Source organism: Hydra viridissima, unplaced genomic scaffold (genome assembly GCF_058129835.1).
Source record: "Hydra viridissima isolate aposymbiotic clone 2 unplaced genomic scaffold, HvirCarnegie_v1 scaffold_9, whole genome shotgun sequence".
Classification (NCBI taxonomy): domain Eukaryota; kingdom Metazoa; phylum Cnidaria; class Hydrozoa; order Anthoathecata; family Hydridae; genus Hydra; species Hydra viridissima.
This window is the reverse complement of record NW_028324308.1, coordinates 6,453,658-6,517,500: the sequence shown is the minus strand read 5'-3', so window position 1 is coordinate 6,517,500 and position 63,843 is coordinate 6,453,658. Positions and strand designations below refer to the sequence as shown.

At 29.3% G+C, this 63,843-nt stretch overlaps 6 protein-coding genes and 1 long non-coding RNA gene across 12 annotated transcripts in view; 5 read left to right on the top strand and 2 right to left on the bottom strand.

Annotated features, from left to right (window-relative positions):
• Nucleotides 1–1,119, bottom strand: part of LOC149883770 (uncharacterized) — a 2,439-nt gene extending 1,320 nt beyond the window's left edge. The window contains exon 1 of the mRNA XM_090098636.1: nt 1–1,119. This exon is cut by the window's left edge and continues 1,320 nt beyond it. Within this exon, the coding sequence (XP_089954762.1) occupies nt 1–1,119 (1,119 nt within the window).
• Nucleotides 1,120–6,407: 5,288 nt separating this feature from the next.
• LOC145185428 (MMS19 nucleotide excision repair protein homolog) lies at nt 6,408–18,421 on the top strand. Of its 6 annotated transcripts, none has more exons than XM_090098023.1 (7): nt 6,408–6,519; nt 6,958–7,024; nt 11,975–12,108; nt 12,306–12,486; nt 12,629–14,387; nt 17,160–17,572; nt 17,937–18,421. In XM_090098023.1, exons 2-7 carry the CDS (start codon nt 6,968–6,970, stop codon nt 18,282–18,284), a joined length of 2,892 nt encoding a protein of 963 aa, XP_089954149.1. In that variant the 5' UTR covers nt 6,408–6,519; nt 6,958–6,967; the 3' UTR covers nt 18,285–18,421. The 6 variants fall into 6 exon arrangements, with proteins under 6 accessions (XP_089954149.1, XP_089954148.1, XP_089954146.1 ...); XM_090098022.1 differs by having other exon boundaries at nt 6,434–6,764; XM_090098020.1 differs by having other exon boundaries at nt 6,451–6,496.
• A 6,696-nt stretch (nt 18,422–25,117) lies between these two features.
• Nucleotides 25,118–28,449, bottom strand: LOC149883769 (uncharacterized). The gene is made up of 3 exons (XR_016455900.1): nt 28,360–28,449; nt 27,628–27,827; nt 25,118–25,705 (listed from the first exon to the last, which is right to left on the bottom strand). It is a non-coding gene; the product is annotated as an uncharacterized LOC149883769 (long non-coding RNA).
• Nucleotides 28,450–29,117: 668 nt separating this feature from the next.
• LOC149883768 (modulator of macroautophagy TMEM150B-B-like) lies at nt 29,118–30,144 on the top strand. Its single transcript, XM_090098099.1, has one exon. The coding sequence runs from the start codon at nt 29,204–29,206 to the stop codon at nt 30,002–30,004; it is 801 nt and encodes a 266-aa protein (XP_089954225.1). The 5' UTR covers nt 29,118–29,203; the 3' UTR covers nt 30,005–30,144.
• Nucleotides 30,145–39,463: 9,319 nt separating this feature from the next.
• LOC145185350 (ras-related protein Rab-5C-like) lies at nt 39,464–44,483 on the top strand. Its single transcript, XM_090097936.1, has 7 exons — nt 39,464–39,649; nt 40,045–40,128; nt 40,301–40,378; nt 40,662–40,735; nt 42,868–42,990; nt 43,363–43,456; nt 43,551–44,483. Exons 1-7 carry the CDS (start codon nt 39,571–39,573, stop codon nt 43,658–43,660), a joined length of 642 nt encoding a protein of 213 aa, XP_089954062.1. The 5' UTR covers nt 39,464–39,570; the 3' UTR covers nt 43,661–44,483.
• Nucleotides 44,484–49,539: 5,056 nt separating this feature from the next.
• LOC145185555 (uncharacterized) lies at nt 49,540–52,536 on the top strand. Its single transcript, XM_080061497.2, has 5 exons — nt 49,540–49,696; nt 50,285–50,506; nt 50,674–50,841; nt 51,043–51,152; nt 51,719–52,536. The coding sequence occupies exons 2-5, from the start codon at nt 50,293–50,295 to the stop codon at nt 51,863–51,865; spliced, it is 639 nt and encodes a 212-aa protein (XP_079917623.2). The 5' UTR covers nt 49,540–49,696; nt 50,285–50,292; the 3' UTR covers nt 51,866–52,536.
• An 11,201-nt stretch (nt 52,537–63,737) lies between these two features.
• The window catches only part of LOC145186017 (uncharacterized), a 2,115-nt gene continuing 2,009 nt past the window's right edge, over nt 63,738–63,843 (top strand). The window contains exon 1 of the mRNA XM_080062062.2: nt 63,738–63,843. This exon is cut by the window's right edge and continues 124 nt beyond it. Within this exon, the coding sequence (XP_079918188.2) occupies nt 63,835–63,843 (9 nt within the window). The 5' untranslated portion in view covers nt 63,738–63,834.

Below are 63,843 nucleotides of genomic sequence, written 5' to 3'. Positions count from 1 at the left end.
CTCGACGCTAACATCGTATTCTTCAATTAGTTGTTGCAACACGCTCAGTCTTCTTCGAATCAGCATTTCCCCCGTCGCTTTTGATCTCAACCTTGATTTTCCCGTAAGGGCGTCAGAAACCCAGTGGTACACAGTCACGGAATCGGTAAAAACAGTCACTTTCTTCAGCTTCCACATCAGAGCCATATTCATTCCCCGTATCACAGCGTCTAGTTCTGCCATGTTTATATGAACATCAGACGTTTCTTTTCGCAGCCATGTTGCATCCTCCACAGTAGTCTCCCCAACTTGAATAAGAGCACCAATCGCTAAAGAACTGGCATCAACCCACACTTTTCCCTCATCACCACGCACAGCCCAATTACCACAAGCAGGCTCGCAGCGTTCCACCTCAGCAAATACTTCCTGAAGCACCCACTTAACGTTCTCATCACAAACATCATCGTCCCAACCCGTCGTCAGACTGACAGCTTTCCTCTTCAAGAGACTACAAATCACTCGCAACCAACCACACACGGGTAAATGTCCTACCAACTGTCCACAGATTGAAAACACAACTCTCCTGGTTAACTTTTGCGAGATAGCATCAACTCGATTCCCTCTGGACCACATCAGTTTGTTACCAACCTTGCGCACACACAATCCTAACACACGAACTCCATTATCATCAATCTGCTCACCATCTTTACTCTCTAAACCATATTTCAAAAAATGCCTCTTGACATAATCAAGACTCACCACACTTTCGTCTACGAAAATGTCGTCTACATAAGCGGACGTTCCCCTCTTCACTAATTCGTCTTGATTAATGACGGCACTCACAACGGATTTCATGATCATTGGCGCAACATTCAATCCGAAACCAAGTCGTGTCAAGCAATACCTTTTATTTCGAAACACCACTGTTTGGAACGGCCAAAGAGATTTATCAGTTTTTAGTTGAAGATAAGCCTTGCGTAAATCGATGATTGCTGGTTTGTTACCCATCCTTCTCCATTCTCTAAGCTTTTCGACACACACATCTGCATCTCTCGTGTATGCCTCAATTAAATCGTTAGCTTCTCTCCAGTCTAGAACAGGTCGGATTTTGTTGTCTTTGTTTCTCTGAATGACAGCCATTAACGGAATCTGCCCTTTGGGCGGCCCCAATTCATTTTCGTTGTACTCTAACAGCCATTTCCGATCAATCCATTCCTGTAGTTCGTTTTCATAGTCTGCTCTAGCGTATTGTGGAATTCCGTACTGTGCCACTTTATTTTACAATCGGTTGGGGCCTTCTCCATCTCTCCATTTCCATTTGACTCTCCATTCAGCACCATTAAAAACTGCTTCATGATCTTTTTTTTTTATTTCGATTTTCTTGACTTTGTTCTTGTTCAAAGCCGTTGCTCCACAGTAACTTAATCCGAACTTCGCTTTTCCCAAAGGAGAGATGGATACTCCTCCTAGTAACTTAATGGAACTCATTCCAAGCATCATATCGACTCCAAACGGTTGGAAATCCACTAAAATAAACTGATCACGTGCTTTAATGCCATCAACCTCAAGAATCACGACCGCTGACCCAGTGCACTGATGAACCTTTCCTTCAAACGTTACTACCTTTTGAGAGTTTGAGTACCTACATTGACTTCTGGGCAGGAATTTTTTATTCAAAATTGTCTTCGAACACCCTGTGTCTACTAACGCTGTCGCAACCATACCGTTAACTTTCAAACGAATAACAGATAATGCGCTCATTCCACCGATGTTCAGGAGAGAGGTAGCGCAGATACCTCGCTCCTGCAATCGTTTCCCTGCAGCTTCCAGCATTTCGATGCAATGTGTCCTTCCTCACCACATTTAAAACATCTAACAGTCTTCGGAGACAAGCTCTTCGCAAGCGAACAGTTCTTTGCAATGTGATTCAAACCTTTACAGTTGTAACACACTAACGCAGTTTTTGTAGCATGGCGTCTAGACACAGCGCCAACAGCATCACTGTCAATCACATTTGCACAGTTCATAGCAGCTCTCACTCTGGGTAACATTTTATCAATCGGGTCCATTACGGCTCGAAATCTTGATGATAAGACTTCTGGCAAACCCACAACAAACGCCAAACGCACAGACTCCTCTGGTAATTTAGCTAGATAGGCTAATCGTCTTAAATCAGCTAAAAACACGTCAACTTTTTCTACATCACATAATTTTCGTTTTGTGAATAGTTCATATGCAGTGTAGGCATCTATAGAAAACGCCGCTAATAACACACGCTCGACTTCCACTACATCTTTTTTGACTTCCGCGGTTAAAGCATCGTACACTGCATAAGCAGCTTCTCTGAGAAGAATCGGAAAAAGTAGTTCAAGCTTTAAGTTCTGAATTTCAGCAATCACTTTTGTTCGTTGAATCCAAACAGCAGCATCCGAAGTGCCATCATACGTTTCAAACATATCAAACAATCTCATACTTGGTTCCATGGCCCGGTTAGCTTGTAGTTTTTTTTCTCGCAATCAACAAGTCACTAAATAGCAATAATTTTCTCTTCTAACTAACTCTCCCCTTTTTACAAATTTTCTCCTTTATATATACCCCATGCTTTTCCCAAAATATCCTTCCACAAACCGTCATAAATCACCACAAACACATATTTACAATTCTTATTGGTAAATCTATTAAAGCTATTAAATCCCTAACGTCATCAAATGTTCTAGAACTTTCCGAAATTACAAGTTATGACGATTGTATAACCTTGGTATTAAGGTAAGAAGATTGTAATGAAACTTGAACGAATTTTTTTAAAATAGTTTTATTGGTTCATGCATAATTTTTTTACCCTATAAAGTTGATTGAAATCTGAACACAATAATTTGCTGCTGTGTCATTTCAGATTCAAAAGTTTTAAAAAGCGTAGGATTTCTTGTATATATTTTGCCTATTACCTGATTTGGCTTTGTAATTAGTTATAAGAATATATAATTATTATGAAAGGCTTTTTTTTTGAAAATATAAAATAAAACTATCTTAGAAGCACTTTCTTTTCTGGCGTTAGAAGTGTGGAACTAGATACTTCAACAATAGAAAATTTTTAAAAAGATTTCAGTTGCTTTAAAACACTTCTGCTACTCTTAAACTGAATTGTTTATCCATATTTTCGTGCAATTTTGTGAGCTATGCAATAATTTGGTATTCAGTTGTATTTTGAATTCTTTCTCACAAGGAACAAGCTAATTGCTTTTCTTTTTAAAAAAGATATTGTTGGTTTTGAAATCTATTTAGTAAGTAGAAAAAGTTGAATCAAACTATGATCGCAAATTTAACGTATGCTGTATTTCCTCACATATAGGCTTGTCAGAGCTTTAACTATTTTTTTGTGACAAACTGTCTGTATATAAACTCTGGGTTTAACTTACTCTCAAATATTGGATGCATAGGAGTATTTTGGTTTCATTTATTACGTTATCTTTATGAAAGGCATACATAAGATAGTAGTTTTATGAATTAACAACTAAAATATACATTTTCTTAAAGCTAATATCCCATATTCTCCTACACTTGATGCCCGTGGACTTAAAATGAAACAAAGGAACAACGAAGACCTTTAGAAGATATTTTCCAAGGAATAAACATTCTTGTGTTGGATTGATCAGCACGTTCACCCATTTGAGCCTATTGCAAATTTACAGGAGATATTGGTACGAGTTGTACAAGGAACTTCCAGAAAATATATTACGATAGAAGAAAATCTTAAACTGCAACAAGTATAAAGTGACATGTTAAAGGTTTTTTAGAAAATTTTACGAAAAGTATGAAAAACTGAATCTTCGATTTAATTTGAGTATAGGTTGGTTGTACACATGAAAAATCATAGTGATTAAGAGCTTATTTAAAACAAAAATTACTAAGATTGACTTTTTGATGGAACTATAGAAACTTGATTTTTTACGACAGATTTGTAACTTTTATGTTATACAAAATAAATTAACAATTTTTTTCAAATAAAATATCGGGAGTTTACTTTCTTATTCGTAAATAATACGTGCAATACTCAAATAATTCATGCAATATTTTTGGTGTACAAACTTACGTGAGTCTCGCAAACTTTGGTCTCATTCACGAAAGTTTATTTTCGTTAAACTTGTTCAAGGTTTTAAAATAGACAAATATAATGGCGGAATTTTTTTTTTTTCTCAATTGACAAGTGAAGTGGGGTAAAACTAAAGTATAATCAACTGACGTTTTGATATTTTCTATCTTTTTCTAAAAAACTTTTAAAATCAATTTCAATACACTTAACTGCTTATGTTTCCTAATCGATGCCCCTTTGTTTAGAAACATCGTTCGAATATCGAGTTGAGTAGGTTTTTTACAGTTGGGCACCATTTTTAGATATTTCTAAGCAAGCTTTATGTTTTTCAAGGTAGCAGCCATTTTAAACAAAATAAGACTAAGTATTTCCATCTCACCTTGGACCAGAGGTGAGCAACGATAGTCTTGATGTCAATTCAGATTACATAGAATGTGCATTTTCCTTTTTCTCTGAAATGTCATCAGAGGCCATCGTTGAACCTGTCAAGCTATTCATACTGAAGAGAAAAAATTAACAAAAGGAGACTTCGTAATCAAAAATGTGCACTGACACTTGTAATACTTGTCAAATTGCATTTTCTTAGAAAGTAGTTCAAAGACAAAAACAGAAATAATCGTACGAAATGATGAAAAGAATCTTAAAATGGAAGATTCGAAACAGGATTTAACGTTTTACTATTCAATTAACGCGAGCTCACAAGTTTTTGTTTACATGGTGTAGAAGTGTTCATTTTACAAGAACTACAGTTAGACAGTCAGGCCAAGTGTTACCTGTTTTTCAAAAAATGTTTTTTTTTCAGGATAGAAATTATCTCATATAGTATTGAATTTCCACTCCGAAAAAGTTGTCTACTTTGATAATTGAGATTACTATTGACATTACTGTTGAGGTAAAACTGGCCTGAGTAGTTTAAAATGGAGTTGTTTATTAAAAAAAACTGTAATGTAAAATTTTAAATTCATTATAAAATGTGATTAGACATGTGACGGTAATTTATAAAAACTTTACGTCACATGTGGACCTAATCAGAGCAAGATCCTCTGCGCATTTTTTGCGTAAAAACTTGTTTATGTTAATAACTTGTTTACTATTTAGGTCCATCAACTTACTCTGAAAGAAAGGTGACAGGGGGATTTGGTTTAGTCAATATTGCAGCTATTTTACAAGAAACAGACTTGTGTAGCTTTTACGTTACTTTTATGAAACTTAAAAAAGAAAAACAGGAACTCATCGTACATTAAGTAAAGCGAAAAAGAAAGATATTCGATTGGAAAATGTGCCTCTGAAATTGGGATCGTAGCTGTTCAAGAGACAACTTCCAAAACCTGACGAAAGTACATTTGGAAAAAGGACCGTGGAAGAGATTAAACAAGCTTCAAAGAAACAGAGAGAACCAAATAAGGCTCAAGCAAGATATTTTCTACGTACTAGACGCTCCTTTGCTGCTCGCAGAATTTGATTCGATTAGCTATTTGATTGCTCAAAATAAGCGGGGAATTAATTCAAGTATCGCAACTGCCGCTGCATTAATGAAAAAAACAATGGAGTAATCGGAAATATTGATTATTCTAATTGGAGTCAAAGCATTTTCTATCGTATGTTCTTCGTAAAGTGTTGCAAAACCTTAGTAAGGGTGGAAATTCCTGATGGGCCTAGGAAAGAAATCAAGTTTCTTTTCTATGATGTAATTTTTAGTTGTATAGAAGAATATTAGATTTTATGATATAAAAGTCAAACTCTGATTAGCGATTTTAAAGCCTCTTCACAGTATGTTAGATCATTGAATTTTACAAGCAAATGACCTCAAAGACGTTACCATAATCAAAAGTGGTTTGAGAGCTTTCGGGAATACAAAAACTGTATACCTTGGTATACAGAAGTAACCTTTAATTGATCTGTTTGAACAAATTGAGCCAATGATAGATGACAGCAGAGATATTAGTGGAACAAAAATCTTACGTCTGACTGCCGCAGCTGGTTTGAAAATAGAGGAGTTTAACTTTCTAGAATTGAGAAACTTTATCAGTTGTGAAGAGAGTAACAAACAAGAAAATTATGATTGGTTCAATGCAAATAATAATGAGAATGAAGACGAAAGAAATATATGATATTACAGACGATGAACTAAAGATGTAAACTAAAATCTAAATATGTTGTAAAGTGATTGTTACAATGTTTCAAATTGTAAAAAGTTAATTTACCATTCGCTTTAAATTCTTTTTCGCGAAATTTTATCGTGGCGAAATGTAAAATTTTATAAGTTTTCATATTCACGAAAGTTTGTACCCCTGTTGTAAACAAAAAAAAAAATGCAGTTTTTCAACAAAAAACTTTCTAAAAAATTTTACGTGCAAAGTTGTAATGCTATGGAAAATTCACTCAGCGCACGTGTAATTTGAACAATGCTTTAATGCTCCGAAACTGGTATCTGATTTTCAAAGCCTTAAGTCAGTGATGATTTCTTAAAAAATTACTTTTTTGTGTGCGTAATAGATTAGCCTACAATAAGGGCTTCAGTAAAACCCAATGATATATACTAACAATGATATATATCATTGGTAAAACCTTACACCCTAATGCATACCCTAATGTAAGGCGAGAATATTTTTTCCGGGAACGAAATAGATCTCGTGATGAAACGCGTGGATCTTCAAAAATTTTGTTTTCCATCAATTGTCCCTTAATAAATAAAGTATATAAACAATTTAAAATAGGGTTTGTGTATATAGATATGTGAAGTATATTATACATATGTAAGAATATATATATATATATATATATATATATATATATATATATATATATATATATATATATATATATATATATATATATATATATATATATATATATATATATATATATATATATATATATATATATAGGTATCACAAAATGGAACAGCTTACTCAGCTAGTTCAACAGCAGATTTCTACGGGTAGTTCAGATATTGAGTAGGTACAAACGGCGGGGCGGGGCGGATCAGCGGAGCGGATCATTCAAGTGACACGGCACTTTTAATAGTTAAATTTCTGCAAACGAATTCAACCTGAACAAACATATTGCTAAATATTTTTAAGATGACTTTTTAGTAAATGGCTGTGCCTGTTTTGATAGGTTGCATAAAGCACCTTAAAATAGAGGTTTTTGCAAATCTTATCGCCAAGAGCAATAATGAAGATAGAACAACTACACTCAACAATCCTAAGGCAGGCGAAGTTTATGTCATACAAGTGAATCATGGAAAAGGTTAGGCAGCAATATTTCAGTGCACTTGTATAGTATTTGTATTTTTTAAATATATTTGTATACTAAAATAGTATAATGTAGTAAATAGCATAGTTTTTGGATTATACTAGTAAAAATCAATTACGATGCCTAAAGTAAAGTTAGACTTTAAACACATTTAAAGAAGTTATACCTGTAATCTACAATGTAGACTGTAGCCTACATGTAGTCTACAAGACTGTATATAGCTTTGTTTCTTTTAATATGTTTAAAGTAAAATCTAACATTACTTAGGCATAGTTTATCCTTTACTTAAGGCTATGCTATAGTAAAGCAAGATATCTTATTAATAAGTATGAAAGGACTTCTAAATGTCATTTAATATTATATTGAATATTTTCAAGATGTCATTTAATATGCAATATTTTTTTGAAGCTAAAAATTGTCTTTCCTATTATAATTTATTTGAAGATTTATTTATTATTGTAAAATGGCTCCATAACAAACTTACATGCTTGTGTCTATTTTATATTGTGTCAGTGTAAGACATGCTATAGAAAATAATCTGCAGGTTTTTAAATGACCTTTTTTATACATGCTGTTTAAAAGTATCTGTGTTATGATTTTAAAATGTGAGCACCAATGTGCTTTCATTGTACTTGCCTAAAAACAATCATAAATTATAACAATATAGTAACTGCTATATTATTAAAAGTATTATTATAATTTAGTAGTAGTATATAAAATGTTTATTATAATTATAATTATAATTTATTAGTAGTATATATAATTTAGTAGTAGTATATAAAATATAATTTAGTAGTAGTATATAAAGTGAGTTTCTAATTCACTCGCTGTTAACACATAGCTATGTGTTAACAGCGAGTGAATTAGAAACTCACTTTGACAACTCACTTTTGATAATATAGGTATATATTAATAAAAAGAATAAAAAATTTAAACAAAAACTACTTAGAAGACTTAAGACCAAAAGTAATTTTTTTTTAAATTTTTTATACTTTTTATTAGTATTAAAAATTTTTGTTACTATTAAAACTCATTAAGTTAATTTTTTTAATGCTAAATATTTGTCTAATTTGTTCTTGAAACTGTTTACATTTGTTGACTTGTGGCAATGTTGGGGTGTTAGCCAGGAATATATTTTATGATAAACAGGAATATATCTATAATCCCGGTTCGAAGCCCTCATGTAATCCAAACTTCTAGCCCTAAAATGGGTGAGACATATTTTCAAAGTTATAACTTTTCAAAACTTTTTTATAAAATTAACCTTATAATTTTGCAATGAAAATAAAATTATAATATTTTTTCTTTTTTTGATAGAGAATTATCTCTAACTCAGATAAGACTAAATTTTTTTCGGGGAATCCTTATTGCAAAAATCTAGACCTTCCTATATTTATGAACAGTAATGTACTGAATGAGTCATCTACCCTTTGACTTCTAGGATCAAATCTTATTTCTGATCTTAACCATCTGCTAAGGTTGTATCTCTTTACCATGCTTGCTACTTTGTTACTCCTGATTCTATTCTTTATCTCTGTAAATCTCTATTAGTTATAGTACCAAAAAAACATAGAACTTACATCAATGAGGACCTCAAAGGTATTATTAATTAGTATGATTAGTCAACAAAAAGTTCAATAATATTGTTGGTTTAACAATAAACACAGATTAATTACTACCTAGGTAGCAATAAATTTGTGTTTATTGCTGATAATAAAGTTAGATTAAGGTATTAGTTAACTTTATTATCAATCTTAATTAATTAATATATTGTCAATATCATTATTCAATTTATTTTAGATATTATTACATATATGTTCAACATAAATATTATTTATTAATATGTTATCGTTCTAACTATATTATCAATCTAAATTTATTACTATATCAATCTTAATCGCTCCACTAATACATCAAACTTTGCCATGTTTAAATTGACTATTTGCTTGCTTAATCGTTTATCTTAAAATAAATAAGTTTTATGACAAATGCCCTGATGTTACTATGTAGCTTAACATGAGTGCAGTTTTTGCCCTCATGCTATGCACATTTTGTGACATAAGGGCAGATTCATAAGATGAGAACATTCTGTGTAACTTAATATTGTTATGCAGGCAAAATATTGTAACATGAGGGCAAAATTTGTAGCGCCAGAGCTAGGCAAATCATAAAATGAGGCCAACTAAGATTACTACTACTACTACTATACTACTACTACTACTACCATACTACTACTACTACTACCACTACTACTACCACTACCACTACCACTACCACTACTACTACTACTAAAAAAAAAAAAAGAGGCATTGAATTTTGGAAACTTTAAACCCATTGGGAATTCTACAGTATACTCGGTGCCATTTGGCTAATGATTAGGCTAGCTAACACCCTGAATATGTTCCATAAATTTTCTGTTTTGTTTATAAGGAATTTGTAGCTTGGTATAAACTTGGTTTGTTCTCACCTGTATTTTTTATTATTACCTCTGCATGTTTTGAACTTTGTTTGTTTGCTTATATTTTTGCTCTTTTTACTCAACAATTTTGCTTGTCCTTATTACTGTCACTTAATTTATATGATGTGAAGTTGTTCTCCATGTATAAAGCAATTCCAATAATTCCAGCAAATTCCACCTTTTTGCCTGCCATATCTATTTTTATTTTATACTGTGGAACCTACTAACTATACAATTGATGAGTTGTTAAATCATGTTCTTTTTAGTTCACACAAAAATTTAAATTCTCCTTATTTGTTACCAAGTAATGTTGCATGTAAATATTGTGGTTGTTTATTGTATATGCAATGTATATGTGTGTGTATATATAAATATATATTATTATTATTATTATTATTTTTTTTTAGATGATTGACGGGCAGATGGGTATAGGTGGAAGCAAAATGGGTCCAGTAAAATTCCTCGGGCTTTGCCACTTTACACAAAGATCCATTTTGCCACAGTTACACCAACAGGAATTTCAAATGATTTCCAGAAGTTTGTGTACTGTGATCTGAGTCGGACAGATCTTGTTGTTATCCATTACATCGGTAACCACAACCTTGCAGTTTTAGTTCCTCATGGTAAATATATCTTGCATTTTGATAATGGTTTTTTTTTTCTTTTAAAAGTTTTACGTAAGTTTACTACTAAATAAAACCTACTTTAAATAAAATCTTTTAATAATATATTTAATTAAAATTCATGTTGTGTAGCCCCCTCTCTTTTTCATTCCAAACTTTGCTTTGAGTTTTTTTTACACTGTCAAGTAACATTTTGTCTTTAAGCAATAAACATTCACTCTTGCCGATGACAACAGTAGGCGGATTACCTGATATAAATCGGCGGATCACGTTTTTTTTTGTAGAACAATCATTAAACTTTACAGAGTTTCACCAACTCTTCACATAAATAAGTGATAAAGCGTTAGAAGAAAAGTTAAATACAACTGAGAAAAGATGTAAATGCGAAGACTCGTAAATGATAAAGCGATAATAAGAAAAGTTAAAAACAACGATCAGAAAAGACACATACAAGATGACTCGTCCACTCTTCACATCAATAAATGATAAACCAAAAAGAATTAAGTTAAAAACAACAACTGAGAAAAGACGTAAACATGAAGACTCATCAACCTGCCATATAAATAAATGAAAAGATAACGCAACTGGAAAACAAGCAAAAACTATAAAAGCTCAAAAAAAAGTAAGAATCTAGGAAGTTGGAGTTTTTGTGAGAAGAAGAGATTTAAAGAGGATTTTAAGAGAAAAGAATTTTTAAGAGATTTAAAGAGGATTTTTTAGAAGAGAAAGAATTTTGTGATAAGAAGGGTATTTTGATGAATAAGCAGTTTAATAAGCAGTTGAATAAAAGAATTTCAAGTAAGATTTTGTTTTTAAGCAATAAACATTCACTCTGGCCGATGACAACAGTAGGCGGATCACCTGATATAAATCGGCGAATCACGTTTTTTTTTTGTAGAACAATCATTAAACTTTACAGAGTTTCATTTAAACAATCAAAATATTAGGCGAATCACTTAATATAAATTGGCGGATCACTTTGTTTTTTGGTAGAACTATCATTAAAACTTATAGAGTTAGACTTAAGCAATCAAAATATTAGGCGTATCACTTCATAAAGTTTGGCGGATCTCTTGATATAATTTGGCGGATCACCTTGTTTTTTTGTAAAACAATCGTTAAAATTGAAAGAGTTCGATTCAAATAATCAAAATATTAGGCGGATCTCTTGATATAAATTGGCGGATCACCTTGTTTTTTTGTGAAACAATCGTTAAAATTGAAGGAGTTCGATTCAAACAATAAAAATATTAGGCGGATCACTTGATATAAATTGGCGGATCACTTGATACAAATTGGCGGATCACGTTGTTTTTTGAGTTCATAAAATTTATAAAATATTATAAACTTATATACTTTTTTTTGTCGTTTAATAAAATTGTAATATGCAAATTCCTTCTAAATATTATATCGTTAGTGAATTTAAACTATATCTGAATCGTTTTTTTTAATGAAATATAACTCGCTTTAGTACCGTTTAAATGATCCGCCCCGCCGTTTGTACCGTTTAAATGATCCGCCCCGCTGATCCGCTCCGCCCCGCCGTTTGTACCTACTCCAGATATTTCTGCTATTATTGAATTAATTACTGAGAAAGGTAAGATTTTGGATCTTGTGGAATGTATGGCTTCAGCACTTACAGATACAAACCTGGAAGTCAGAACTAAAGGAACTGCTCTACTTTCTAATGTAATGCACAAGTATGGCTTTATAAATAAATACAATGTATGATAAAAATTATTTTTGTTTGAGTTCAAAATATTTTAGTAAAAAAAACATACTTTTATGGTTTTACAGGTTATACCAGAGTTAAATGTGGTCTGATTGATACTCATATTCCAGTTTTGAAATAAATGTAATAACTTGGTTGTATTTTTAAGGTTCTTGTTACTAATAGATATCCTGCAAAAAAAATGACTAGCAGTGAAGTTGAACACTTAGTTTTATTTTACTGTGATCGTCTGCATGACCACCATTCAGTTCAACCAGTAGTTATTTATGGGCTTTTAGGACTAATTTCATTTCAAGCTGTTGCTGATTCTATGGTGGTTAAATTGTTGCAATCAATTTTTGCTGAGGTCTGTTGGTTTATCATTATTATCATTTTTAAATTACAAGAAAAGAATCCATTATTTCAACACAATATATTATAAGGATTCAGCTGAGAGTATTTGTTTTAATACTAAAATTAACTCTTAATCACTTTTTTTGATTTTACAGGTACATGTTCAGTCTCTAGTTCAGGCAGACAGGAAAAATATTTACAACATATTCTCAAATCTGTTGATCACAAAATGTAGTGTACTACAATCTAGCACTCCTGACTTTTTATTAGGTTTTATACAGGCTATGGATGGTGAGAGTGACCCAAGAAACCTGTTAATATGTTTTGCTAATTCCAAGATCATTCTTGAAAATTTTGATTTTCATTTGTTTACAGAAGAATTTTTTGAGGTTTTGTCCTGTTACTTTCCAGTAGATTTCACTCCCCCTGAGGGTGAAAATTTTTTTGTTAAGAAAGATGATTTAGTATTAGGATTGCGATCGTGCTTTGTATCTACAAAGGAGTTTGCACCCTATGCTGTCCCACTTTTTTTGGAGAAACTTTCTTCAAGTTTATTAGATGCTAAAAAAGATGTGCTTATAACTTTCACAGAATGCTTAAAATTATATGAGCATGTGTTTATAGAGCCTTTTTTAACTGAAATTTGGTTGTGTTTAAGAAAGGATTATCTATTTTCAGATGATAAAGAACTCTCATCTCTGTATTTAAATTTTATTCATCAATTTGTTTGTTGTCTTTCAAACTCACCAACTTTAGAGTATTTGCTGCAGTTGGTTGAGCTTTTGATAAAAGATTGCTTGTTAACTCTTAAAGATCCAGAGATGTCTATTGCAGAGCAATGTGGAAATTTGATTCTCTGTACATGCAATGCATCTCCAGCAACATTTTATCAAGTTATTAGTGGTTTAATACCACCAATTCAGTCATCTTTGGAAAAGTATTCCTCATCAAAACAAAGATGCAACTTGCTTGAATTGATTACTAAAATTTACAGTATAGAAATACCTGACCAAAATGTACCAAAATGTCTAGTGGAATTTACTGACCAGCTTACACCCTTACTGTACAGTTTATTAGAATCAGAAAGTAAAGCTCTCTCAATAATTAGTTTGAAATGTCTTACCAAAATATTAAATCACCTAAATTGGTTCAAGTGCATAGATAACACTGTGTTCATGCTTCACATCATGAAGTTACCCTTGTCCAAATTACTGGACTCAGAAATGGTATCATGTTTCGAATCAGTGATTGCTTTACTTTCTGTAAAGTGTTCAGAACTTTTTAATTCGTTGTGCATTGAAAAATTAAAATGTAGCATTTCTAAAAACGACGACCCTTTAATCACTAACCAATCTATAAATTTGTTGCAACATTGTGCTTTAGATCAGAGCTATACAGAGTCAATTGTTACTTTTCTGGTTAATATATTGTCAGATTTTACTCATGGTGAGACAGTTCTACTTGTGGTTCTAGATTCTTTAACTGAAATTCTAGACTGTTGTACAAATAAAGTTAGTAAAAACCTTGTTTTGTTACCATTAGTTGGAGTTCTTTTAACTGTTAAATACTCAGACCTCATAACAAGTAAAATGGCACTATGTTTATCAAGCTGTTACCAAAAACTAAGTACAAAAGAAGCAGAAGAGGTTGTTTTTTCTTCATGTCAATTAGTGGTCAGTTATGAAAGTAATAAGTTCTTTGACCTTTCAGTAAATAGATTGGAAAAGCTTAGAGAAATTATTGTTTTAAATAGAGCTGTATTAAGTCAAGTATCATTGTTGTTGTTGAAGAATGCCAACCATATTTCTGTGCTATTAGATGAGCTGTGTGTATTTATTACAAATTTCATTGATGACCATTTTGCATCCGAATGTGCTGGAATTTGCTTGGCTTCCATCCTTAATAAAATTCCAGGTAAAACCTTTTATTTCTATGATGTTTTACAAACTATTGCTAGATATAGAACAGGAATGGCCATATTGATTTAGCTCAAGAGCTGAATTTAAATATTATGCAAGGCATAGAGTCGAATAAAAAATATAAGAGATTTTTATTAAATTGCAAAATCAATTTTTTTTAAGTTCAAAAATGTAATCCATTTAACTCAGATTAATTCATATTACTGTGATATAAAAACTTATAAATATCCTTTGTAAGATTTTAATAGCAGGTTCCCAGGATTAGGTAGTTCAACATCATAGTTGATTGCAATCTCACCTGGAGCAAAGTAAGCTTATGGAATTCCTCATTAAATACAATTTTATTTCTGTCTGTTTTCAAATCTGTAAAGCATAATTTCTAGTAAGAAATCTTTGTAATTAAAAAATGGAAACACTTTTTTATTGCTCATCAAAAAATATATATGTTAATTAGTTCTGAATAGTTAACCTCTTATAGCCCCGAGTTGCCTGTAGTCAACATACCAAAAAATGGTTTAAAAGTTTAATTAAAATGATATTTTATAATAAAAAGAATGCTGAAAACTTTAGTTCAATATTTAACCAATCAAAATAAACAGACATTAAAGGGTTATACATTGAATTCTCAGGTTTTTTCGATTTTAAAAGATTCAATTTTTGCATGTTTGTAAATAAGGTCAGTTTTTAATCTTTGTTTTTCAAAAATATGTTGTCTTTTTGCAGTTTAAAAAATGACTTTGTTTAATAACATATTTAATGTGGCTTTATATATCTTTTACATTAATTTTTCATCAAACGAGTTTTTAAATATAATTTAAACCTTCATTGCTTTAAAGCAACATTGCGCATATCCGCTTAAAAAGTCAAACCGCAAAGTTTTGTTTATAAACGCGTTTTGTTAACTTCAAGTAAAAAGCTAGGATAAAAAAGAAAAAAAAAGAGATTTTGATTGATTGTCCCTCTGCTATCGTCACCTATAACAAATGCATGGGAGACGTCGATCTTTTAGATGGACTATTGAGCTACTATCGTATTCCTGTTCGTTCAAAAAAGTGGTATCGTCGGCTAATCTGGCATTTTCTTGATGTTTCAGTAGTCCAAGCTTGGATTTTGTATAGAAAAGATTCAGAAAATGAAAAAAAAACTAATGTCATTAAAATCTTTTAAAATGTCAATTGCTGAATCATTGATTATGCTAGGGAAAAAGTCAATCAGAAAAGGACGACCTTCAAAATCAGTTGATCTGAATTATAATGCAAGGAAAAAAAGAGGTCCTGCAGCGCCAATTCTGAACAAACTCATTCAAAATGATGGGTACAAACATTGGCCAGAGTTTACAGATAAGAAAGGAAGATGAAGATATCCTGGTTGTAATGGTTTCCCTAAGGTAAAGTGCTCCAAGTGCGATGTCCATCTCTGTTTTACGCCAACATCCAACTGTTTTAAGACTTTTCAAGAATCCTAAATATTTAATGCATTTCTCTAAATAAAATGTAAAATCAGAGAGATGTAAAAGAGAAAAATCAGGATTTTTCGTGTAAAGCACTATAATATCAGATTAAAAGAAAATTATTTTAGTACTTTATGCATCCGTTGTTGCCTGTAAGCAACAAACTCTAAATTGACCAAAAAAAATAAAACAAGTGTTTTTTTTAGTTTCATTATTATACTAGGATCATATGTGACTAAAATTCAAAAAAGTATATTTTTTACACAACAAGAAATTAAAGTGGGCTATAAGAAGTTAAACAAATTTTTAAGGACATCACTGCCTGTAAGTTACCTTACATTTCCGTAGAACATCAGGTCATTTTGTTTATCATCAAGATGAAATTCATTGATGAGATTTTTAAACTGTAAGTTTTTGCATGTGTTTCAGCATATTGAGACAGTTTTAACAATTGTTTTTTTTTTTGTTTTAGAACAACAGCGAAGTTAAATGTTTAGCTTTTAAATGTTTTCAATTTTTTTCTTTCAAAGTTATGAAGCAAACTGTCTTTTTCAAATTTTGTATTACAAAAGATAAGGTTCTCAATTTGAGATGCACCTAATATTATAAGTTTTTGATGCTATGAAATATAGTAGCTGTTATTTACTAGATAGATGACTACTTTGACTCTGTGTGTTAATCATCAACAATACCCACAAGCAATTTAATGGTGTACTGTCTTTAAGCAGAATTTTGTCAAGAGCCTCTGTAATATCAACAATACAAATTGACTCATTTGGCTCAACCAAATTTAGTATTTCTTTCATGATTGTGAAATGTAAAACAAATTCATTTAATTTATATTTCACACATCTCTATTAGTTTCATATATATATATATATATATATATATATATATATATATATATATATATATATATATATATATATATATATATATATATATATTAGTTCATCTAGAATAAGCTTCACAACTTTTTTAAGTCATTTAGTAGTTAGCCTTCAACTTCAGTGGTAATTTTTTTTCTTTGTTCAACTGCACGGTGAGGAATGGTGAAACAAATCTTTTAAGGTTTAGAATTCTTTGGCTTTAAAATGGTGGGAATACTCTGCTCAACAATTTCTAAGAATATCTATAACTTAACTTTATTGCAGTCTTTTTCAGGCTTCTTTTTTTTCTACAATATTTTGATATTACTTGACAACTTTAAATAACTTTGTAAAAAAAAAAAAAACTTGTAAAATAGTTTAAAATGAAAACTTACTATGGTGAAAAATGATGCCAATTTTTACAGTGATGAATTACTTTTAATTTTAGATGAGACGCTGATAGGAAATCAAATTGGTTTCATCAATAGAAGTTTGCTTACCAATCCAAAAGCTAGCATCATAGTTTTACTATGGCTTTGTAAAGCTGTTGTACTGAATTGGCAGTATTACACTTCTGGTTGCATCGAGCTTCTTCTAAAGTTTCTTCAGGATGAATCGGCTGCCTTTTTGTTGTCAGAAAACTTTCAAATCATTTTTAATCCTTACCCAAAGGCTTTCGATAAGACATCCAATTCAAATATTAAAATAATGTACAAGCAGCATTTTTCTCAAACGGTATTGCCACCGCTAATAACTTATTACAACGATGGTAGTGATGCTATAAAGCCTTATTTAATGACAGTGATTTCTATTACATTACAAATCTCTCCAGCCCAGATGTATCAAAAACATCTTGAATCGGTAAGGAAATTTACACATTGTTAAACAATTTCGTGTAAATAATTGATCTACTTGTTACCAGAGGCTAGAATCTCACCACAAGCCTAAACAAGCTGAGTCAAAAACAAGAGCAGCACAACACAGGAAGGTGGTCCAATGTTGAACAGTGTTTAATAATAGGGATTACGATGAGATCAGCATGACTTGCCTTTGGATGCGATCTTTTTGTGTTTAGGCACGTGGTTTAATCCTGGTCTCTACTAATTATAGTTCTTTTTTGAAATATCGTGACTGTTTTTTATTCGAGTAAGGGTAAACAATCTTTCCTTTTTTTTTTTTTTTTTTTTTTTTTTACGTATTTTTTAACGAATTGTTTATGTTTTAGTTAACGCCTTTGCTTCTCCACTCTCTGACTACCAGCGCTTCTGATCCAAACATCACTTCTACACTTTCTATTATCGACACGGTATTGGATCAAAATAAAACTCTGATAGCCGACTACATTATGTCACTGATACCCCGTCTGTTATTACTTTCCAACCATAGTTGTATGGAAATTCGTATTTTAAGCATTAAATGCCTCGGAAAGATTTCTAAGTATCCAACTCATCTCGTTTACTCTATGAAAGACGAAGTTATTAAGGGACTAAAACCCAGGCGTGATGATAAAAAACGACTGGTTAGAAAAGAGGCTGTGCGTTGTACAAATCTATGGTTTTTAATGTCTAACTGAATCTTCAAATTTTAGTAGTTGCTTAAATTCCCTTGTTTATGATTCACAAAGATTTAAAAGTTTATACTTTGGCTTTTGAGTTTCATGAAAGGCATTTTAAAAAAGCGCTCAATAGATTAACATTAAAACTATTGATACACGTTTTTTTGTTTTTTTGTTTAATTGATATGGTTTTAAATTTAAAGAAACATTGTAGTACCCCAATTAGCAACGTATACATGGCCCGATAACGGTCCGGTTCTGGCTGCGGAACAGGGCCGGGCCTGGCTTGCCAGACCTGGCGTAGTGCCGCCATGCACATTGGCTTAATTATGGCCCAGGGCTGGCTAGCCATTGCAGGCTCTGGCGTTTCAACGGGCCGCCACTGGCAAATGCTAAAAGGTTCTATGTAAGCCCATAGATTCACCAGAGCCGAATCGGTGACGGGCCAAAAACAGTAAATCGCAATTATTATAACGTTCCTCTTCATCAGTTTTATATATTGCATGTACATATCACTCAAATGTGAAAGCAAAGTTTTATATTATTAATTTATTTTAATTAAATTATTAAATCCTGCCATTTAAATGTTCCTTATTAATGGAATAGAGAAAACACCATTAAGTTAAATCACTCTTTTCGATTTGTAAATTTAAAACAAAATGAATATAAATTGCTTCATCAAAATAAAACCAAATTCAACAAACAAATTCTATTTATAAATCTTATAAAGAAGAATTCGTTAACAAAAACAAACTATTTTTGACTTAATTATAATATCATATATAAAGTAAATTATTAATAATATATATATAAAATATGACATTATTATAATATATAATATAAATTATTATATAAAAATATCAAACAGATGTGATTTATATACATTTAAATTTCTTCACAAATGTTTTATAAGGGGTTACCTATTTTACAATTTTTTAAATTATCATTGATAAATTATTTGTGTCATCATCAAAATCCCTTTAAGAAACAGAACTAAAATGTAGAATAAATCCGTGTACATAATTTATGCCAGGTTGCAATTATAGCAACCACGGCTTTTTGGATGTCACTTTAGGATGTATCTTTGGTTTGACCATTTTTTCTTAATGCTCCTGTGAATATACATCATCCATTGTAGTTGAATACAACAAATTGCTTAATACTAAACATAATATTAAGAATAAAATATACATTATGTATGTTATCAAAAAATGTATGATTCATATAAGTTTATATCTTTAAATGTTAATAATTATCCCTTAAAGTTTAACAATAATCCCTTCTAGCTTAAGATATAAATGCATGTAAGAAGACCTTAACTTTTTTCATAAGGTATTATATAATAAACATCTAAATAAAGAAATCTTTAAATCATCTACTACACTTTTTTATTAATATTATATACTGTTATACTTGCTATTATTTGAAAATTAAGATTTCTGCACAAGCATATAATAAATTACTATGTTGGCAGCTTCCAACAGTTGTAAGTTGGTTAGCAATTATCATTTTAAACTTATATAATAACTAGGTTTCTTTGGTCTAAATTTAAAACTTTGACTTTTTCTTCCCTGCTATTTAACAAAATAAATCTAAACAAACTAAAAATAAAAATTATACTTAGTCTTACTGAGAACTTGTCCCTTATTTTATCATATTTATTATAAAAAACGAAAAAAAGAAAAGGTAACATGCAACAAATTATATTATATTTTGTTAATCAAAAAATATATATTTATATTTGAAATTTATGTAAATACTTTGCAAAAAAAATGCTTTGATAAACAAAAAAAAAACTGTTTCTTTATTTGAAACTTATATATTTATCAATATTTGAACTCAAGATGTAAAACTTCATTATAATCAGTTTTATAATTTTCACATAAGCGTTCGTTGATTCCGTAGCCATCTTGAGAGTCCAAAACTTGCTTCAAAAAAATTACCGTAAACGCAATTCAGTTATGTTTTCAAGCAGGGGTCCAGTTGTGTCTAGCCAGCTCTGGCGTGCCATCTGCGTAAATATATTAGACCTTTATTGGCTAACCAGGACTGGCATGCCACGAACGGACCACATGGCAGTTGCTATCTGGCAAACCAGCTCTGGTGAATCTTTCACGGTACAACAATGGCTTATATCGGCTCCAGCATGCCATTCATAGAACTTTAATGGCCCATAAATGGATCGCCAGAACTGGCGTAGCCGGCACTGGCCTATACGAGCGCTGCTACTTGGGACTCGCGTACTTCGGGGTGAAAATTAGAAGAATAAAGTTACTTAAACTCATTTTTTTAAGATAAGTTATGGTAAATTTTATCTAGTGTGTGAGCACTGTTCACGTGTTCTAGTTTTATCAAATGATATATTTTATTTGACAATATTACTTAAGTAATAATTACACAGTTACTAGTAATAATGATGAATCGTTTCTAGGGAAATATAACACGAATAATTTTTTTCTCCAACCCTTTTAGCTTTGTAAAATCTTGCAAGCTGAATAATTTTGTCAGTTGAAAATGACGCATTCTGATCAACCAATGAAAGAACTCACTATGTTCACCCTTATAATATAAATATTTAAGAGCTCGTGTTGCTTTTATTCATCTTTTAAGGTTTTTATCAATCGATGAGAAAAGTGCAGACTTAATGGTTCACGGTGCATAGGTTCATGCTCTAAGACCTTGCAACACATCCCCAGAAAATTTTTTTTTTTGATTATTATCAGAAAACATTTCCTCATTCAAAAAGTGTAAACGACAACTTTTTTTAGTGGAGAAATCTGGGGCCTCGGGAGAAATCACATATTTTAAGGGAGTGCCCAAGAATTTTGTTGTTCAAGATAGGTAACTAAGAGGCATGGGGCATGCTCAAATTTTACCATGTTGATACTGGTGTCAAATGAGGATGACTTGCAAAAAATTAGGGTAATTGGAGCTAAATCAAACCCGCCCTGACCCCTAACTGCCCCCCTCCTAGATCTACGTCTCTTTTTATCATAAAATTTTTTTTTGTTCTATCATAAACTAGATCAAAATTCATCAACAGATTTCAAATTTTATTAAAAAATCTCTTTTCGTTTAAGATTTATAATCATGCTAAGCTTAAAATTACCTCCAATTTCCCCCGAAATAACTTTAAACGGTCTTAATTATTTATACAAAAAATTTTTTTTTTGATGTAATTTGAAATCTGTCGATGAATTTTGATCTAGTTAAACATAAACAAACAAAAAATTGAAAAGGGTCTTTAGGGACCATATCCTAGGGGGATTCGGTGGATCGTTTGGAACACCACAAAATCATGCCCAAGCCCCTGTATTTAGATTTTAAGAAATGTTTGTGATAGATTAATCAGTTTTTCTTTTAAAGTATTTAAAAGTGTTTGTTTAACATTAAAATTTACAAGTGGGTAAGTAGTTTTATTACTTTCTCTTTACATTTTTATTAAAATAAAAACAAAGCAAAGCAACCTTAAATTGTTAACAATTAGTAAAATTTAGCAGCTTCTAATTGTTAATAGTTGCATTATAACTCCTCACACACGTTGACATACGAACTGAAAGCATGTTTGTGGCCATAAAATTGATATTTGATTGATATGACCAATATATCATGCCAATATTATCAATTCGTATCAGAGGTTTTTATTTGAAGCATTCATTTAAAATGCCTAAACATGCAAAAGAGCATAGTGATTTTGTTAAATTTTGCATTTGCTGCTTCAGGAAAGGCAAGGATTTAAGACCAATAAATAATGCAGAAACAACTTATTTAAATTTAAATAAAAAGAAAAATGGCTACTCAAACCTTATCGAAACTATGTTCTGGAAAGATTATTCAGCGGATAACCCTAACCTTCCTACCATGCTTTGCTCGAAATATAGAAAAAAGCTTGCAGGGAGTAATCCTCACTTCACTATGCGGCCTTGTTACGATGGTAATTTAAACTATATTGATGTTTAATTTACTTTAGTTAAAATATAGTTACGTTATTTTGGTTTTTATAGTTGCCATACATATGCTATAAAATTTAGAGTTTTTAGAGAGAGAAAATGTGAATATTTTATTTGTGAAAATGGGCGCAAATCAAAAATCAACATCCCCAACAACGCAAGGAAAAGTTCTGTCCACTTCTATCAAAGATTTAAGCGCAAATGACTCAGGGAACACCTTAGCTTTGAAAACTTTTGGTCCAAAGCAACTCACTGTTTCTTTCGGAAAGACTGATGTTAAGAAACCTTTTTTTTCTTTAGATAAATTGAACAAACTTCAATTAAAACTAAATGCCAAGTAAAGTTTTATTGCTCAAAAATACTTTTAAAAACAATTTTGTTATGAGTTTAAAGCTAATTTTTGTAATAACGTCATTATGATTTCTAAGTAATCAAAACATGATTGAAGTTGCATAATTTCTGAGAAGTGAGGCAGGACTGAAAAGTGTAGAATCTGGTTTCAATATTAAACTGATTGAGAACAACGAAATGATTGGAAAATTATTCAATGGTGATAAACTCCCATTTCTATTAGAACTAAATGAAAGCAAAGAGGTAAGTAAACTATTACCAAAAAAATGTTTTTTGATAACTATATTGCAATCTGCATCATTCATTTTGATTTTTTATGGATGTATAGTTGGTAGAAAAAGATTATCCTATTGTGTATTGCAATGACATTGAAGAGTTTGAAGCAATGGTACTTCATCACAGAAGTCAAGGAACAAATGATGTTGATATTAAATTAGGTGTAGATGGATGGCAGGGGTTCCTCAAAGTTACTCAGAGTTAAGACCTAAAGCCAGAGTTAAAAAATAATAAAATTCCTGAGAAACTGAGCAATTGTTACTGATATGCATGCAAAGATTTTAAAGATTCAAGTGTCCACAAAACTATCATATTGGTCACTTTGCCTTCATTGAAAAAAAAATACTATAAATTGCGGTTAGATTACACAGTATCTGAAGATCTAAAGGTTTTGCTTCAAATGGTTGGAAAACAAACTGCAACATCAAAGCACCTTTGTCCGTATTGCATGACGTCATCTCATGACTTTCAAAAAGCTGATCATTATACTCTAAAATCTTTTAGATATTTGTAAATATTTAAAAACTTGTAAATATTCCTAGTCTACATATACTGCTAAGTGTTGTTGACAAAATTTTATATGGGATTGAAAAAGATTTTTTGAAAACAAGGAGTGTGGGTTCCAGTTTGTTAACCAATATCTGTCTAAAATAAACATCTGCAGAGTGTCCTACCAAGGACAGCATCGTTTGGGAAGCAATGCTTGCAATAAGCTGCTTAAAAATATAAGCAGCTTTGAACTGTTTTTTCAGGACTCTAGCTTAGAGTTTCCGCTGCCAAATACATTAAAGTACTTAGAGATTTTTAAAAAAATAGTCCATGGTTGTTTTGGAAAATTTGAGCAATATATTATCGAATTCATAGACATGAAAAAATAGACATGAAAGGTGGGTATGATAAATAACTTTTAAATTTGATAAAAAATAGTTTATATTGTTAATAATTAAATACTCTATTTCAATAATTGAATCGTAAAATTTGCATAAATTACGACGAATATTTATTAAATAAACTTGCATTTCTTTTGTACTTCTAGTATTCTATAGGCTTAGGTTACTGGATTGAACAAGCTCTCGAATCCATTCATCAAGATTATAATCAATTTTGGCGAATGAGAAAAGTTGGAGAGCACAGCCCAAACTATATAAAGGTGCTAAAAAACGTTGTTGTTGCTTACAATTACAAGCACTTTTAAAGTAGCTTTCTATTTGCAGAGATGTAGTTTGTAAAAAGTAAAATATAAAACCTCCTATGAACAAACATTTAGTATGATTTTGAAATGTAAAATATCAATCATAATCTAACCGTAAAGACCAGAAATTTTCATTTTTACGGTAATAAGTGATTATAGCAAACCCTACTCGACCCCTAAATGACTTCTAAAAAAGGTATGGTCCCTAAAGACCCTTTTCAATTTTTTGTTTGTTTATGTTTAACTAGATCAAAATTCATCGACAGATTTCAAATTACATCAAAAAAAAAATTTTTTGTATAAATAATTAAGACCGTTTAAAGTTATTTCGGGGGAAATTGGAGGTAATTTTAAGCTTAGCATGATTATAAATCTTAAACGAAAAGAGATTTTTTAATGAAAATTGAAATCTGTTGATGAATTTTGATCTAGTTTATGATAGAACAAAAAAAAATTTTATGATAAAAAGAGACGTAGATCTAGGAGGGGGGCAGTTAGGGGTCGGGGCGGGTTTGATTTAGCTCCAATTACCCTAATTTTTTGCAAGTCATCCTCATTCGACACCAGTATCAACATAGTAGAAATTTGAGTATGCCCCATGCCTCTTAGTTACCTATGGTGAAGAACAAAATTCTTGGGCACTCCCCTAAAGTATGTGATTTCTCCCCAGGCCCCACAAAAAAAAAAGTTGATGTTTACATTTTTTGAGAATGAGGATATGTTTTCTGATGATAATCCAAAAAAAATTTTCTGGGGATGTGTTGCAAGGTCTTAGAGCATGTTCCTATGCACCGTGAGTTATTGGACTTTTGTGTGGTCATTCATTGAAAGAACAACCTTTGAAGTTTAAGATCAGACTTACTCAAACTGATAAAAATGGAAATTGGATCGTTCAAAGAAAAAAATCAAAGAAATTTCAAATATTTGTACATTAGTTAAATAAGAAAATTTCTTTTAATCAGCTTGGATTGATCAAATGCTTATAGTAAGGCTTTTCATAAAACATTTTTAAAGATTCAGCATTATGAATAACTAGTTCTGTTAAATTTGTTGTTTAAATTTGTTAAGTATGTCATTTTAAAATGTTAAATTACTAACATTGTTAAAACATAACTAAAAGTTTTTAGAGGATCCAGATTGAAAAACACATTTCGAGGATGCAGTTCATAAAATCTTTCATGGATGATTTTACGGATTTTTTTTCCTTCATATTTACAATACCATTAATCAAAAATGCCAAAAGTTCGTTTTGTCTTTTACTCTCTAAGGTAGAAATTCCTTCACACCATAATCAAGCTTTTTTTCTAGAATGCCCAAATAAGCTAAATAGCTCATTTTTATATTTTAAATTGAAACCAACATAAAAACTAACATCATTCAAAGTCAACTTTTCTACTACATACCTTAGAAATATCCTTAACAAGAGCTTGAAATTGCAACCGGTGTGCACCACTGTTCAAAAATATTATTCTTGTTATCTCAATCAAAAACACTGATGAAAATTTTTAAAATGAAAAATCGACCATCTAATGAAACTCTGATAACAGAAAGTTCTCTTTAAGTTATTTTTGGTGTTCCAATGGTTACTTTGAGAGGACTTTTCCCAGTAGATAAACAAAATCAGATCAAGTTTTCTTTACTCATTTTACTTTTACGATTCTAGAAGCAACCTGTATAGAATTTGCACTTTAATATAACTTACATAAAAAATAAAGTTCTTCTTTACACAAAAAGCTAATTTGAAAATGCCAAATGCTGATAAAAAAATTTTTCATCTGTTCAGCTTAAAGAGAACCAAATGCTAATGCAATGATATTGGTCAAAGTGGTTAGGGGTGGTAAATTAATCGGTATTTTGAATTAATCGATTAACGATTAATTTTAGCTAAATTAATCGATTAATCGATTAATTTTCGATTAATTTTTAAAAATTTTTACGAGTTTCAATAAGTATATTGCTACTCATTAAGGTTTTATTTCTTTTTTTTTTTCATCAGATATGATCTTAAAAAACATAAGTTATTATTAATATTAACATTTAAACTAGCTCGTTACTTAGAAATAAACAAACAAGCAGCCCTAAAACTTCTTTCTGCTTTATAGAAGATGGGGGAAGGCTTGGCATGGCGTTGTAAATCGTTTATAAAGCGCATGGTCTTTTTCCAGTGCTTTCAAATACTGAGATTTCACGTTTAACACAAATCAAAATTTCTTGAGGGGATGAATTACAAGTCCTTTAGCTGTTCCTATTGATGAAGTTGTAGGTGATAGAATTTCTGCTTGTTCTTCAGCTTTAGTTTTTTTTCTCATTGGTTCCATATTAGAAGTGGATTTAAACTCAGATGCAACTTCTAATTCACTACTCCTTAGGTTATCATCACGTAGAAACAAGCGTACATACATTTCTCTTGCTGTTTTAACAATACCATTTTTCTTTGGGTACTTTAAAAGATTACCTGGTGAATCTGAATTTGACTTATAGTCCCCCGGATTATCTAAATGTCAAAGTAAACCAACAATATTACAATTTCTTCTTTTATTAATTCTCTCAGAAACAACAGTAAATAAAGTTTGACCTTTATTAGTATTTTGCTCTTTAAGATTAAAAACAAAAAATTTTTTTCAGATTTCATCAGATTACAGTCTTTATTTCCCGATGCTATAAAACATAGCTCTACAATATGAAGAGCCTGAACAATATCAGAGACCTGTTTTATTTCTTCTTCTTTTAAAATCAAAAATCAGTTCTGGATATATCCACAAGAGCTTTTCCAATAGCACTTTTCAATTCCAAGAATCGTTTTAACATACTGATTAGAGAATTCCATCATAATTCCATAAATCTCATGGCAATTACAAAGTTGGTGAATAACCCCCACTTCTCGTCCCATTTTCTTCATAATTGAAGTACCATCAGTGATACATCCGAAGATATCAATGGTCAGATTCAATCCAGATTCTTTCGACCAGGCTATTTGTACTACCGCACTGAAAATACTGTACAATCTCTGTAATTCGAATTTTTACGGGGAAGTTTGAATTAGAGAGATTTTCAAACTATGGAATGTTGACTCTTCTTAATCGCATTTCACGGTGACTTTACATTTAATTGAATTACGGAGGTTTTGGAATTATGGAGATTCAAATTAGATAGATTTTACTGTTTATTATTTGTTTACATTTCACAGCGGTACGAGGTAAAAGTTTATTGTCAAAAAACGCCGAATTTTTTTGATTTTTAAAGTGGCTTTAAAAATTAAACGCTTAAAACGATTTTTAAAATTATTCGATTAATCGTTTGGAAATTAATCGATTAACGATTAAGTTTTTTTAACCGATTAACCGATTAATCGTTAATCGGTTACCACCCCTAGTGGTGGTTGAATTATGAGAATGACACATGCAAGATATGTAAATCTAGAAGAACATAAGTTGGGCTCAGATTTACATACAGCTATATTATCTTGACTAGGGAGACTGGCGCTGCTGCTATTTCTCATATGAGTTTTCCACTCAAGTTTATGAAAAGTACATTTAAAAGTGAAAACAATAAAGAACAATGGAAATGGGAACGCAAAAGTCATAAAATATACCTTGGCTACTTTAAATCCCATTCATCACAAGGAGAATCTCCCTTTTTGAGTCGATAGACATTTCTTCTGCACCCAGGACAAACAGTTGATGGATAGCATTCGTCGTTCATCAAATATCCGAGAATGATAAACAGCTGAATTTGTTCTTCTAAGTTTTTGTTAATTTTTTTCAATGACTTTGATTTTTCACCTTACTTTTCCTAGAAACAACAACACATAGAATTCATAGTTAGTTAAGGAAATACTAAATACTATTAAGTTACAAAATATCTGTCTGCGGTTTGAAAATTACGGAAAGGTTAAATTTTATCTCGGAAATTACAACTTTAGAAATCATTCATATCTAAAATAAATATGATAACAACGCATTTTGATTTAAGAAATACTTTTTTCTGAAACCATATGGGTTGTATTTTAAAAAAAAAGATTTGGTTTGAATACCACGACATAAAACTTGACGGTCTCTTTAATCCACAGTTTCAAAATAATTACTCGTGGGAACCAGTCTTTTCATCTCATAATGTTTTGCTACGACCCCTATTTAAAAATAAAAGGCTGGTTTCTCATGCACTTCTCAAGGCCCAAAAGTTCGAGAACATTTTCTTCTAACCATTCGATGTGTATTTTGGAAGCATGGCTTTTTCATATAAAAAGTTTGCGTTAGTGTTAAATTTTTTAAAAAATAAACGCTCCGTTCCCTTTTCATAAAGTCAGAGCAAAGTGTAAACTAACCAAGTCGGTTTCTTTTTATTTAGAGCCTTGACTTTGAATAAAATCGTTGTTTCCTTCGAATTTTGAAAATACAAAAGTTTATCACTAAAGTTGTTTCTAGATAAAACAAAAATGTCATGAGAAAAAAGAGAAATAACTGAACCAGCAAAAACATAATAGTTGCTGATTGAACAAATAGTTGTTGGTAAATTTTGTTTTGGTCAATTAAAATTTGTTTCTTCCAAAAACAGTAAATAAATAAATCAGACTTTATATTACGCATAGTTGTACAAGTACACGTGACGTAAATGTTAAATTCTACATTAAAATTTCGCATAACTTCCGAATCGGTTGATTTCTTTCTGTTTAGTTAAGTTACAGTTGTAAAAGGTACTTTGTTTATTATCCTTTAAAAAACATTGAATTGTTTACAAAAATATGAAAACCGTCGAGTTGAATTTTAATTCATAACGTCGACTTTTTCATTGAAAATTCCAATAAAATTTGTGATCTTGGGAGAGTTAAAAAATTACCAATTTATTTAAACTAGATTCACGAATTTAACATGATATCTCTACATTATTTCGAGTTCGTATTTCACATCGATCAAAGATCTCTAAAAAACAGTTACTTTAAAAAAAAACGTCAAAATTATGCGTAAAAAACTAGAATTCCATTAAAATTGTTTATTTCCTGAGGCTTTTGGTCAATCAAAAACGCGTTCAGATTTCCGTCATAAGCTCACTAAAAAAACATTGTAATAAACGGAAACATTTGCTTTTTTTTTTTCTTAATAATCGTTTTAAAAGAAAAGCTTTTACGGTCAGAAGCAAAGTCGTTACAAGTTGTTAGCGTCTCTCGACAAATGCCTTTGAGTCCAAGCACGAGAAGAAAATGTTACCACTACAGTATTACTTGCTTGCCAATTGCGACGGTTCTGTTATCCGTTTTAACAACAATTATATCTTTCGTCATTGCTATCAAATTTGAAATAATTATTGCAGGAAGTCTTCCGTTTATCAGCGAAATTGGGAGCAATAAACCACAGAGCAGCGTATTCACTTTCGGGCTTTCTTTAAGTGCAATATTAACCTTTTTTGTTATTCTCATTCGTTTTCTCCAAGTAAAACATTTTTACCTTTCAAGGCAATTTGTAAATTTATTGTCTCTTGCTGCTGGAATAATTCTATTTTTCGGCAAGTTTTTGGTCATATCCTTCCAACTCTCGAGTCACACCTTTGTGCATTATTCTGGCGCAACAATGTATTTTGTAGGCACGTTTTTCTACTGCATTCTCCAGACGAGGATTTCGTTTCACGACACGAAGAGATATTTATTTGTTATCAGACTATGCTGTTCGATTGGCATGTTTTTAAGTGGGTTTTTCTTAGCACTCTTTTTATTACCTTCGATGAAACTTATGAACGGCAAACACCGTGTTGCAGAAGCTGCTGAGTGGAGTTTTCTGACTTTAAAAATGATCTTAATATTGACTTTTGTTGTCGACTTTTGGAATATCATTCCAATAGTAACAATTACAAAGAATAACTCGCGCAGTTACGAAGAAATAAACGAAGAAGATTACGATATTGTTCAAGAAACAAATTTAGAAGGATTTAATACAGACCTAATCAACCAAAGAAACCTGAACGGAGTAGAAGTGTGAAACTAAAATAGCAAATCTTTTATTATAAATTTTTACTATTTTTTTTACTATTATTATTAGTAGTCTTCTAAATTATTATAAAAAAAATTTTTTGTTAAAAAAAATTATTTATGGCATACTTTTTATTGAATTTGTTTGTTTTTTTTTTTGCTGTTGATTTTTAATGGATTTTCGGTTAACTTAATTTATTATTAAATCCAGTGAAATGTTCCGCCAAAATGGAATAAGAGCTGATATGAACATTCTCTAAAATGCCAGTCGCTAAACATTTTACTTTCTAAAAGTTTCGTCAGATGTTGGCAGGGCCGTACCATACCAAGATTGCGCATGGGACCAGACAATTAATCAGTGCTTTCCCCCTCTACTACTTTCTCCTATTTTTTATTAAAAAAAACCAACAACAAAACAGTAACAACAATTTTAACAGCGTGTTTCATTTGTTCAGTTATAGATTATAGAAACACACTTCAGTTTGGTTCTTCAGAAATTATTGACTATATCTTTTTTAAACTGAATATGCTTTTATAATGAATTTGGATATTTTAATTTAGAGTATCAGAAAATGCTGAGATACTTAAAATTCACAATTACTTAAACTCTTCAAATAACTATCTTACAATTACTTAAATACTATCTCTAAGAATAATAGCGCTGTAATAATTTTGTAAAACTCGCTTAATAATATGTAACTATATATTGTCTTAAGAGAAAATAGTATAAACTAAAAAGATATTAAAGAAAAGTTTTTAAAAATATGTTCATTTTTTTCTTGGTGCTTTGGCATCGCCAAATGTTTTATAGATTTGCTGAATTTTAAGATATATTAAAAAGTACATTAACAACATAAAAATATATTAATCATTTTAATAACATGTTACGTAAAAACTTATACGATGAGTTTGTTTAAATTGAGTAGCCAAATCAAGTCTAGCCAGGCCGATTAAATTTAATATGGCTAAACACATATTCCATGTACTAAAAAAGCACGAAGGTTAAAAAAGTTCAAGGTTTAAATCAAGAGTTAAATCTTTCAAATAGACAACATTTTATTGGCGAACAATAAGTTTAAAGCTGAGATAACCTGAATAATGATAACCTAGATAATGAGTTAGTAAATGCTTTCATGAATAACAATTCTATTCAAACTCAACAATATGTGTCATCTTGTTTAACCTAGTGAAAGTAAGATTTCCTGCAAAATTGAGATCTGAACTTTGTATTTGTTACTCAATACCGATTAGTTAATTGTTCAATAAAAGTTAACGTTTAAGTAATTACTTTTTTTAATTAAAAAAATTTTTAAAGTATACAAACTGATTGATAATTGGAAATCTTCTTTTATGGAGATAGAGGTAGGACGGTATCATAGCATAGAGTGTGTTAGTTTCTCTGAGTGGTAACGCTCCTTCCTAAAGTGTATCATGAAGTTTCAATAACCTTCTCCCAGCAAGCACACAACGTTGTTTCAACATTGAAATAACGTTGATCGACGTTGATCAACGTTATTTCAACGTTGTTTCAACGTTGTGTGCTTGCTGGGCTAAGGCTAACACTTTTTTCTCCTCGGAGTCTCATACGCATTTTTTTGGAAGTAATATCTTAGATCCACCCCTTATTGAAAAACACCAGAGTTGTTCATACTAATTTTTTTTTACATTTGATTGGATTCCCTTAATAAAATTATTCTATCCTAAATATTTCACTGTTCGATGATCCAAAAAAATTGAGTTATGACATTTTGGTTAAAAAAGTTTCATTTTATAATGTAGCTTGTCTTACATCAGGCCGACGTTTCCTCAGTTCCACTAAGTTCAGCCAAACAGATACTGATATTCACGTTATATTACATTGCAAACAAATATATGTCCACCTAATTGATAATTCATAAGTTTAACATTAATTACAATGATTAAAAGGCATTATGCAACGTTTTAGAAAGGACGCAAAATTGTCATAGTTTTAACGGCTCAAGCCTTTAAGATTTAGCATTTCGAATTATCGCAATATACACAGCGTTGATCATAAAAAGAGCACACCCAATAATTATATTTTCTTTTAATTGCACTTTTTGGAATGATTCTATGTGTTTAACTTTAATAAAATTTCTTATGATAACTTACAAGTTAGAACTTGAACTTTTGTTTGGACGTAAATTCGACAATAAAAACTTTTATTTTCAAGTTTCCTTGTGTCAACGGCTCAATGAAATAACACATGTCAGCGGAGAATCCCATTTATAGTTGAAAATTGGAGTTTATTCTTAAGTGAGTACTGGAATAAGGCATTGTAAATATTATTTGTAATGTACATTTGATGTACATGGGACGAAACAAAAATTGTTCTTCGAAAAAAAGAAAAATAATTTTAAATGTTATTGAATGGACTACACATTTCTCAAATTTAGTGTCAACTAGGGTGTTCTAGAGAATTTGTTCAACACTATCGTAAACATATTGAAAAATTAAAACCACTGATGATAAAATTCGAAAGACACCACCAAGAAAAACTTCAATCAAGATGGATTGCCAAATTATTAGGATGTCTAAAAAAATGACTCTTAAGTCAAAGCATTTCGCCAGTCTATATCTATCCAATTTGAATGTGCTAGAGCCCATTGAAGCCTCTTTTTCCGATTTATTGCTTTTAGAAAAGGTTTTTGAATAGCTATTCTATCATTTAAGCCAACAGTTTTCAAGCGATGTCTTACAGTTCTTTCTGAAATAGTTTTATTATGAGCAGCATTAAAGTTAGATGTTATTTCTTAGGCTGTTAATCGTCTATTTCGTTTACATGAGAGTGTAATTGACTTGCCTTCAGCCTTTGATGTTTTGTAGGGACGTCCAGTTCTTTTCCTATCTTATTTGTACCAGTACATTTAAACCGACGAATAGTATCACTCACTGTTGATTGAGGTATTTTCGACAATTTTTGAATATATCAAGTAGAACGACCATCATTTGCCAAAGCAACAATTGAAGAACGCGTTTCTAGAGATAAATTACATTTCTTTGACATTTTATATTATTTTCTAAAATTTTAGTCTAAAAATAACCAAAATGCACTTTTATAAACTGGAAATAAAAAAAAAAAGTTTATTCAGCTATATAAAATATTTACTAAATTAATTTATTAATCCAATATGTTATATTAACTTCAACGAAATTATGTTTTGATGACAAAAGAAAAGTTGAATTTTATTTACAAATTTTTTACTAAGTATGTTTGAGCATGTTTATAATTCAAAAACGAAGAAAAGCATAGATTTTGCATTTCAATATTAAAAACACATTAGCACATCTTAATTAAATTATTTTATGACTTAAAAAGAATTTTAAAATTTAATATCAATTATTATAGGTAAAAAACTTTAAGTGACCGGAAACTTTTGCCGGGCAGTGTATATTACATCATAATCATCCATATAACAAAAACGGTAAAAACACAAAAAGTTAAATTCCATTTAACGTTAATAGAGTAAATACAAAATAATGTTTATTCAAAATATTCTATACCTACAAACATTGTTTTTGTTGTAAATAGTGAATTCCCATGTACAAATTTGTATTTTAGTGACGCTACTTTTTTTACTCGGGTACAAGAAAAAAGAGTTCGAACAAAAAAACCTGATTCTAGTTTATTTTTTATATTAAAATTATCATTTTAGTTAATCGTAAAACTGTTCAGTTCCGTGTAGTTAAAATACTAGCATAACACTTATTGAATAGTTTGCCATTAAATTTAACGATTTTCTGTCCTTGGCAGTTCAAGATCAATTTTCATATGCTGGCCCTTAATCAACAAAATATTCTGAAATTATTTTAAATACATAAAAGTTATGAATTTTGATATACTTTAAAGAATTTCACAATTGGAGATTTTAGTCTACTGAAAATTAACAGGTGAGCCAAAAAAATGTTGTGAAAACATTTTCAATAAATGCAGCTGAATCCTTGTGCATTTTTAGGATGGTAAAACCTAAAAATAAACAAAGATTCAGCTGCATTTATTGAAAATATTTTATCTGGCATTAGATTTTTTTGTATCACCTACATTTCTCTCCCAAATTACTTCAACTGTATTTATAAATGGGGCAAATAGGCATAAAATAGGCAAACATAAAAACCTAAAAAAAAATGCTTAGCTAAACATGTACTTTTGTTTAATTACAGATTTTATCTAACTTTACTTTTCATTACAAAACTCATCACATTTATAGCAAAAACTGTTTGGAAAGTTTTTACAACCACAGCTAGCCATACTTAGAGTACATAGGCAAAGAGCTGAAAAAAGGCGTTATGTTGACTGAACAAAGAAGAACAAAGACCAGTACTAAATGTTCCATTAACCACCACTCTTTCAATCTAAATTCATTTAAATTTTCTGTATTTTTTTAGTATATTAAAATGTTCTTTTTTCGCATTTAATTTTTAACATAAGGCATTATTACTTTTGAACTCAGCACATACAAAATATAAAAATCATGTAAAGCTGTTGAAAACGTTTCTATTTGAAAATGTATTTTTGTATTTGTAAATAATGCATTTTTCGTTGAAGTTCAAAATATTAAAAAATGTGAAATGTTATTTTGTTTCAGTTATATTTATTTAAACACTTTCAAGTTCTTACCTTTCAAATAATTATGCATTAATAATAATTCCTAAAATTTTGGATAAATACAAATTTGTATTTTAGTTTATTTTATAAAAGTTAATACATTTTTTTGAATTCGTTTAAACTCAGATTGTTATTTTATCCGAAATAGATTATATTTTCTGTTTTTTTATTTCAACTCGTTTTTTCTCTCTTAAATTCATTTAATTTTTCATAAATTCATTTAATCTCTCATAAATTCATTTAACATGTTTAAAAATGTAATAAAAACCAATTGATAAGATTGATTGAAGTATTTAAAACTATTTTATCATCACATTTTTATACACGCTTTAGAATTTACAAAAATTGTGTAAATTATCTTGGTTTAAAGACCGAGTAATTCAGCCAAAAAAATTTTTTTTGACTGAAATATTTTTGAAACCAGATTTGTCAATAGATGAGAGCAGGCATTTTGTCCTGGACTTAATGCAGAGTGAGGTCCTCCAATATGACGTGATGGAAAAAAGTGCTATTTCAAGCTTCTTTTCAGAAAACTTTTGTTGATTATTATGTGTGTTTTTTTTTTGTAAAAAGATAAATTTAAAAAAATTTTTTTAAATAGTAAAGAAAACTTTTGCAAATTTTTTTCTTAGCTACAAAAAAATCAAAAAAATATATATAATATAAATAATCAAAAAAAAAATATTTCAAGAGGCGTAGTAACCAGAAAACTACCCTCCTCCTTAGTTTTCAGCAGTCCCTTGGGTCCAGAGACCCATCAAAATAAGTTGATCCGGGCTAAATTTATCCTCTTGATGGCCCTGCTTAAAACTTGTAAAACATCTTAAGACATTTTATCGTTATGTTGGTTTATGATTGCAATGGCAAATGCATGTTAAAAACAGATTTTATTTACGTCTGATACCATCATCTCTACTGTTTGTTTATAAATGAGTTTATCTTTTTATAAATGGAGTACCCTGTGGAGCTATCAAACCCAGTTTTATATTTTAGTGTAAAGCAACAGTACCTTAACAGTTGTTTTTCATTCTACCCCTATTTTACTTAAAAGTGTTGTGTACTAAATTAGGTTTATATTGATAATTATAGTGTTAATTTATTTATGAATGTTTGATTTCTAAATACCTCTCAAAAGCAGCCGGCAGATATATATTGCAATATATATTTTAATTCTTAACCTTAATGCAGAGCTGAGTCAATAAAAAACTTATGCAAACCAAAAAACTTTTATAAAGACGAAGATTTTAACAATAAATTTAAACGAAAGTTAATTGCGTTGTTGTTTACTATATTACTATAATAAACTTTTTGGGTTGAATAGGACCTATAATTATAATTAAAAATAAAATATAAACATAGTTATAAACTATATTGTATATATCTATAATAATTGTATATTTATAATAATGTATACATTTATATTAATTTTTGCATTTGATATTTAGAAAAAAAAATTAAAATGTAAAAAAAATTAAATGTATGTTAAGCATGTTTTTTTAAATCATAGAACAACATCGTAATTCAAGGGTCTCAGCAAATATTGAAGGAAGGTATAACTGTCTCATTCAAGTTGTCAATTCGAAAATACTGAAATTTAAACGAAGGAAGCTCCCTTTCTTTTAAAAGAAGGTTGACATATTTATAAATGCTGAGTTATCACATCTACTCTTTTCCATTCAAAAATCGTTTAAACGAATTCTGAGGGATTTATTCAAATGATCTAGTCAAATTGTTTTTAAACTCCACTGGTGCAAAATAATTATTTAGATTGTAATAAACAACAATCCCATCAACGTCGACAAGTAACGCACAAGAATAGATGTTATATTAAACTTAAAATGTATACAAGTTTAGGTATTCGATCTTCGGTATCCGCAGACTTTTAGGTGTAAGTTGCAGAAACATTATTATGCAATCTTCTAACATCTTTTAATTTAAACTTCTTACACTTTCAATCTAACAATTTAATATATTATATAATAAACCCATGCTTTAGTATTTTAATATATTATATAATAAACCCATGCTTTAGTATTTTTATATACTTTTGTGTAAAAAAATCAATATTTAATTATTTACAGGATCCAAATAAGAAGTTACCCCTTTTCAGAGTCCAGGGACTATGCAAAGGGTAACTGCTTGCTTGCCATCCTTCCCGTAGTAATTTTTATTATCAAGCTTAGTTTTTTTTCCTGTTTCACCATTTTCAAATTTATAAATTTAAAAAAAGGACAAAATAATTTACATATAACTTTTAAAAAAAACAGCTTAAAACATTTTTTTTCAATTCGACTTAAGCTATTTACAAAAGTTTCTATAGATAACTTTAGTAAACAGCTTAAACATACGAGGATTAATTAAACTTAATATTCTATGTATCCAACCGCTTTCATTTTACTCCATGTTACATGAAAGGGTATTTATGCATATTCAGCTTCTTCTTTTGAGCAATACGCATACGCCATTATTGTTTATGCATATGAGGATTAACTATTTCTACTGAAAGAATTTCAATTTAAGTTTACTGAAATCAAAATTTACAGAAATTGCTATTTCTAATTTAGAAAAACAGAATCCAAGAAGTACTAGATATATATTTTCTCTTCAGACCGCGTAAAATATGATGTAATTTGTACAAAGGTGTTTTTCTTCATGCAGATGTAAAAGCACTGCAATGTGCCTTAAACGAAAAATAATTCTTTTGAGGTTACTGCCGGTATAAAATTTTAAAAACTTTAGGAAGTCAGCTTATTTTCAAAAACTGTTATGTTACATAGGTTAATTTTTACAAAGTCAATCTTAACAGCTCATTGGAACTATGTTAACTTTAGTATATTCTTAAAAAATCACTGCCTGGGTTGCAAGTTAGTAAACATGTTTAAAAAAGTGTATACATTTTTGAGAAGTAGTAGTTCTTTAAAGGTTGTTTAGTAAATGCAATTTTTGTTTAGGTTTTAATTTGTTATTTTAACTTCTGGATTACGATTATATGAATATGAACAGCTGCTGACAGCATTTCAATAATATGTGGTTGGTATTTATTAGATATCTATAGTTTTTTTAGTATAATATGATGGTAAAAGATTTGACGAGGAAACAAATGGAGCACTTTTTTCCAATTGCTTTAAATTGCTCTTATAAACTGAGGGTAAAGATTTACAAATTTCTAAATTACCAGATATAACTTGGTAGACGAAAAGAGTGACAATCAACAGTTACAGATGAAGCTGCCAATATGTAATTGTAAAAATATTTTTGTTGTTTTTAAAATATTCTACAGAATTTATTTCGTATACTTAGTTTTAAATATAAAATGTATATAAATATATTTTAAATATAAATAAATCTTTGAAACATGCTTTCAATTTTTGCATTTAGGGTATAGTTAAATGACATTTCCCTACTCCCCAACTATTTGAGCTAAGTCAAAAGTTAGAGATAACTTCATAAAAAATTCTTCATATACTGCCATGCAAATTTTTTCTAACATTACAAGAATTATTAGAAGTTGTTAGCAGAAGCAATAGTAGTAGTAGGTAATTATGGATTTAAATTGATTTTCAAATAGCTATCAAAAGATATAAGCAGGTATCTCTTAAAATCTGCTTCCATTTTAATATAGCATTTGTTGCAAATTATTTTCATAATCTTATAAGCAAATATCCTAATATGATTCCAGAATTTTGGAAAAGTGCCTTTTACAATCATAATTGTTATCAAGTTTTGTTAATTAATCGCTCCAAAAACTAATTAATTTAGGGAATTTTTCACGATAATCATATCAAATTTACCTGAAGTTGTAATGAAAAACGTCAAATTGGGCCCAATTTTGATATACAGAAGCCTTCCTTATTTTGAGAAAGTATAAATATATATTCTCTAAATGTTCTTAATTTTTAAGCGGTAAAAGTTTTTTTTTCTTGTTAGTTTCAAAAAATTCCCAATTTTAATACAATTTCTATTTCAAAAAAATATTTGTAAGATGTTAACCAAGAGGTTGTAAAAAAACTTTTATCTACGTTGCGCTACATCCCTTTTCGGCTTCTGTAGTTGCTTGTTAAAGACCAACTTGATTTTGACTTTCGAGATTACATCATACGCATGCGCCGGTCTATCGACCCGAAACAGTCTGGAAACATTCAAGTAGCTGATGGCTAGAGAAATGAAAAGTTACATGTAGTTTACTAAGTCTTTCAAATTTAACTATATTATTACTATGAATATATATGTATTTGAAAAAAGATTTTTCTGATTTGATTTTTTCAAATTATATTTTTAAAATGCATCAGTTGCTTTTAGAAATAAAGAAAAACTCTAAGCTTTCTAAAATTTACCAGCTTATTTTTTCTTTTAACTCCCTAACATAACTTTTTGTTTTAAGTAGATATCCTTCTTTAATTTTTCACTGAGGCTCAATTTTATTAACTAAATAAATGATCATTATGTTTTTTGAAAAATAATTGTTTTTGAGATAGAAAAATCTAACATAATTTCCCACATAACTATAAGAAATCCACAAGATAACTTGGCAAATAATTATTAACATTACATGCATATTACTAATGGCAGCTGCTTTTTTGCATAAAAAATTGTTTTTTTTTGAGCTAGTAAAAATTACTTTTTTCTTTTTTTAATTATATTTATGTGTTTTTATATATTGCTAAAGCTTACTATAACTGCTATGTGTGGAAAATAACATGAAGGGTTTTTTGCATTATTTTGTGTTAATCAATGTGATTAATTGCATGCCTACTATTGTCCTGGTAATATACTCAGACTCATACTTTGATGATTTTTTGCTATTCATACAATTATACATTCATAGATTTTATAAAAACAATAAAATTACAATGTATATTTAAGTAAAATAATTCATGTTTTATTTAGACATTGCAGATTAAAGTTGTAAATAAAAATCTATATAATTATATAAATATATATAATAATTCAACATGTCAAGATCCGGAACACCACAGAGGCCAAATGGAGCTCCACAAGGAAAGATACAACCTTTCAAACTTGTGTTATTGGGTATATATATATTTGTGTTTAAAACACTTATGTATATATAAAGTTAAATCATTAACTTCAGTGTGGTTTGATGTTAAAATTATTATCTTCACTGTATAAATTACACTAAAGATACTAAATTTATCTAATACCAACTATTTGTTAAATATGCTGTTTTTTTACATCATTTTAAGCTTGACTTAATATGTGTGCTATACATAATTAGTTTTAATTTGTGTGTGTGTGTGTGTGTGTGTGTGTGTGTGTGTGTGTGTGTGTGTGTGTGTGTGTGTGTGTGTAAACCTTGTTTTAAGTTTAATTTCTTTCAATTTGTTTTAACTTTACCTAATGAACCAGTTTTAATGATAAATTTTGACTATTACTTTTTGAATTAAAGCATTAATGTTGTATTTTAGGTGAGTCTGCTGTGGGCAAATCAAGTTTAGTTTTAAGGTTTGTTAAAGGTCAGTTTCATGAATACCAAGAAAGCACTATTGGTGGTAAGTAGAATAATCTTTTTATTGTTTTTTATAATAAAAAAATTTAATTCTTTAGGATTAATTTTATTTTAATTTAATTTTATCAGCTTGTTCTCAGAAATATTATTATTACTATTTTATTGTCATTTTATTTTTAAGATTTTCTTGCACATTTTCTATTTTTATTTTTCAGCTGCATTTCTAACACAAACAGTATGTTTTGATGATACTACAGTGAAGTTTGAAATATGGGATACTGCTGGACAAGAAAATATCTTTTCATAAAAATACTTCAGTTAAAATGCATACATACTTTTTTTTATGTATTTCAGTTAAATTACTCAGCAGTAAACTTATTCTTAAAAATTGATTTCAAAGTTTCCTAAAGATAAAATGGTTAGACTTTCTAAACTTATGGAGGATCTCTTATTTTCTTCCTGTTATGCTTCCTAGCATTTCTTAACTATCTTACCAAACAGCAAACTAAATTATCTGATATTTTGATACAGAATATAAATTAAAGAATTAATATTTTTGCTTAACACTTTAATTACGGTATCACAGTTTAGCACCCATGTATTATCGAGGCTCACAAGCTGCTATAGTTGTATATGACATCACAAATACAGTATATTATCTATTTCATATTATTTGATATAAAATTATCAGGATCTAGTATTATTATTTTTACTTAATTAAGCTTTTTTTTCTTTAAACAATGCTTTGTCTACTAAAGCATAAGTTTTATTATGCTTTAAAAAAGAAATTTTCAGTTTCCTATGAAATAACCTAAATGATCCTTAAAAAAATGATCATTAAAAAGTCATTAACTTACCTTTATTATTCATAACCTTTTGCATACCACATTCCTCCTGAAAATCCGTCAAATTCAGGTACTGATTGTTCAGGACTCTTACTGCTGATTGCTAACTCCTGATATGAAAATCTGGGTAGTATATGATAATTTATCTTTATCTTCAAAAAAAGCATTTAAACATTTGAAACTAAAATGTTTAAATTTAATTTTAGTTATCTCTTCATGATGTAACACATCAAAAACAGATTTATACTTACTATATTTTTGTATTTGCTACATCAGATTTATTTTTATTTTAAAACCTATAAAATTAAATTTAAATGTATAATTAAATTTAATTCAAAGAATATTAATTATAATAACACCAACACTTATATAATATCAGAGTTTATCTTTTATTATTAGTTTCATCCTTTAATTGCCATTCTTTAGTATTCAATATTAAGTAAAAGTAACCAATAATACTTGGTACTGACTGGTAGTTGTCAGTAGTAAGCAGTTATAATCATAACTGTAACTCCTGTGAATGCTAAAAAACAGTTAACAATATAGAAAATATTGATAACTTTTTAGTGTAAACTTTAAGTCACTTTTTTGACATTTTATTTTTTTTTTGAGGTTTGTTCATAAATGTCATAATTCACCTTCAGTAAAATTTGATTTTAAGTTTCTTTAAATTTTATTGTTAAACATTTACTATTTGCTGTTAAATAGTTATACTAGATGTAAAAATAATATTTAATTAAGATATTGTTTATTATAAATTACTTTTTGCAGTTATGTCTCTGCATAATAACTACAAAATAACTAACAGTTGTAAAAAGGCAGTAAAGTTCTCATTAAGAGTGCAACCAAATGATTTTTACAATTATTTTTACATCAAAATAATTTTTTTTAGATATTGTTTTAATTGTTTAAATATTGTTGGTTTTTTTTTACAATTTTATAAAATATTGGTTGAATATGATGAAATTCAACAGCCTTTAGTAATTAATTACCCAAAAACTATATTAAAATGTTTCTAATCTTTTTTTTACAATGAAGCTAACTAAATCATATAAATTATCTCAATCATTTAATTTGAAGGTAATTTCACCTGAAGTTTCTTGCTTTTCAATAAATAATTCATTTTATAATTGACCAATAACATTCAATGACTCATCACACAGGACAGTTTGGAGGAATCGCTTCATTTGTTACAAATTCTATGCCATTTTGTTCATACCATTCTAGTTACTTCTTAAAGTAGTAGGTTGTAGTTAAGTCAAAGTATTATGAGCATATAATTCTTTTTAAAAAATGGCATTCTTTAAGCAATTTTCTTTCAAAGATCTCTCAGCAACTGATATGATTTGCTTTTATGTAGCAAATGAATTGATTTTGTTTTATATTTATCTTTAAATTCTTTCTTTTCTCTACCTGCTTTTTTTTTTGTCAATAGATTTAGTCCCTTTATATTGTTTCAAAATAAATCTGAGAATTGAGCAACACCACTCAATTTTGAAATCTGTGACAAAGAAGAATTTTAAAGAAAAATTTCCAAAAGTTTTTTACATTTTTACACATGTGTACTCATTTTAACCTGATAACAATTATAACCAACATTTAACACAAATACAATCAAACAATAACGCATTAGGTTAATTGTGTAAAATAATCAGAAAAATCTGTTAAGTAGTTCTCAAATAATTAACATCTAAAGGTTGCCTGAGTTTCATAGAATACATTGTTATACTTTACACTTAAGCTTATGATGGTGCAATAGTTGAATAATTATGACTTAAATCTGCTATCTGCTTGTTCAAAACTTTATTGAAACACAAATGTGTGTAGGCTTAAAGTCAAAATAAATCTGCAATAATGCTGAGATAACTGTTTGTTGCATAGACCTTTGTGACCTTTGTGCCTAATTTTTGAGTAACATTTTCATACTGCTTTCATAGGACACTTTTTCAAGGGCAAAGAGTTGGGTTAAAGAATTGCATCGACAAGCTAGTGCAAATATTGTGATCTCACTAGCTGGAAATAAAGCTGATCTTGGAAACAAAAGAATGGTAGAATATGAGGTATTATTTTTATCTTTAAAATCCTGTAACTGACCTTTGAAAGTTGTTGGTTTTTTTGTTGTTGTTGTTGTTTTTTTAAGGATTGCTTTAAGCAAAATTTTAGTTAGATATATTTATTTAAAATTTATGAATTTTGGAATTTGTGATATAAAATAAAGAATAATAAATAGTATTGATTTCCAACATTTATTTTATTCTGTTTTAACCTAACAAATTAAATATTTGTAACAAAGTTAAATTTTGTTTGAATTTTCTATTATTTCAATAATTATTCTAATGAAGTTCCTGAAGATGTTAATGCAAATAGTGAATGTATAAAATTATAGATTTTAGAGTATTTAGCATTTAACATAAAGATTTATTTTTCCTTAGGAAGCTCACGCATACGCTGAAGAAAACGGTCTTTTATTTATGGAGACCTCTGCTAAAACTGCCAGCAATGTCAATGAACTCTTTTTAGCTATTGGTAAGTTTAAACAAAAATATTATTTTCTTTGCGATTGATCTTTTTTTTTTTTTTAAAAAAAAAAAAAAAGAATATTTTCTACGTTGCATTTTAGCCAAAAAGTTACCGAAAAATACTGATCAAGGCGGACCTGGTGGCGCATCACGTCGCGGGATTGAACTGACTGAAAATCCAGAACCACCTAAGTCTGGTTGTTGCAAATAACTTTGTGTATTTTTTGATTTCAAATTTATAAGAACTTAAGAGCTCCTCCAATTGTTAACTCCGATCTTTTTTGCTTTGTTTAACATTAATTTAGTTTTTTAACTCAGTTTTGACCTAGTAAATGAAATGCATTAATCAAGGCGTCCCTTTATTTTACCGCGAAGGATTTTCTACAAAGTTAGGCTTTAAAAAGTATCAATTTGCACACCTTTTCACTTATATTTGTGTAGTTTCCTTGATGCGCAATGTTGAGTTTATATTAATATCGCATTAATTACAGATTCTAAGCGTTTATGTATAAGGTTAGGTGGGTAGCCGCGAAAAAATCTTTTTTTTAATTTATTGTTATGTTACTATGTTTTATTAAAGCGATATTACCGGTATTATATTTCTCGATACCAAATTGTTGATCTTCGAATGTTTTGTATGAATTATTTCTTTTTGACATCCCCCTGTACAGTTAGTCCTTTTGTTTGCTTTACTAATCATGTCTTAAATGGTATTGAATCGTTTTTCAGATGAAAAATGCTTTTTCCAATAGTTTGAATGTGTTAATTTTTTTGGTCCCGTTTTGCGTGTTTCTTAATTGTTAATAATGATGGGAATATTTTTATTTGACAACTTGCCTTCAACTACTTCTAATTTCAAATTTTCATAAATGAGCAAAGACTTCTTTTGTTTTTTTCTTTTGAGTTTCTTGTTGAAGTAATTGAAGGTATTTGACTATTCAATTATTGATTGCTGCTTGTATAATTATGTTATACTTATCTATGTAATTAAGATAACTTTCTCAAATCGAAGAATATGCACGTTTTTTTATTGTAATTCTTTTTTTATCTCTAATCAAAGAAGTATGTGCCGGGTTTTTTTCTATAGTTGAAATAAATGGATCATGCTATTAAGCCTAGTCTAAGGTGAAACACAACCTGCTATTGCACAAAGCGAAAAGTATAGTTTTGCTTGACAAAATATTGGTTCTGTAAACTAAAATACCCAAATCTACCTCCTAAAATTTTAAGGAAATTATTAAATTTATTTTTATCGTCAATCAAAAAAAAAAAATTGCTCCTCTCCGCAGCTAATATATAAAACGCGACGGTGTGAGTGTGAACGTGGTTAATATATAAAACGCGACGGTGTGAGTGTGAACGTGGTTAATGTTAAAAACGCGACCGTGTGAATATGGATATAATTAATATATAAAATGTATATAAAATATATAAAATGCGACCGTGTGAATGTGGACGCAGTTCCTCGCCAGACACTTCCTAGCAAGTAAATTGATTAGCGTAGACGACTCTGCAAAAGGTAAACATTTATACAGAGAGTTTAGAAAAGTATTGTTTACCTAGGAATATGATGAAAGGCGTCACACGTTATTTATATATCTTTTCAATTGTGTTTTTGTGCTCATTAGATAAACATTAACATACTTCGATGGAAAAATATCATTAAATTGAGTTAATAATAAGCCGATCTACGTGGAACAGAAACGAACAAGCGTTTTTAAAATATTTCAAGTATGGGGATTCTACTAACAAAGGAGGCCGAAGCATAATGAAGCGGAAGAATCCACTTTGTCAAACTAGTATTGAAGGCAAACAGAAATCAAGGGCCTAATACGGCGTTCAAGTTTTGTGTATGATGGCGATAAATATTTAACACACCATAGTGGCAATAATATATTTGAAAAAAAAATTGTTCACTAGAAAGGGTTTGTATTTTCGAAACTACCATACCATGTACTGTTATAACATAGATTTTGAAAATATTCTGTCGACATTTAAAAAATAAAATAGGTTTAAACAGGCGGGGCAAAAGTTTTGGTGTTGCAATCTTTAAATTTTTTACATTCTTACTGGTGTTACAAAACTTTACAAGGTTGCAATATTTGAACTTGGTCACGATTTTCTACTAAACAAGAATTTTAAAGATGACTTTTACAACTATAAAAAATCTCACAACAATAAAAGAGTCTAAGTCTACTTGTTTTTCAAAAAGATCGGGAAGTTAAAAAAAGAACTGTGATATTGACCAGAATATATTAGTTCTTTTTTAAATTATCTAATCTAAGCACTAAACATTTTCCTAATGCACCTAAATATATAAAAGCTTTAGAAAAACTGTAAAAAGTTAATAAAAACAGCATTCTGAGCAAACTGTGTGTCTTTTTCAAGAGTGAAAGTCATCATTCTTACTAGAAAGCAACCATTTGTATTTGTGACATCTATCAAATTACTCGAACTACAATTACTCCAGAATCGACATCTTCTCTTTATGAGAGTGCAAGGGTGAGATGAACTTCATTGGCTTCATCTACTTTGCAGGAAAACAAACACAACTCATAACAATCTTGAAAAATATTTTTAGTTCTTAAATATTATTTTTTCGGCCAGTGTAACCAAAGTTTAGGTTTTCTAAGGCCCAAGCTACATGGTGTTCAATTAAAGTTGGAAAAAAAACTGCTTAAAACCAATCATGGGTTTGAAGATTTATTAAAATCATTGAAATTGAAAAAAGATAAGTGAATCAATTCTATAGCTAAATCCCTTAAATGTTTATAATCAGCCAAAGTTGCATCTCTTGGAAATACTTTGTTACCTGAATATGAATCAATCATTAATGAGTACAAAGAGGCTTAAAAAGCATGTATATTAAGGAATACTCGTCAAACATGGTTTAAGAGTATCCCTTAATGTGCATGCTCTTGTCAAGCATACATGTGAACTTTTTTCACTTATGCAAAACTCCTAACTAAATAAAGGATAGGGTTTTTGGTTCTAAACAGGCCTCTGAATCTGTTCGTTTTAACTTTAAACATTTTTAGAAGAATAGATGCAAAGTAAGCATGGGAATTTCGGCCTTCGAAATCGACGAAATTAAACGAAATTCGTGTTTCAATTTCGGATCGAAATTGAGAACGAAATTTCGATTTTTTGGATTGTTTAATTTCGCGAAAAAATTTCGTATAATTTCGGGTCATTGAAAGTAACGAAATTGACACGAAATTAAACATAAGTTTTAATTTCGAAATTCGTGAATTTGTAATGTTTAAAAATTTCGTCTTTCGAAATTCAATATAAATTTCGATACGAAATTGAAACATGAATTTCGTTTAATTTCGTCGATTTCGAAGGCCGAAATTCCCATGCTTAATGCAAAGTTTCCAGTAGCCTTAAAGATTTTCTGCAATGCCTGCTTAAAGCCATGGTTACAACTTCCGAAAAACCTTCTTTTAAACAGTTTTACTTTAAAATTAAAAAAGTATAACATGTATATATATCTTTCGGAAATTATCATTGACTCCAAATTTAATTAAATATATGTAAACATTTATTTATGTCAATTAAATCATTCTCTAACTGAAAAACAATTGAGTACCATACAATCAATTCCTAGATTTTCTGCTATTCAAGATTTTTTATTCAAGGCAATTTCCAGAAGTGGTGCAGAATTTTAACTTTGTTCATACTGATTCAAATAAAAGTGTTTAATAAAAAATCATTACGATCAAAGTCTGAGATAATATTTTTTTATGTTGATACTTCATTTTTTCAGAAGAAATTTCGATCAAGTTTATGATAATAGAGGATATTTTTTTTTTATTCCAGCCACACTTGGGGCTGGGTGACCGAATTTTCTGATTAATATTGTTCCCAGGTTTCGATCATCGTCGTTTTTTGTAATATATTTTTATTTGACACAATTATGAATAAAAAAATTTAAAGTTTGTACCATCTCTAGAAGTTACTTATCTTAAACACCAAAAATCTTGGACCTGTCTGTTAAAATCTATTTTATTTTTTTGGACGTTGATAGAATATTTTAAAAATCAAGGTTGTAACTGTCCATAGAATGTAAGTTTCGAAAATACAAACAGCTTCTGGTAGACATTTTTTAAAAATAAATTATTTCCGCTACGGTGTGTTAGGGGCTTGAAATTATTTACAAAAATCATATAGTGTTTGCTTTTTTAAAAGGCAGAACCTATAAAGCGACACTTATTTATTACAATTTTTTTCTGATTTTTCTTCATAGAAAAAACGCTTCTTTTATATTACACCTACAATTTTATCTAAGTGTTATATATTTCTATTCTACGTATACAGAATACACATGCGTTCTAGGGTTTTAAAAGTTCACCACATACTAAGCACGCCTGTCTTACTATTAATCACCAAAAAGAAAAAAAAAAAAAAAGCTTCCTATAAGAAATCGATTGAATGACAACGAATGATTTGTTTTTTGTAGCAAGTTATTTAGCTCATTTAAGTTTATCCTGTAAGCTGTTTAGTATTTAATTATTTCGTTATTTTACATATACTCGTTTTTTTATTTGGTCTAAATAAACTGTTTCAATGTATAATTCACTTTCAGTATCCTAGGTAAAAAAAAAAAAAAAAAGGAAGGGAGGTGGGGGAAGGGGGAGGCATTATTTTATTGCAGATCAAACCTTTGAACATTAAGATACAGATTTAGTTATTTTAATATGACCGAAATTAACTATATTTATAAAGTAAATGCGCAATAAAAGTTTCAACAAGATTTTAACCTTAACTTTTTGCAGGTCATATTGCTTAAAAAACTTGAATTTTTTTTATTGAATATAAAATTCTAGTATTTAAAAAAAATTTAATATAAAACGCATTGATAAGTAAACTATTGCTTTTATAAACAATCTGTTGTGATAACCTTGAGTCTTAATTGCCTGGTTAAAGTATGTATAATAAATATGCTATTAGAAATGTAATCAAAATAAAAATTAATGGCGTTGCTATTTAAATCTGCATTTCTAGAGAACTATTAAAAACAAGAAAATGGTATAAGAAATCTTTTCTGTTCTTACGCTACTTTCTGAAAGAAAATTGAACTTTTTTAAAAGTTAATGATTACACGAGAAAATGAGAGTCTGGGTCCTAGACGGCCGTGGATTTCAAAAGGAGTAATTGTTGATGAATTATCATCATTGGAGAAACTCCTATTCAGCATAACGAAGTTGTATTTCACTTAACAATATTCAAGCATTATAGATTCTGATTTTGGAAAGTTTAACTTTGGTCTTTTTTATTTTTATGATTTTGAACTTCGGAATATATAAACTAGATTTAGTATTATTCTAATACTTATAATAAGTATGTACTCTTTATCTTCATAGTTTAAGTTAATACATAACTCTTTTCGCATTTAACCATAAATGTTTTTAAAAATTAAGTTGAATCTTAAGCTATTGTAACTTCACTTGATTGACGAGGTTTACTCAATGGAATTTATGTCTCTGTAAATTTCCAAGGAAAGACATCTAGTTACCTATAACTAGATGTGTTGTTCCTTGTAAATTTACCAAATCCACATCTTCTACCATATCTACATCTTCTACCATATACTTTAGTTTTCTTAAATGTACAAAAAATGTAATAATACATCATAATTATATACTTGTATATAATCAATTTATATATATATATATATATATATATATATATATATATATATATATATATATATATATATATATATATATATATATTATTGATAAAAAAAGTTCTAGTTGATATGTTTTAAAATCAAAGTTTGTTTCCCTAACTAAAGGAAAATGCTTTTTGTTTGCAACATGTTCAAAAATGTATTATGATAAAAAGATACTTGGCAATGGTGCTATTAAGCATTTCTAATCCAATTTTTTAAAAACAAAAATATTGATAAAATTAGATAAGCACTAATGTGCACTAGTATTAAAATTGTGCTATAAATGTATAACTTCTTTTTTTTTTATCTTTTTTTTGTTTTAACACAATACAGAATTACAGAAAATGATATTAGTTAGAAAATTCTTAACCTTCTAAATTCAATGTGCCTAAATATTTTATTGTAAAGTAATTTTTTGGTGTGTGTCGTAAGATACATTTTTGTGCCAGTTCTTTTTCTTTGTAATTGCAGTTTATTTTTATTATTGTTATTGTTTTGTTTTGTTTTTAAATTAAAACAAGTATATCAAATAAGTGGAAAAGAGAAGGTCCTACAGTTGAGAAATAAATAGTAAGTTTAAAATATTTTGTTTCTTGCTATGATAATCTTGCTCGGAAAGTTATACTTAGCAGGAAAACTTTATCGATTTCTGTTTAATTGTCTTTCATCATTCGTATTAGATTTTTGTTTTGTTTGTAAACTAAATAAAATAACCAATAAATCTTGAGATTTAATCATAGAAAACAAGAAAATAATAGCTTTAGGTTACTGTTAATAAGTTACACTTTAAGTCAAAATACAACGCAAGTGAAATTTATGTACATTTTGTATTCAACTTCATATAGTAAAAAAAAGTGTTGCAAAGTAATTTTTAATTGTTGATTTTGACCCCCTAACAGTAATAACCATTTAATTCCTTCCAAGCTTCTTTTTAAGCAATGTTTACTCATCTGCATTCATTTTTTAAATATTTTTCTTTCTAAATATCTTTCTACAAAGAAAATTTACATTCTATTATTTAGAAAAAATTTTTTTTTAGTTATTTTGAGCGCTTTTATCATAATTTCTTTAATTAATTGTCAGTGTATACAAGTGATATTCCATGTGAAATAAATGCATTAGTGTAAATAAAAGAAATTAAACTGTTTTATATTTAAGATCATATAATGGATCTCAAATTTCGAGTACTGACATTGACTTTCATGTCTTTTGCCCTCACATTCTTGTTGATTTCAACAATGAGTACTGGATGGAGAATGGATTCAGAAAGCAGAATGATGGTTAATACTACAATAGGATTGTGGAGAATTTGTAGAGATATTATATTTGGTGCAACAGTTGACCATGATTGTTTGAGTTCACTTGCAAATCAAGCACCAAGTATGTGGTATTTATTTATATATTATTTAAAACATCTGATAGTTTGCAATCAAGATGCTTTATGTTTTAAGTGTTACTAAGTTAAGATAAAGTTTTGTTAAGGGAATTTATGGCTACAAAGTTCTATAATATCATTAGAAATTGTATTTTTTGTATTCATTTGATAGGTTGGTTCCAAGTTGTCCGTGCATTTATGATTATAGCTGTTTTGTTTAATATATTTGCTTTCTTAATTGGATTTAAAACTTTGGCTACTGCTCCTCCAGTTAAGCATCTTAATGATAAACCACCATCTACACCAATGATAATACCAGCCTTATTGATGTTCTTAGCAAGTATGATTTTTTTTCCTTTTTTTATGTTCTTTGACATACAAAAGGTTTTTAAATTTTATTTGTAAACCTAATTAGTTAATTTCAGATGTATTTGTATTGTAACTTTTAAAATGTGTATTGAAAAGTTATTTCAGTGTTGTAAACATACATCAGTAATTCTTGAAATTAATCAAGGTTTAATTTGATTATAAATTTTTCCAGCATTATTCTCACTCTTGGGTTTGGCCACATTTGGTGTGGCATCAGCCATGAAAGAAGCTCTTTATTTTCCTGAAAAACTGCCTCCCACATGGGCAAACAGTTGGGCACAGGTTTGCTCTTACTATAAATTATAATGTCAAAAACACTTTAACTAAATTAGATTTTTTTTTTAATCAGTTATTTAATACTATATATTATTTTAAAATATGTGTTATTTAAAAAGAATTCTAAAATATTTAAAATACTGAAATGTTTTTAAATGTATTAAGTTTTATTTTGAGGAGACTATCCATACCTAAATAACTCTGAAAAATGATTTTTATTTTTTTCCAAGTGATAAGAAAAAGATGTTTGATTTACACTTTGAAATTCTCTTCTCTATTTTTCTTGATGTATTTACTTCTATACATATTGTTTCATAAATAGCAGTAAAAAAAGAAAATAATAATAATCTGATAAAGATTTCTAGATAAACAGATTGAACTTAAGTAACTTTATAATAATTCCCTAAAGATACTAATGTCTGTCTATGGTGTTACTGATTATTATTACTTCTAATATATTATAGTATTTTCAAAATATCTTAACTCATTTTTGGACTTTTAGAATTAGAAACAGAATTTGATTTTTGGTGTTATTTATTAACATAACCATTGAGAAGAGCTTTTATTTATAGGTATGGGCAAAGTTGAACAGTTTACCTTCAGATCGACCTGATCTCAGAGAGATCGTTTTGAATTATGGGTATTCATTTGGGCTCGGATGGCTTGGTTTTATTTTGGCATTGTTGTCTGGTATCATAAATATAATTGCTAAATCGTAAAGTCGTCATATTTAAATGGAAGTCATAAAAACTATTTATAACGAGAGTTCTGGTATTTATACTGATCGTTTTCAAGCTGTCAATTATAAAACGTTTTTTTTTTATGCGCTAACGTGCGTCGGATGTTTTATGATACAGATTTTCGTTTTTACTGCGCTTTTGTTTGGAAATCTAATGACGTCCGTTTGTTAACTATTACGCTTTTGCACTGTGGCATTTACATCCTGATTTAATGATTGAGCTACTGTAAGGTCCGTTTCTTCTTAAATATGTGAATATTTATTGAGTCACAAATGAAACGGTTGCTCTGTGAAAGGTAGTATAAATATATCTTGGTTATTTTTTATAAAGGTGTAGGTTAATTTTGTTTGATATGTTAAAATGTTTGAACTTTGATACATTGAATATAGACATTTTCTAACGTAATTTATTTACTAAATATTTTGATATACTCCTGTGAAAAAAGTGACGTATTCAATTTTAAAAAGGCATTTCCTTTTATTGTAAATTTAGGAGAAGCATGTTTTTTTTTTTGTTTTTTTTTTATGATGTGTTTTTATCTACTTAAATATTCTTTTTGTATTGATTTTTTTTTAATTAGACGCTTCTGTTTATTCCAATGTAAATGGCTTTTGTACAATAATGCTTCGGATGATGATTTTGTTCCAAAATGTTTGATTATCTTCGATGTTCTAAGTAAAAATCAATCTTTTTATTAAATTTATAGATAATTTATAAACATGGATGTCCCTTAAGAGTAGTGGTGTGCTGGCTCTTATAATTGACCACTTTAGAGCAGAGTTTGAGACCCCGAAGAAAAATGGCTTCGGTTTCCATTTTTTTTAAGATAACGAATTCTAGTCTAAAATCTAAAAATAATAAATAAGCATAAAAATTCTGGTGATCATTTAATACAATAGTTAAATTGGAATTAAAATGGAAGAAATAGAATTAAATGGCTTAGGCTCTTCGTAAAATAAATTTTTTAAACAAAAGTTTCAAATTTGATCGTATCCTTCATACTTTTCATAGTTCTTAATCTTAAGCTACATTAGAATTTAGAGTAAAAATATGAAGCTAAATCCTAGATACTATTAGTAATGACTCTTAGAAACTAACTGGATCTAATTTTGAGAATTCCATTTTTATGAAAATTAAAAACTAATATCACTTTTTAAACTCAATAGTGGACCAGGGTTCATTTAAAATCGTTTAAACTCGTTTTAAATTTTATCTTCCAAATTAAATTATATTTCTTTTTATAATGATACTTTTATCTTACCTGCATAGTAGCTACACTATAAACAAAATTAAAATTTTTAATGTGTAACTTTTATATTTAAACTTTACTTCTTAAAAATAATAAGAAAAAACTCAAAATTAACTTATTCAGCTATAAGTTACAGTGTGTCCTTAAAAACAAATTGCCTTCCAAGCAAGTTTTCTTTCAAAAATAGAAAAATAGTTACTCTACGCTAACTTAAGTTCGGGTCAATGCAACAATTATACTTGCAACAACTTTCATAATATCAGGGTACAAGTTGAGTATTTGTCAAAAAGCAGCTCATTTTTGCTGACTTTTGGATATAAAATGAAGAAATTTTTTAAAATTCGTTGTTTTACTTTTCTCTGTCTAAAACAACTTTATAATGTTAAAAATGGACAATTTTTCTAGATTTGCGAGTGTATAATTTAATATCTTCTCGTACAAGTCACCAAATGTAGTCTTCTACCATACTTTCGTTGTAAGATCCCAATATGCAATAGCTTTTAACCAAGGTCTCAACGAAGTCCTCATAATTGTCAACCTTGTTATTGCCAAGAAACCTTTGTACCACACCAATAAAACTTTCACAGGCTTTCTTCTCCTTCCTTGTAAGCTTCTCTGGAAATTCTATTAACCTCTTAACTTATGGTCCAAGGAAGACACCAGCTTTCACCTTTACCTCTGATAATTTGGGAAAGAAGTCTTGAAGATGGTTTAAGGCCGTAGAGTCTTTGTCAAGACCTGTAACAAATTGCTTCATCATCCCTAATTTGATGTCTAATAGAGAGGAAATAAAATCTCTTGAGGATTCACCAAATGGCTCATATTGGACATTGTACCTTTCCACCAAGAACTCAGTCCTTTCAGGCCAGTCTTTTTTTTTTTGTATAGTGGATAGTGAGCATTTTTGCCAGCCACCACTTCAGCAAGATCATATTCTTCTTCACTGCCTTTAGTGTCTCTTAAGCTGATGGTTTTCTATTGTTATTTTGTATTGCTTTCACATGTTTTCTTTATTTTACCAAAGACGTTTTTGAAATGAAACCTTCGCCAAGATTCTTAGCTTACTAGAAAATTAATAGTACCTTGTATTATATTATGTAAAAGCCAAACTTTGAAATTCGTCATCCTGATCACAAAAAGTGAAGTTTCAGGACCGAAATTGTTTTCATTCATGTTGCTTAGTTACAAAGAACTGAGAAATTATAGTTTTGAACCCATTAATAAGAAAAAACCAAAACACTAAGGGGAGCAGTAACACCAACTTGCTAATTGCTCGGATCCAAAATGAGGTTTCCACAGAGTTCTTCATCTATAACTTTTTCAAAGTTAAACTCGTTATCCGAAGTGTTAGTAGAAGGAGATGAAATCCTCTCGATTTCTGCTACAGCTGTAATTTGTGGTCCTGGTTTCTTTATTCTGATAGCTATACCACATCTTACATCCTTTTCCTTGATTTTTTGTTCGTCCGTTAACATTTTTTAGATTTTCCACATTTCTCCACACACATTTAATAACCTAACTTGTGAACTTGCTTTATCAATAAGAACTGGTTTTAGCTTTAAATGCGTTTAATCATCCAATATATGCAACTCTCTCTCTCTCTCTCAAATATTGAGCTAGAGGAAACTGAAGAAAATGAATTTCTAATTTACTTTCTTCAGTTTCCTCTAGCTCAATATTTAATTTCCTAAGTGTGGTTATTATATTTGAGACATTATCTGTGACAATGCACAACACATGACGTTTTTCAACTTCATACTCTTCCAGAATATCTTTAACAAATTTATGAAGGTACTCGCTATTATACGTGTACAAGGTTTATTATTGGCATCGATAAATATTACATTTCCCCCAAGCAATTCGTTCTCAAACTTGTACGTCCATTTTTAAATATACAAAAAGCCTTTTTAATCAGTTTTTAAGAGCTGATTTTTCTCCTTCAGCTTTTTGTATTACCAGACATCGAACTACAGTGAGTTGCATAAACATAGAGTTAGTTGATTTTTAATATGATTTTTTTTATGTTTTTTTTTTTTAATTTAAAGCAAACAAAGTTAATAATTTAAATTGTTTTAAATTTTATTAATAGTGGTTTTATAAACTAAATTTAGAAAAAAAATTTTTTCAAAAAAAGAATTATAATAATACTTTTTTTAACAGTTGTATATATTTCTCATAAAATACTATTTTATGAGAAATATATACAACTGTTAAAAAAAAACAAACAAAAAACGGAAAAAAAATATAGTCAGGGTGCATTTTTATATTTTGTATGCGCACCACGAACTTTCACACATGCATGAACACGTCTAGGCATAGGATTCAACTAGTCGGATGCATAATTCTTTTGGAAATTCTTTCCAAAGCTTTTCTAAGGCCTGCTGTAATTGCGCAACATTGGCTATGCTCTCTTTGACCAATCTCTTGTCTATTCAAGCCCAAATGTACTCGATGGGGTTGAGATCTGTAGAACAAATTGACCAAGACATTACCGCTTTGTTTTTCCGATCAAGCCACTCTTTAACCGAGATTGCAGTGTGAGCCGTTGCGCCATCGCGCTGAAAAATCCATCGTCTTCCGTAAAAAGCTCTAGCTGTTGGCAAAAGTTTACTTTCGAGAGTCTCTTTGTAGTTGTACTGGTTAATTCTGCCGTTATAACTGTTGTATGATCATGTTCCTTTATGGGAGAAGCATCCCCATATTCCGACTGATCCTCCTCCGCCTTCTATCCTTGGTACACAAAAACGCTCTTTGAGCTTTTTACCAGCCAGCCTCTTGATGATTAATCTTGACTAGCGATTTGAAAGCTGAAACAGCTTTTCTGCCCATTTTTGTCTTTTTACTATACCAAATAACTACCAATGCGAATAACTCAAGATATGAAAATGATAACTTAGTTTTATTTTCGCAAGAATATTTATATAGTTCGAAAGAGATCAAACACCAAATTTTAGATTGCTCGGATAACATTTCGTTGAGATATTTCAACTTAAGTCGTTAGATGATTTTAGTTGACTCTATTTTTTTGCTACATTAGAAATACAAGTATGTTCTAATTAAATTAATAATTACTCAAGACTGGTTTGCCTAACGAGTTCGAATTATATACCATTTGGTAGAGAATCAATTAATTAAAACATGTAATACGGTTTTAATCGTATTAATTTGTTGGTTTCAAAGATTATTTTGAAAAAAAAAAATTTCCCATAAAAAAACTAGTGACTATATTTATGCAACCCACTGTATCGAACTTAACTTTTAATTTTTTGCCATTTTACCTAGTAAACCTAGCGTATCTGGCTTACAGAAGACAGAATGAGGAAAGGAATTTTTTACTACTAATTCAACGTATATCGTAAACTGAACTAATGTCACGACCAGCTGGTTGCTGCTGAAAAACTGGCAGAGGAACTGACAGAGCTAGATTTTTTTCTTTTGATTTTCTTCCTTTTTTGCATTTCTTCGAACCCTGCAGCGCAGCATGGGCCGAGACATATTGGAAAAATAAAGTAAACCTTTTATCTCAGCCCATCTATAAATTAAGAGGTAAATTAATAATATAGGTCTATAACTAATATTTAGGTTGTAACACAATTTCAAGTACAGGTCTCTGGGGTTTAAAAATACACAAAAATAAGGATCGATATGAAACCGTAGAGAATTAAAAACGCACATACTGTATGATCAAGAAGGGTCATAAGCTTTTTTTTTATTTATTTATATAGCAGATAAAAGCGTAAACAAAATAAATAAAACGAGACAGCTTTGTTACTTTTTTTCTGAAGGTTAACTATTTGTTTACTATCTTGATAATTCAGGTCTTCTTTCAGACTAAACGATTGCATTATTAAACAGAATGGAAACTGTTAATAGTTTCTGAATAGAAGCCTAAAATGCTTTAACAGCTTAACAGAAGCTCAAATGCGTACCTTTGTTTAACCTGCAATATTTTTAACGCTGCCCCAGTTAGACATTCCGCGCGAGATCAAAGCCACTAATTGACATTGAAATATCGTGAGCAAAATTGGATCATTCATATGGATCTAAGATTGGTCAACTTTAGGATTTTAAGATAATATAGGAGCGCTACCAAGGTCTTTGTGACAAACACATTAAAACACTGTTTAGTATCAATGATTATCGCCTCCCTCCTCCAACACACTTTTTTTGCATCAATCAAGTTTTTTAAAAGCTGCAAAATTATCCAGTTTATCGAAAATTTTTTTTAAAACGTTACAAAATTTATGTATTGTGAATCTTTGCAAAATGTGAGTCATAATTTTGTCTTACTCTTATTATCCATCGCACTCATTACGCATGCTCCATACAATAAATGGTTGGAGTTAAAAGGATTGTTCAAGTTAACAGGTGTTACAGTAACTTTCTTCGTGAATCCACGGTAACGCGTCCACTTTAAATTAGGTTCAGTCATTTAAATAGTATTTTTTTATGTGTATTTATAATAAATTTTTTGATTTATTTTTCCTTCCTTATTTAATTCTTTAAAATATTACGTGAAAAATGATTAAAACTGTTGTTCAGATCGCATTAACAATTTAAAATTTCCAATGATAAAAGTTTGTAAATTGTCTAAATTTTGTAAGAACCAAAAATATGACATTGCAAAAAATGTGCAGCTTTCAGAAAAATATCTGACAGCAAATTTTAATTTACCTCAAAGAAGGTAAGAATTCAACAAATATTTTTTTCCCCAGTGTAAATTATATGCTATATTTATATGCTAGATTTATATGCTAGATTTATATGCTATATCTATATGCCATATTTATATGCTATATTTATATACTATATTTATTGTTTTACAAAATATGGCTAACATTTATTTTTGCCAAACTTAAATTATACTTAAAAACAAATTTTTTTTTGTAAAAAATTCAAACATTATGAGAGAATTGAAAATATTTCCGTGGCAGAGCATTAAAAGTTTACGAACTCTATTTGAACATAAACTTTCAATTCAAAATAATAGAAAGGTCATTCAGGATCACCCACTTTCGGTTGGTTATTCTAAGAATATCGGGGTTTTCAATGATGCAAAAAAAATAAACGTTGGCTTTTCTTTTGAAGTTGTTGTACTAAAGTTTATGTGTTAAGTTTTAAAAAGTATATATATATATATATATATATATATATATATATATATATATATATATATATATATATATATATATATATATATATATATATATTTTTAATCAGTTGATAGTGATATATTTTGAAAATATGACTACATTTACTTTTTGAATTTTATGGTTCCAATTTTACGGAAGCAAAAAAGAAACTTTCATCGGGTAACACAGACCAACACATTTAATGTGGACTGTTCTGAAACTATTTTTTAGCAATTTTGGCGTGCTGAATTCAAAACTTTATATATTTTCTTGATTAGCTCTGGTATTCTTTCTATCGAATGCCTACTTCTGGCAAAATGTTTTAGCCCATTTTGACAATATGGGATTATCTTTTTGGAATAGTATTAGAACTGGTTATCTTTTATAATTGCTTATGTTTGTGGTTGCTATGTGTAATACACATTGTTGTTGTGTGGAATACACAACATTCTGTTAGAAAACAAGGAGTTTTTATTAAGTACCCCCGTGCTTTATCTTTTATAGAATAATACACTGACATACATTTTATAGACATACACTGAGCCATTGGGATAAAAAAGATTTACCAGTGAGGGAATATTTGACGTTTGGAGCAAGTAGTCTTGCGAGTGAACTATCAAAAGGAGTTTTCTGCATGTTAAGTTATTCTTAATGAAAAGTTTGTTAAAATATTGGAAGAAGATGGCGCATGCTTCCGATATATATTTTTAAATTGCGTAAATATAAAAAATTAAAAGATTGATATTTATGATGGTTCTAAAGTATGACAAAATGTTTCAAATTTTATGAATATTAATAAATTAGTTGCCTAGTCATTACAATTTGATTGTTAAAAGAATGCTAGAAAAATCCTAATTCATTGGTCCAAGAAAGAGCAGAAATCTTTATTTTTCAATAGACATTAAGGCAGATTTTCAAAAGTTTTGAGTAACGAGCAGAGAGAATGATTTCACCAGAAAATTGAGGTAACGGAAAAACATACCATGAAATTATTGCTTTTTCTATATTACAATTTCGGAATTTTGAAAAACTAGAGCTAATTATGAAAACCAGTTTTCAATTTAGTACTCCAGAATCATTTTAAATGAGTTTGGAAGTCTTACAAACTTCAAAGCTCCAATTTTTTTTTTTTTTGGTTTTTGTAATCGAAAGCATGAAAATACGTAACAATCAACGCAGTTTAGAGTGGACGATAATTTTTTTTGGTTGTTACCAGAACGGAAAATAAATTGAATCAACTTGGCAGAGTTGAAATGTGAGTTAGGAGGACATTAGTAAGTACAAACATTTAATTACATATTATAGTTTTTATACTTGTGTTCAGAATGTTCATGTTCAGAATGGTCAATACAGTGATTGATGTAAGATATCAAAACTAATTGAACTAAGAGACGATATTCTGAATAATAGTTTTATCAAACAAAACGCACAAAGCCTCCCTGTTTTTTCAAATCTGCAAAATACAGGAAAATATTTCAAATTATTTTATTGAGTTTTAAATGCAAAGAAACATTTACCAAAATGGCTAAAAACTAAAATTCTTTTTAAATATTTGGATTAGATGATGGTAGTGCTGCAGAACTTTGCAGAAACAAAACTACTTTGAAGTATGCTTTTCTACCTACAAAATCATTACACAAAAATTACCCAAAGTACTTAAAAAAAGTTATGCTAAAGAAAGAATCCAAGTGATTTTAGACGTTGGTACCAGTGAGAAAGTAATAATACTGGACATTAACCAAAACTCACCATCTAGTGCTAATGATAGTAGGTGAAAAAAGGTTCAGAATTAACAAATCATGAAAAACCAAAAGCCAAATTGCATACATAATATAATCTGTATGGTGTTTGATAACACAGCAACCAAGACGGACCACTTAAGTGCCGCATGTAATGACATCTAGTCAATTCTATAAAATAAACTGCAGACTAAGTATCATAGTCTCGGAACTCTTGTATGTATGATTCTACCATCAATGATACTTCGAAGTTGGTATCGGAAAAATGCGTCCTACCAAGAACGATGCCAATTCGGTATCAGTATCGTAGGATGGGTATTGTAAAAAATGACTGCTCTAGTGACTACACGATACCTTCCGTACCGAGACTCTGATGCTTATTGCAGACAGAAGTAAAGCAGCATCAAGTTCAATATAAGAAGCTTCTGAAACTTCTTTTCAAATACATTGGACCAGAACATTTAAAATTGCTTTTGGTACCAGCATAAGGTGATATTATTATGAATTTTTTTTTCTAAAACTTGTCAGGTTTAAAGCATCAGGAAACGAAGTACATAAAGATACAGAATAATTTGGCAATATACATAATTACATCAAAATTTCTTTAAATGTACTATATTTGCTTAGGCAAATAAAAAACAAAGATACATTTTTAACTTTGGTTGATATTTTACTTTGTAAACACTGGTGTTTATGTTGTCTTTCAAAAACTATTTATTCGTTATATCACATATGAAAACTCATAGGAATTTCTTTTGAAAAATTATTTATAAAACTTATATGAAAATTTAATGTCGAAATTTCCAACGTTTTTCTTTACACGCGATTATATGACAAAATAAGCAAATTGACAGTACAATGGTTACAGAATTGCCCATGATCATTAACGTATAAACGATTCTGAACCCTACGCATTTAGATATTTCCATCTATTTTCCATCGGTATTATAATTCTAGTTTAATGATAATAACTATTTCATATAATAAATAAAAACTGGTTTTCAAACGATGACATTACGAGTGAGAACGTTTTAAATATTTCCTAAGCCAATTGTTACGTCGAAAAGCTAATTGAAAGTTCTCCGGATATTATAAATAAAAGATTACACTTTTATAGCTCCACGGATTAAACGAATAATTGGTTTTTCTGTGCGAATCAGAAAAGTTTAAAATCTTTTAATATGTTGTTATGGAAGAAATAATATTTTATAGAAATTTTAAACTGATTAAGATTAATAATATTAAAATCATTACTTGCTGATCTGGCAGTCTGACGTGATCTATTTTATTTGTTCTTGAAGCCCGTTATAATATTACAATTAAAAACAACATAGATTTGATCGTTAAAACTTGCACTAAGAAAAAATTTATTTATTTTTTCGAATTGGAAAGGCAAAAATTCTGGATTTATTATTAATATCAAAGTCCAAAAACGGTTTTAAAAAACAGCGTAATATAAGTATACTTAACTGCGCTACTTATGACTGGAGCCGCGGAGTTTAGTTTGGGGGCATTTTTAACATAGGTCTGTAAATCAAACATGGAACTAAATCCAAAAAATTGTTTAGCACTGTATTTAAGTTAGAAAAGCCTCAGCTCACCCGATTCTGAATATGATATAATTTATATGTAAATACTATATATATATATATATATATATATATATATATATATATATATATATATATATATATATATATATATATATATATATATATATATATATATATATATATATATATATATATATATATATATATATATATATATATATATATATATATATATATAATGTTTAAAAACAGGTTCATTAGTAACTTCAGGTGTGGTGCGTAACTGTAAATTTTCCTTTCATTTTTTTTCCGAAAAAATTATAATTACATTTTTTTTCGGTTTACATTTTTAATGGTAAAAATTAGGCCATGACAAGCGGGAGTGCATGGTTTTAGTCTTTGCCTTATGAAACATATTATGAAACATAATGATTAGATGGACCTAAGTCCCTAATTATGTCTATTTCAATATAATTTGTTTTAAACCCAGTTAAATGCTATCATTTTTGGGTGCATAATCTTGGATCTTTATTCTTTACTGGTACCTTCGTAATCAAAAATCACGTTAAGCATTCATTTAGACTTTTATAGTGCAACACATTCATTTAGACTTATATAGAGTGCAACACATTCATTTAGACTTTTATACAGAGTGCAACACATTCATTTAGACTTTTATACAGAGTGCAACACATTATTTACTACACAACTATAAAATACCTATGAATTACAAAATTTGTAATTTTTCTATATACAAATTTTTTCTGTTATATATTAATTTTGATTTGCTTAACAAAAGAAGACACAATGTAATTGTTAATTCTAATTTGATTCTGATCGCGGACTTACTAAAAAAGTCACCGCCGCCGCCGACTCCTCCAATTCTGCGACAAGTCTAAGGCAGTTTCATTTGGATAACATAATATAATAATATAATGTAATGATAATTAAACGCATTCATGTTTTGTATGGTGCAATATTTCTAAATATTATTTTTATTCTTGCTATCATTGTTACAAATCTTTTTATAAAAAAAAAAACACCAATGTGAAGCTGAAATTTTTATACAAAAATCGAGACTGGCGACGTTAATAAGTATTGAAAATTAAACAATAAAACAAAAGAACCAAACATTCCTCAGTTAAAAGCAGCGCTTCACCGTCGTGTCACAGTAAAAGTTGTTAATATAAACTTGTTTTAAGATATCTATTTAGAACAGTTAGCCGTAAAACTTTTATAAACAGAAAACTGGCGTTTTGCAATTTTGCGTTACTTTTTATTGGCTTTTTTGCTTTTATTGACTTTTTGGAGTCGGTTGTTTGGTAAATTTTTAACATAAAATCTTTTTTCGTCAATTTTCAGAAATCGTTTATTTAAATAGCGAATACGAAGTTGAAGATACAACGACGTTGTAGGTTATTAGTTAATTTGTGTTATAAGTAGATGTTACGTTCTAGATACGAAAATATATCTTAGATTGAAAAAATGTCGTAAATTTAAAACGTTTAGAAAGAAAATTTAGAGAAATTTTTATTTGGAAGTCATCATAATTAAAAAACTGGTTCAAGAAATTGACACTTTTTTTTTATAAAATCCTTTCTCAGTTCTGGTAGCTGAAACTCTTGCTGTTTATGCACATAAACTGCAAAAAATTTCTTTATTCTAAGTTTACTTTTTACCTTTTCGGAAAAAGAAGCCCAACTTGATTTACAATTTTTACTTTTTGTATGTTATGAAACGCAAAAAATTGCTGCGAAAAAAATAGTAAAAATTAATTTTACTATTATAACTATTTATACCATTTTAGTTTATTAGAATTATAAACCATGTTAAAGTTGTAAAGGTTCTGGAGTAAAAATTAAAGTTTAAAATGTAAAAGATGTACATTTGCAACGCGATGATTGAAAAATCCGTTACTTTCTATTTTTTTTTAAAAATCGCGCAGAAGTGTGACGATCTAAAATATCCGTATTCATGAGTATAGATTCACGAGTATAGATTAGCTCTACGCTTTCAATCTTCATTCACATTTTATCGCAAGTGTGATTGAATGGGTTAACCAAAAAGTATAAAACTTTAGAATGATTTGCCATCTTTCAATAACTGATTCAAATCGTTCGACATGTTTAAATTGTGCGGGCATCAATACAACATTTTGTGAACAAGAGAACATATTCACTATTTATTTACGTAAAAGAAAATTTTTCTTCTAGGTTCTAAAAAAGAAATATACTTATAAATATATATATTTAAAAGATTCTGCGTTTTGCTCATCATGGAATGT

Bases quoted from the DNA above. Each gene is read 5' to 3' on its own strand.
- LOC145185428 (XM_090098020.1), top strand. The intron at 14,388-17,159 runs GTAAAACCTTTT...TTTTAATTTTAG, and splicing joins CATCCTTAATAAAATTCCAG to ATGAGACGCTGATAGGAAAT. The intron at 17,573-17,936 runs GTAAGGAAATTT...TTTATGTTTTAG, and splicing joins ATCAAAAACATCTTGAATCG to TTAACGCCTTTGCTTCTCCA.
- LOC145185555 (XM_080061497.2), top strand. From the start codon at position 50,293: ATGGATCTCAAATTTCGAGTACTGACATTGACTTTCATGTCTTTTGCC. The intron at 50,507-50,673 runs GTATGTGGTATT...TTCATTTGATAG, and splicing joins ACTTGCAAATCAAGCACCAA to GTTGGTTCCAAGTTGTCCGT. The intron at 51,153-51,718 runs GTTTGCTCTTAC...TTTTATTTATAG, and splicing joins GGGCAAACAGTTGGGCACAG to GTATGGGCAAAGTTGAACAG.
- LOC145185350 (XM_090097936.1), top strand. From the start codon at position 39,571: ATGTCAAGATCCGGAACACCACAGAGGCCAAATGGAGCTCCACAAGGA. The intron at 40,379-40,661 runs ATATCTTTTCAT...CACTTTAATTAC, and splicing joins GGATACTGCTGGACAAGAAA to GGTATCACAGTTTAGCACCC. The intron at 43,457-43,550 runs GTAAGTTTAAAC...GTTGCATTTTAG, and splicing joins TGAACTCTTTTTAGCTATTG to CCAAAAAGTTACCGAAAAAT.
- LOC149883768 (XM_090098099.1), top strand. From the start codon at position 29,204: ATGCCTTTGAGTCCAAGCACGAGAAGAAAATGTTACCACTACAGTATT.